Source organism: Macrosteles quadrilineatus, unplaced genomic scaffold, assembly GCF_028750875.1.
Source record: "Macrosteles quadrilineatus isolate MER2022 unplaced genomic scaffold, UCM_ALF_1.0 Scaffold_8__2_contigs__length_117827958, whole genome shotgun sequence".
Classification (NCBI taxonomy): Eukaryota; Metazoa; Arthropoda; class Insecta; order Hemiptera; family Cicadellidae; genus Macrosteles; species Macrosteles quadrilineatus.
This window is the reverse complement of record NW_026542601.1, coordinates 101,261,316-101,333,404: the sequence shown is the minus strand read 5'-3', so window position 1 is coordinate 101,333,404 and position 72,089 is coordinate 101,261,316. Positions and strand designations below refer to the sequence as shown.

The 72,089-nt window shown below is 34.9% G+C and overlaps 4 protein-coding genes across 4 annotated transcripts in view; 1 reads left to right on the top strand and 3 right to left on the bottom strand.

Annotated features, from left to right (window-relative positions):
* The window catches only part of LOC129000004 (probable RNA polymerase II nuclear localization protein SLC7A6OS), a 20,082-nt gene extending 13,785 nt beyond the window's left edge, over positions 1 to 6,297 (top strand). The window contains exons 3-7 of the mRNA XM_054426844.1: positions 3,356 to 3,478; positions 3,820 to 3,911; positions 4,465 to 4,593; positions 4,876 to 4,928; positions 5,710 to 6,297. Coding sequence (XP_054282819.1) covers positions 3,356 to 3,478; positions 3,820 to 3,911; positions 4,465 to 4,593; positions 4,876 to 4,928; positions 5,710 to 5,903 — 591 coding nt within the window. The 3' untranslated portion in view covers positions 5,904 to 6,297. The remainder of the gene's footprint in view (positions 1 to 3,355; positions 3,479 to 3,819; positions 3,912 to 4,464; positions 4,594 to 4,875; positions 4,929 to 5,709) is intronic.
* A 14,594-nt stretch (positions 6,298 to 20,891) lies between these two features.
* Positions 20,892 to 32,272, bottom strand: LOC129000923 (uncharacterized). Its single transcript, XM_054428005.1, has 8 exons — positions 32,206 to 32,272; positions 31,515 to 31,589; positions 27,926 to 28,093; positions 27,070 to 27,145; positions 23,466 to 23,635; positions 23,151 to 23,267; positions 22,411 to 22,596; positions 20,892 to 21,379 (listed from the first exon to the last, which is right to left on the bottom strand). Exons 1-8 carry the CDS (start codon positions 32,206 to 32,208, stop codon positions 20,963 to 20,965), a joined length of 1,212 nt encoding a protein of 403 aa, XP_054283980.1. The 5' UTR covers positions 32,209 to 32,272; the 3' UTR covers positions 20,892 to 20,962.
* Positions 32,273 to 33,211: 939 nt separating this feature from the next.
* LOC129000140 (39S ribosomal protein L3, mitochondrial) lies at positions 33,212 to 49,523 on the bottom strand. The gene is made up of 8 exons (XM_054427066.1): positions 49,334 to 49,523; positions 46,011 to 46,119; positions 43,175 to 43,423; positions 42,430 to 42,558; positions 42,088 to 42,248; positions 40,412 to 40,601; positions 39,245 to 39,351; positions 33,212 to 33,410 (listed from the first exon to the last, which is right to left on the bottom strand). Exons 1-8 carry the CDS (start codon positions 49,420 to 49,422, stop codon positions 33,272 to 33,274), a joined length of 1,173 nt encoding a protein of 390 aa, XP_054283041.1. The 5' UTR covers positions 49,423 to 49,523; the 3' UTR covers positions 33,212 to 33,271.
* Positions 49,524 to 64,522: 14,999 nt separating this feature from the next.
* Positions 64,523 to 71,706, bottom strand: LOC128999882 (myogenesis-regulating glycosidase-like). Its single transcript, XM_054426620.1, has 7 exons — positions 71,592 to 71,706; positions 70,827 to 70,911; positions 70,172 to 70,279; positions 67,695 to 68,740; positions 66,542 to 66,907; positions 65,487 to 65,643; positions 64,523 to 64,850 (listed from the first exon to the last, which is right to left on the bottom strand). Exons 2-7 carry the CDS (start codon positions 70,864 to 70,866, stop codon positions 64,645 to 64,647), a joined length of 1,923 nt encoding a protein of 640 aa, XP_054282595.1. The 5' UTR covers positions 70,867 to 70,911; positions 71,592 to 71,706; the 3' UTR covers positions 64,523 to 64,644.
* Positions 71,707 to 72,089: the final 383 nt, after the last annotated feature.

The window sequence follows — 72,089 nt, the reverse complement described above, 5'->3', positions numbered from 1 at the left end:
AACTTAGGATGGGAATTTTAAAGGCCACTGGGGCAGGGCCCCACAGGAATTTATCCCGTTTCTCTTTTGATGGCTCATCTGCAGACTAAGACCTTTCTTTAGACACCTCTACCGAGTTTTTACGCCCAGCGGTTCTCTTAAATTAGCGGAGACAAAGATAAAAAGTTTCCAATAATTAATCAGATGATAACAAATGTAGGGGACACAAAAATTACCCTCTTTAATATACACTTTCTAGTTTGTATCTGAACAAAGAGAAATGGTCCTGTCAAGAAAATGAAATATAGAAAAATGTTGCAAAATCAAAGATACAAACTTTTTTCAATTTAGAACTGAATGTCACCCTACCAACCAAATCAATAAACCTCAGCAGTAAGGAGAAAACTCTTCTTGAATATCATTCCATCCAGTTGCCACAGCAACAATTTTGTTGTTTTTGTGTTATCATTTGCCCCTTGTCACTAAATATTCTTGTTAATGCATTTGGTTGTGAGATCCAACTTTCACTATTTATTTAAAGTTCATTATCATGGGTTATAACAGTTCACTAATTTGTGACATATGCAATGATAGTGATTGTTCATGGTATTTAAAAAAATACTATTGGAATTATTGGGTACGCCTAGTAGGTAGAAGATATTTTTATTGTTCTCTATATTCATAGTTCTTTATCATAAAATGACTTATTCACAAATGTGTTTGACTTATGTGTGTGACTTATTACACTAATTGTTAAATTTAGAAAATTTCTTTGGGAAAAAATGTGAATGTCATTATTTTATAGGTTGAAAGGGGAAAGCGAATTCCTGATTTGTGATTTGCTATAAGCTTTTGCAACTTTTGTGATAAATCTTTTGTTTGTCTCCTCCATGTTACCTGGCTTGTTAACTTGTGTGATCATTTTAGCGAATTTCCCATATAGGGAATAAGCTATTACCGTAGGTCTCATGGTTAAGACCTAGACCCGGGACCGATTTACTTTTTCATTTTGAGGTCCCCATAGGCCAAAAACACCATCCGTTCAAAAACTCATTTATATAAGTATATATATATAGGTATATATATATATTCATATATGTGTACGTTAGCGCGATAACTCAAGCAAAAATGATCCAATTTTTATTAAATTTGGTACAAACGTTTAAACCTACGTTTATTCTAACGAGTTTGCAAACCAGCATAATCGGACAATGGCAACAGGGGTTTATTGGTGTTTTTATGGGGTAAAAATGTATTTTTCCCATTTTTTACCCTAAAAACTTTAAATTTCTAAATTTCTCTCTAGACCATTTTGAAGAGCTTAAAAAAACAAATAATTTAGTATATTGAAGTGTTTTTGAATGTTCATTGACTATGGAGAAAAAAAAATTGTAAATTTAAAATTCCCATGTTATTCTTATGGAGAATAAATAAACTGTTGTAGTTTGCTTGTTTATGGATATATTTTAATCAAATTTGGCAATCTTCCCCGTAGCAGCAAACCTAACTAATCACTAAAACTAATGTAATTTAAATAGGAAAATAAATCTGAAAATGTATAGGGAATATTTTAGTAGAAAACAAACCGGGTAAATGGAAATTCGCTTAGTATGCAGGTTTGCTGTGACGGGGGTATTTTTAATTTGCATAAGCTGCAAGTTTTATGTAAAAATTATATCTCACAAAATATAAGACCTAGATGTATCTTATTCGGTAAGCAGATCCACGTAAAGTGTAATACATAGTAGTTAGATGTGCAATACGAAAGGGTTTTACAAAATGTGAAATTTAAAGGGGGTTTAGAGGGGGTCAAGGCAATATCCGCCAAAATTCCACTATGTAAGCCTTATATTTTGGTCTGTATAAGCTGAAACAATGCTTGGATCTTAAATCTGATGGGAAATTGCCAGTGTACGATTAAGCCATCTACTACTTTTGTATTTAAATTTCTTTTCTATCTCAAACGGCTTTCAGGTAAAATCAGTTTAAAAGTCAAACCTGTGAAAATTTACTTTTTCCTCATGTTTGCAGCTCAAAACAAGGCAGTTCCTATTAAACCATGACTACCAAACATTTTGTTCATTAAAAAACAGTATATTTTACATAATAAAAACACATGAATCAATAAACATAGGTTAAAAAAAACATATCGTAAAAGTGCTTAAGTACTATTACATTTTAGGAGTTAATAGCTCATGCTATTTCTTTGGAAATGTATACCAAATAAAACCTGTAACCTTAAAACAAAATGAAATTGGAATTTTTCTATTCTAAAACTATATTTTAGCATTAACTAGCTGGCCCGACAGACGTCGTCCTGTCCTATTGTTGTTTTATGTCACATGCTCGTTCATTTTCAAGATGAGCTCGTTCGCATGAATCAATCACGTCCTGGTTGAAGTTCGTTCGCTACGCTCACTCACCTTTAGGTTGGAGCTCGTTCGCTGCACTCACTTGCCTTCAGGTTAGCTCGTTCGCTACGCTAACTCGCCTCAAGGTTGAAGTTCGTTCGCTACGCTCACTCACCTTTTGGTTGCAAATTAATAGTTCTCATAAATTAAAAATAAATATAGTGCTGCACCCTGTTGGTAAACCTATTAACTTTTTAATGCTATTGAGCATCACAGAATCAAATTGTTTAGTTGCACCAGCTGTTAAGATTCTTTAATTCCATTTAAATATGAGTACTCATAAGGTTAACATGGGAAACTCCAGAGCCACTGGGGCAGAGCCCTATTGACGGATCTGCACCAAACTTCACACAAACCATCCTTGAATAATGCTTAATAATGCCTGAAAGTTTCATTACAATCTGTCGAGCGGTTTTGGAGTCCATAAAGGACAAACATACAAATATACAAACATACAAATATACAAACATACAAATATACAAACATACATTGGATTTTATATATATAGATTAATTAATACCATTTAGCCAAAAATTATTTGTAAAATGGTGGTAGTTGAGTGATCATAGTGCTCGCCTAGCGATCAAAAAGTCGTCGGAACGATCCTGAGGGCTTTTTGATGGTTTGAAACTGGACCCAGCTGTTCTTGATCATAAGGCTTAAAATAAATTATCCTGTCTAATGAAACAGCTGATCATAGTAACAAAGCTACACAGATCATCTCACTCCATTCTACACCCATCAATCAATCAATGCAAAAGTTCATTTTAGCCTGTCGCTAAAAAGCCGGGCAAAGGCGGGTAACAGGTAGTAATGTACAAACATATGTGATAACTAAATAACCAACATATTCATTGTTGTTATATCACATTATTTGCCATTACAACGCATGACCAACAATCTGAATTTGCTTTATTTGACCAATGATTGTTGGTAGTTCATTCATGTAGTTTTAATGTCCTCAGGTTGTCAATTGCTACCGAGCTCTTACTGATGCCGACAGTTTGGATGATGCAGAAAGCAGTCTTACAATTGTTGACATAGAGAGCTTACCAGCCTCTGAACCTACAACTTCTACCTTGGCTGTTGTAAGTTGATAGGGATTCAATAAATATGTGTAATGCATGTAGCCTAAGTTTAGCTGGGATGGGTGAGGTGGTTAGTGTTTAAGACCAAGTGTTCCTTAACAATTTGTCCATCTGTGTGTCTATGTACTTTTTTAAAAACAATGTCTTTAATCTTTATGTACATTGGCAATCTTATCTTTTGCGTTCTTACCATATAGAAAACCACAGGTAAAACTACTATTTTGTACCATAAAAAAATTACTGAAACCATTTGGCTGATTGTTTGTCACATTATCTACTATTGTTTGAGATGAGGAAGCAGAACTTATTTTTATTTTTATACAACACAGTAATTTTTGCAGGATCCAGCTACAGATCCTCTCAAATATGTTTACGACATATATTATGCACCTGACTGCGACTTCGATGACAAGTTACTAGAAAATCCGATCAGGTAATACTGTGGTTTTGTCACAAGGTTTTAAGTAGTAATTTTAGAATATTAGTTTCTAGGGGTGGACGTACCATATTAGTTTTCAGGTGTAAATTTCTAGTAAAGCTAGAGTAATCAAATGATTGCTTGTTCAATTTATTTCTTGCCTTCAGAACTGTTCCAAGTAAAACAAGCTAATAGATGATACATTTCTATCAAACAGTTCTTATCAACAATACTAATTTTTTTGGGTTAAGTGTTAGCCTGAGATTTTTGGCTGAACCGAGTTTTAAAGAACATTTTTGACTGTGGCAAAATCGATATACTGCTATCACATATCATCACAGTTGTTTCAGGATTACCAGACGGGGTTTTTTTTTTTAATTTTTGAATGTTAAGAGTCTGTTACAGTCTGACAGTTCTCATACTTGCAGTGCAAATTGAATACATCATGAAGATGTCATATATTTATTATAGTCTCCAAAGACATTTTTTTTAACTTGAAACTTGTACAACATAACACTAACAGAATAGTCTATGTGCTTTCAATTAAACCTAAATCTGTATATTTCAGCTGCCATGCTCTTGATGACTTGGTATTTGAGGATTATGCCAAGGATTCTTGTGACATTGAAGAAGAATCAGACGACTCTAATGATGAGAACAACTGGCGCAATGACTATCCAGATGAAGATCCTGACAGGTTTGTTATGAAACATGTAATGACTTTTCCCATTACTTGTAGAAACAGTTTTCTAGTATTATTGGTTGATAAGAGGTTTGCATTCTTATAATCATCTTCCTAACTAACGCAATTTCTGAATCTGAATTTGTACCTTAACTGAACTTGCTCCGTCCAATATGAATCAAAACAGATCAATTAAAGTTTGATGGATGATATAATAATTATGATTATACTACTAGTTAAACTCTCATTCTTGTGTGGTTACAACTTGAAAGCATTCTAATGAGTTTATTTTTTCAGCATTGGAGAAGATGATATGAAATTGGCTTGTCAGATGGGTGGCTTGGATTTAAGTAAGTTAGTCTACTCTTAGTTATAATGTTGTATCATAACAAATTTTTATGAACTCCCCCATTTGTTTAGTTTATTTTGTTACTATAAGCTTTAACAGTACTTTGCAACAAGGTTTTTTTGTGTGTTTGTCTAGAATCTACCATTTATACCTTTTTTTCTAAGGGAATGGTCCAAACCCTGGCCTTGTTATTTAACATCACCTTTTTTTAGAAAGCTTTCTTATTAATTAACAGCCCAATGACAAATGGCATCTCGATTCAGAACCAATGTCGCTTGGAATCGAACTAGTGACCTTCAGATTGAAGGCAAACAAAATTTACCACTTGAACATCTACAATCTAACTAATTTTATATACCATGCCCTTGACTGTACTTTCCCTATCTTTTTGCTGGCAGCATATCACCTTAGGCTCAAAATACCACGTAGTCAGTCAAATTGTCATACCTCTCTTATTACCCCTAAGGTTATCAAGTTAACGGAAACCTGTGGTTGAGTGGACTTGTGTGGTTTCTGCGGTAATATTTTACTTGGTTGTCTACTTTTATGTATGTTTCAAAACAAAATAATTGTTTGATTTTAATGATGGTTATAGCTGGGAGGTTATAGTGCTCGTCTAATGATCAAAAGCAAAAGCTCACCGTATCGATTTTGAGAAAAGTTAGTAGCTTTTTGATGGTTCGGTAAGGCTTTTTAATGATCCTGAGTGATGTGTTTCTAGTAATTGAAAATATAAGGGTATATTTTTTCAAAGAGTCAATGTAAATATGTTGCTTATTCAGGTCAAACAAATTCACTATCGTCGGACGCTGGAGAGGAGGACTTGGTCTATGGAATGGATGACCACGACGGGGAGTATTTGAGTTACGACTACGCTTCCTATAAGAAACGAGTCGCCAGAGAACTGGACTCTGACGCGAGTGAAGACAGCGACTTTTATTACTGCGACAGCGATCTAGAGAGTAATAGGTCTTAGACTTCCTAATTACTATGTCTTAGATACTTTACTGTATTTACTTTTATTGTACATAGAAATAAATTAGTTTGGAAATCTATAATGACAAATTTGATACTATATACAAATTACAGTAAACTTTCATTTATCTTAATCCCATTTATACAGACTTCATAAACGTTTTATGCTGCCAAACTAGTTGACATCATTGTAAACTGTGTTGTTTGGTTGCATAACTAGGTAAGTTGGTAGCGAGGCACAATCCAAAACAAAGGCAGCGATGTTGCGGGATTGTGTCCGGACCCCACTAATATTTATCGTTGCAGTTGATTCTTGTACTGTCCCGACTCACCCCTGGCTTTCCTTGGTAGATTTCACACACAGCCCTGAGACCCATGTGGACAGGTGAATGTAGGGTTAAAAGGGGTCGTGAACCTGTAGCGTCAGCTGATGACGTTGTCATAGCAACGCATTAAGTTAGTCTGATCTTTGTTTTTCTACAGGAATGTACACACAATTTAACTCTTATTAAAATACTTTTCTATTACTTATTTGGTCATAATTTTATTCTATGTACACGAACAACCACGACCAAAATGGTGACCCCGACTACAACCGTTATCTAAATACTTATTTTCTTTGAAGAGTTTAAATCTTTTGTGTTTCCTCCTTCGAACGATGTCATTAGAAGACCTGCAGACTCAACTCGCCGAACTAAGAACTGCGAATGAAGAACTGCGTCAACGGATTGGACAACCCAGCACTTCTCAAAACATGTCGGTGAACAGAGTAGCCGTCAAACTTCCGCCCTTTTGGCCTGAAAGACCAAGTCTGTGGTTCTGTCAAGTTGACTCGCAATTTCTTATATCTGGAATTACCAACGACGACACCAAGTTTCACTACGTGGTCTCGCAATTGGACACAGGAATTGCTGCTGAAGTCGAAGACATCATAACAAACCCTCCTCAAGGCGACAAATACGGACATCTAAAAAAGAAACTGATTGAACGCCTCTCTGCATCCGAAGAGCAACGTGTGCGGCGGCTGCTGAGTGAAGAGGACCTTGGAGACCGCAAGCCTTCTCAGTTTTTGAGGCATCTTAGGTCTCTTGCGGGCTCGACTCCCCTTCAAGACAACATGCTTCGTCAACTGTGGCTCAGACGACTCCCTCCTCATTCACAAGCCATATTGACTACGCAACTTGAGCTCTCCTTGGACAAACTGGCAGAACTGGCTGATAAGATCATGGAGGTAGCTGACATTCCTTCAACACCTGGTATTTGTGAAGTCTCTTCAGGTAACACTTCTTTATTAAGTGCAATAGAATCCCTCTCTAAACAAGTTCAAGCATTATCAGAAACCAGAGTACGAGATACACAGGTGAGACCTAGGGGTCGTTCCCAGTCTCGTGGTGGATCAGGAAACGAACCTAATCCCTCTAAGAACTGGTGCTGGTACCATAGAAAATTCAAAAACAATGCTACCAAATGTCTTTCTCCGTGCTCTTTTCAGGGAAACCTCAGCAACAATCCGTAGAGGCCGCAACGGATTGTTCAAATGCTGGCGGCCGTCTCTTTGTGATGGACAGAAATTCACGAACTAGGTTCCTTATCGACACCGGGTCTGATGTGTCGTGTTTTCCTAAACGCCTTATCAAATATAAACGTTTTCCTACTAGCTATTCACTAAGTGCTGCCAATAACAGTGAAATAAAGACTTATGGTACCATGCCTCTCACCCTTAATTTAGGCCTTAGACGTAATTTCCCTTGGAGTCTAGTGGTAGCGGATGTTTCAATACCTATATTAGGTTCAGACTTCCTTTCACACTATCACTTATTACCCGATTGCAAAATGAAATGTTTGGTTGACAAGAAAACGGGATTGAATGCCGAGGGAATAGTTTCTAACAACAATCAAACTAGTATTAAAGTTATATCTTTCTCTTCGCCATTGGCAGAAGTTTTTTCTGAATTCCCTGATATTATTCGTCCTCCAGGCTTACCTCGTGCTGTGAAACATAAAACAGTTCATCATATAAATGTTACACCTGGTCCTCCTGTTCACTGTCGACCACGTCGCTTACATCCTCAAAAATTGAAAGCTGCCCGGAAAGAATTTGAGGAGATGGTTAAGCTTGGTATTGCTCGACCCTCTGAAAGCCCCTGGTCCTCACCTTTGCACATGGTGCCTAAAGGTGAAAATGGATGGCGTCCTTGCGGTGATTACCGCGCTTTAAATGCTCGTACTGTTCCTGACAGATACCCTGTACCACATATTCAGGATTTCTCGTTCAATTTAGCAGGCTGTACGCATTTCTCTGCCATTGATTTGACCAAGGCTTACCACCAAATTCCCGTCCACGAAGATGACATCCAAAAAACAGCAATCACCACTCCATTTGGTTTGTTTGAATTTCCATTCATGACTTTTGGCTTACGCAACGCGGGTCAAACATTTCAAAGATTCATAGATGAAGTTATTCACGGCCTTGATTTTTGTTATGCATATATTGACGACATTTTAGTATTTTCCCAGTCTGAAGAAATACATAAAGAACACCTAAGAATGTTGTTTGAACGACTTTCTGACTATGGAGTAGTTGTAAATCCATCTAAATGTGTAATTGGTGTACCAGAAGTTAAATTTTTAGGTTACTTAGTCTCATCTGCTGGGACACGTCCACCTCAGGAGAGAGTCACTGCTCTACAAGACTACCAGTTACCTCAGACAATGCGTGGTCTTCGCAGATTCTTGGGAATTATGAACTTTTATCGTAGGTTTCTGCCAAAGGCCGCTGAATTTCAAGCACCTCTGCACTCCCTACTTAGTGACGCTGATTCAAAAGGTTCCCTCCCTGTGCCCTGGACTCCAGAGACAGAAGAAGCTTTCCAAGCATGCAAGGCTAGCTTATCATCAGCAACACTATTGTTTCATCCTAAACCTGATGCTCCTCTTGGTCTCTTTACAGACGCCTCTGGAGTAAGTGTAGGTGCTTGCCTCCAACAGTTTGGTTTTGATGTTTATTTGTTTTCACGTCCAGTGCCTTTGGATGACTGAGATCTGTCATCGCATGCTGATTGGTTCCTGGAATCTGGAACCCAATTTCAGCTGTCTCTAGTAGACATTTCTGAATTTCGATATGACTAATCAAAGTCATTTTAAACTTAATTGAGGTATAATTAATAATATACATAGTCTCTGTGAAATCTTGAAAAGTAGGGCACTCTTGACATTGTGGATTGCTAAATTCTTCCACTGTCACACAGAGTTTGTAAAAGCGAGTCGAACGCTCGTACTGCCCAGTGAATGCTGGAATCTCGTAATGAACACGTTCCACGCAAATCACATTTACTGTTGTCTGGTAGTGGTCTTCGGACCTATCTACCACTGAAGAGACTAAACAAAGTCGAAACAACAGAGCACACTTCTATCCTTAAAGGCGGATAGTCGTATTTGACTTAGCGCAGGCTCAATCAAATTTTGAATCCTCAAACCACACACTACACATGGATCGGTCACACCCGAGACGGTATGTGTGACGATTCCGATGCTCGGAGAGGTCGGGATTTGGTATTGAGATTTAAAAGATACATTCTGAGTGAATGTAATTCTTAAATTGGCAAGGGGTTCGTCCCCATTTACCTTCTAAAATGATAACCTGTAATTGAGCGCTAGTCAGAACGGGAACAATATCACGCGTATCCGGGTTAAAAGACGTAGGGCAACGCTGATCTTAATTGCAGCTATCAACCACATAAAGCTTAACGCTGTGGGAACCCTCACGATCGCCGGTCAGGCAGATGCCGCCATACACGAATTGTGTCCACGAGCCTAAACGTGCTTCTGTTTGATGATATCAGTGATTCTAAATTGCAGTCTGATTGATAAGACTGACCAGCTCCGCTGGATTTGCAACTACATCACCTGTCACAATCACTTTAACCAATTAATAATTTTGAGTGACTTGTAACATTAGGTGCAAGTGTTTGGCTTCGCAACCTTCTAAAATTCTAAATTAATTTTGCAGGTTAGATGTATTGGTCACGAAACTCGTTCTTGGGGTTATACGTGCGAAAAGACGCCCTAGTGGCGGAATCACTCTTGCAACGTAAAAGGTGCGATTATACGCATAACGATATCATCTGTTTCGGTCTCAGGGCTAGATAGCCCATACCTCATCAGGTGCACACTTTAGTGCACGACAGATTGAATTATAATGTGTTGAGGACGGATTAAATTTTTCATCGTCCAACTGAAATTTTGAATTTTGATGTTTCTAAATTTTGAAAAGATGAAATTGTCAACTTAGAGTTGACCAGGCACACCTGAGTATTTACTCATTGTTCTTAAATTATTGTGGACGGACTCATCAGTTTTGATGTTTATTTGTTTTCACGTCCAGTGCCTTTGGATGACTGAGATCTGTCATCGCATGCTGATTGGTTCCTGGAATCTGGAACCCAATTTCAGCTGTCTCTAGTAGACATTTCTGAATTTCGATATGACTAATCAAAGTCATTTTAAACTTAATTGAGGTATAATTAATAATATACATAGTCTCTGTGAAATCTTGAAAAGTAGGGCACTCTTGACATTGTGGATTGCTAAATTCTTCCACTGTCACACAGAGTTTGTAAAAGCGAGTCGAACGCTCGTACTGCCCAGTGAATGCTGGAATCTCGTAATGAACACGTTCCACGCAAATCACATTTACTGTTGTCTGGTAGTGGTCTTCATTTAAGAACAATGAGTCCAACAGTTTGTCGATGACTCTTGGCAACCACTAGGTTTTTTCTCCAAGAAACTATCATCCAAACAGTGCATCTGGCCTGCATACTACAGAGAACTCCTCGCTATTTATGAAGCTGTGCAGCATTTCCGTCATCTCTTGGAAACAACTTCTTTCACTATATTCACAGATCATAAACCACTTATTTATGCCTTTCAGCGCCTCCAGCTCAGTTACGCCAACTTTCATTTATCTCTGAGTTTTCGACAGACATAAAGCACATCAGTGGTTCACAAAATATAGTTGCTGATGCTTTGTCACGTGTTGAAGCCATTTCAACTGTTTTAGATCATGAATCCTTAGCCAAGTCACAAGAGTCAGACGAAGAACTTCAAAATCTCATTTCAGAAAGTACTACATCTCTTAGATTGGAGAAAGTTCCGATTCCTGGAACCCATTTGAGCCTTATCTGTGACACCTCAACAGGAACTCCTAGACCCTTTGTGCCATCAGAACTGCGACGTAGAGTTTTCGACCAGTTCCACAAGCTGAGTCATCCTGGAATACGTGCCACAACAAAACTTATCTGCGATCGTTTTGTCTGGCCTTCCATTCGTAAGGATTGCCACAAATGGACTCAATCTTGCCTCTCATGCCAAAGATCTAAGATAACTAGACATGTTTCTACTCCCCTTGGTGATTTTCATACACCTACAGAACGTTTTTCTCATGTCCACATTGACCTAATTGGCCCACTTCCCTTATCAAAATCTTCTAGGTACTGTCTAACTATCATAGATAGATTTACTCGTTGGCCTGAAATTTGTCCTATTGATCAAATAACTGCCGAATCTGTTACTGGAGCGTTTGTCTCTACTTGGATAGCTCGATTTGGATGCCCACAAAAGTTGACATGTGATCGCGGATCCCAGTTCACATCGACTTTGTTTAAAGACCTAGCACGACAGTTGGGCATAAAGCTCCAGTTCACTACCAGCTGGCATCCACAAGCCAACGGTATGATTGAAAGACTCCACCGCCAGTTGAAAGCTGCTATAATGGCTCACAGCAAATCAGACTGGACCGAAGTACTGCCGTTTGTCCTTCTCGGAATAAGATCTGCCTTCAAGGAGGACATCACTGCTTCATCAGCTGAACTGGTGTACGGAGAACCACTGCGTCTTCCGGGAGAGTTTTTCGTAATACCTTCCCACGAGAGCAACGAGCCACAAGAATTGGTATCAGGGCTGCGTAAGCATATGAATCGACTAAGACCTACACCCGCATCACGCCACATTAAACCAGGGTCGTTTGTGTTCAAGAACCTCAATACTTGTGACTTTGTATTCCTCCGACAAGACAGCTTAAGAAAATCTTTACAGGCTCCATATTCTGGTCCTTACAAGGTCATATGCCGTGACGAAAAGACAATTACCATCATTGTAAGAGGCCAAGAAACTAAGGTATCTTTGGACAGGGTCAAGCCAGCCTATATTATTGCAGATGAAAGTCCTATTCCTGAGCCCACGAAACGTTTGGTGCCGACTGGACAAGCAGAGGAATCCTCAAAACTACCACCATCTTGTCAAACTCCATCTACGAATTCTTATACAACTCGTTCTGGAAGACAAATCCGACCACGGGTTACTTTTCAAAATGATGTATAGATTCCTTTTCTCCGTGGGGGGCTGGTGTAGCGTCAGCTGATGACGTTGTCATAGCAACGCATTAAGTTAGTCTGATCTTTGTTTTTCTACAGGAATGTACACACAATTTAACTCTTATTAAAATACTTTTCTATTACTTATTTGGTCATAATTTTATTCTATGTACACGAACAACCACGACCAAAAACCTAAAATAGCCGTTTTTTTATTTCTCATAAAATTTTGAGACGAGATCGAGACGGGATTTCCCTTCTCATACACAACGGGAAATGCACGTTCAACATTTTTACCTGATTTTGTAACATTGTTAGATGACTGTTTAAATACAAGAATAATGATAATAGGCATGAATATTTACAATCTTTTATTAAAAAACAACAGCATAACATTTTTTTATTAATCACGCCTAACTTATTAAAAATGCCTACGATTAGGAAACATAGTGATATCAGTTAGGATAGAATTCAACTTATCCTAAAATAAAATAAATCATAAAATAAAAGCAATATTAATTTTTATAAAATAGTTACTTGTTTTGACTTTTTATAGTAATAAAACATTCCTCACACTGCTTACACTTAACAAAACTTCTCAAATGTTATTAAAGTAATATTTACATATTTTAAAGAATTAATTAAATAAGAACGCCTTCGCAAAGGAAACAAAACTACAACACGCTCCTGTATTGCGGGTATTGCATTGACTTTCTGCCGGCGTTTTTAATTTTTTTTTTTTTTTTTTTATTCTTGTCTCGATAAAAATCTCGGTCAAAAAGAAATCTCGTCTCATGTAACGAGATTTAAAATTTCCCGAAAATTTCCCGAAATTTCGAGACTTGACCATCCCTAGTAGCGTGCAATCTACAGTGTTTGCTAGGAGAGGGTTAGGAGTTCTTGCTGTTTCAATTTTTATTAATACCGGTACACTATCGAAAGTACTAAAAAGGCTTTTAATATTTTAAATGCATGTATTATATTTTTTTCTTTTAAACTTTGTACTGTAGTTCAGCACACAGCTAGCTGTTTGTATGTTTTTTATTCATAATACACTATTCATGCTTTTGAAAATTGTTTTATTACGTGGTATTATAACTGAGATGTAATAAAACCATCCAAGAACAATGCAGCCTTTCTTCGTGCTAAGATTATTTCAAAGCCAAGATTATATTCAATCCGAACGACTTGAATGTCTCTTTCTGTTCAGATCAATGAAAGGTTACTGTATCTTTAATCAAATACATCAAGGCATGTCCCAAATGACTTACAAGTTATCCAAAGCAAAAAAAGGTTAGGAGAAGTATAAGTACGAAACAAGTCTAATATAATTTTAAGTGCATTGGTTATCAAGTAACCATTGTTATTTGAGCTGTTGTTATGGATAATTTTTTGTACAGTACATGCACAAGTATTCAGAAAATCATTCGTATTGCATCAACGTAGCTTTTAATTGTAATAGCTAGTCTCCTTGCAAAAGTTTTAATCTGTTGTATTTTACTTTTAAATGTTACATTTTGTTATAGTTTTATTAGATTGCTACTTGATTTTTCTGTCTTTCAATTTATGTGGTACCTTCACAAACAATGTGTTAGATAGAAGTTTGCTGTGCCATTGTAGTAATTGAACATTAAACATTTTAACCCATAAGTTTAGCTTTAGCAGATGATTGACCAACACCTTTAGTCCTAGGTGACTCTAAAAGTTAATAGTTTTATAATTTTATGTTGTTAATTGCTTGTATTTGCGCCAAAATCAATATGTACCGGTACTCATAAATCATGAATCAAACTTTAAACAAGAGCTTTTTTCAAATGTATTAGGAGTTTATAAAATGTATTTTAAAACTTTTTCTGTTATATTAACAACAAAAATCATTGAGTTTACTTGTATTTATAAATCATAATTTGCACCTTTTTTAAATGGTACTAAAGTACATACTAGCCAGAACACGGTAGCTGTTGTACTGCTAACTCACTCACATTTAAAGTTCCTCTGACTTAATCTGTGTGCGCTAGTGTCACATTCAGTCTTAAGTCCACTCTCTCTCTATCTCTCTCCCTCTCTCTCTCTCTCTCTCCTATCACCCCCCACCACAGTGACATGGTGGCTGAGTTGTCTAATGCATTGCGCTAAAGAGTATAGCTCTTAGTTCATCCCATTTGTATATTGTGTTTGATTCCTATGTACAATCCATTGTGGATATTTATAGGCATGCAATGTGGGTGCGGTACTCCCTGGTGTGGATTAACGTCCGCACTAGTGAGTACTATGACTATCCGCAGTACTATCCTGATAATTAGACCAATTCGTTAATTACAAGGAAAATATGTGGTTCGGATTCCAATTCCACTATAAACTGTAGGTCCCTTAGTTGCCATTAATTAAATTATATTTGACAAGATCAATCCAGACATCTGGTCAACGATCGCCAGTTGGTAATGGTAATGGTAATGGGTATTAATTAACAGTTGTGTCTAAAGAACATATCAGTCTTAGTCACTAACAAGACTACAAGATCGCACCACTCATCTTTCGTTAAAATACTTAGTGGCGTCCCCATCTTAAATAATTGATTGATTGATTAACTAATTTAAAAAATATATATATATTGTCAACTGGTGTTAACAATCTTTGATCTTTGTACAGTACCTTAACTGTTTATGTTTGTATCAGGTTGAAAACATCATAAACATTGTGTTCTGGCTAAAACTCAAGTACCTATTTGGGTAAAAGATAGACTGAATAGCTTAAGAGAGAGTTTCCTTTAATAGGCCACTACTTATGAATAAGGTCAGTTTATTTTATAGCCTTTTAATAGCTTAAAGTAAAGAGGCATATTTCTAGTATTTTATAGAAATAAATTGTGTTTAATTAAACCCAGATATTTTATTCATCAAACCCTCTTCTCCTTTTAGTCCTTTGCATTACAGAATATGTTGCAAATCCATTACTTTTCTTCTTAGATGCAGTATTTTAATATTGAAGATTATACCATAGACTAATCAACGTTTATCTATGATTATACATTTTACTTCCAATTATTTAATATTTTGTACGTTTGTTTAAACTTTTAGCGAATTTCCCTATAGGGAAGTAGCTATTACCGTAGGTCTCATGGTAAGACCTAGGCCCGGGACCGATTTACTTTTTCATTATGATGTCCCCAGAGGCCAAAAACACCATTCGTTCAAATTTTTATATATGTATATATATATATATATATGTCCATCCGCACGATAACTTGAGTAATTTTAGTCCGATTTTGATAAAATTTGGTTTGAAGGTGTAAGGCGGGATAAACTTGAATGAGTTTGTGAACCAGCATGATCGGACCATGGGAACAGGGGTTGATGTTTGACCCTAAAAACTCAAAATTTCACAATTTCTTTCTAAACCATTTTGTAGAGCTTAAAAAAACAAATAATTTACTATATTGAAGCGTTATTATGCGCAATTGTTACAGAGAAAATTCAAACAAATTGTAATTTTTAAATTACCATGTTGTTCTTCTTTGCTTGTTTATGAACATATTTTGATCAAATTTTGAAAATACATTAATTTCTTACTAAACTAGTGGTGTCGGGTGTGGGTAGGTGTTTGTCTATTTGGCAAGCAGCAAACATTCGTATTCCTGTTTTCCCATTGTCGGTATTTTTGTAGACATCAAAGTAAACAAATATTTGCTGTTCCCAAAACGAACAAAAAAAAGGACAGTTGCTCGGAAAACAATACATATGTGTAGACGTCTACTCGTTAATCGGCGAATAGCAAGACTAATAGTTCCCGAAAGTCAAATATTTTGTGCTTGGCGACTGGCGTATGTCTGGAGCTGCCTTTACAACATAGAAGTAACCTTCCAATAACCCTTCATTTAGAAAATTCCTAACCAGTATTATTTATATATATTATCAATATAAGTCATTAATGTATTGGTAGCTTATGTAAAACATGTATTTTTATGATTAATATGGATAAACAGTCATTGTGTGCCTACAAAAATTGTATTCAATAACACTATTATACTTTGATTATCGAAAGAATGTGCCTTGGCGGAGCGGCCGTGCGGCGATCGATTTTTAGTACAAACATTCTATTTTACAAACTTGTGGAAACGTAAAAAATAAAGTTAGAAATTTAAAATAAACTGTGTTTAAATATTCAGTTAAGCGTGTTTTCAGCACATGTTTTATATATTTTGTATCCTATTCCGATGAATTAATATTTGTAGTTTTGTAAAAATAGGAATTTGATTAAAAATTTTTGCATTCGCCATGTTTGATGAAGAATAACTGCGACTAGAAGCATCGGAAAAATATTTCTGGTTGAGAATTACTAGTCGACATTCTTAGATACAATTTATTAAAAACTGGGATCCCCACAATTACAATTAACGACGTTATTATTTTTTTCCGAATGTACTGTTAACTCTGTTATTTTTAGTCGTTCAGAATGAATTTCGCGTGACATTTTCTTCAAATAACATTATTTATAACGAATTTAAAAAAATCACTTTTCATGATAAAAGGATTACTGCAATGGATTAATATGTAAATTAAGTTTCTTTGAGAGCAGTGCGCCGCATTTTGAGGCGGAAGTACAGTCAGGTCCTAGTGTGCCCATTTTATTCACCCGCACCACTGCCAACCCCATAGTTTCGGCCTGTCCTGGACACAAATAGCAACTGCTTCCACAAAAACTGAACCGTTATGCCTACCCTAAATCTGGGGGAAATTTCTTGGTTTTAGTTTAGTGTATGTGGTGACTGAGTGATGTTCCCCGGTATAAGTGATCGAATGTTATTAGTTGGTATTTTAATTGTAATTTAACGTGATTTAAAGTTATTTTGTGAACATATACCTTACTGATTGAGAATGGAGCAACCTAATGAAGATGTACAAAGGAAAAGTAGAGGAAGACCTAGAACTCGAACGCCAAAGAAACAAAATATTTCGGGCCGCGGTGTATTTCTGAAAGGACAGTGGAGAGAATTTGTGTGCAAAGTGCAGGAGTATTTTGTCAAAGAAAAGGGAAATAATGGTCCTTTGATTCCAGTTAATATTCAATACAGCGAACTGCAGCTGCACTTAAAATACATAAAAATATAGTTAAGCGAGTTTGCAAGGAAAAAGATTTGAAAATAAAAATATTACAAAATGAAAATAATTATCAACTTTTAACTCCAGGAAAGGAGAGGAAACGGGAGAAAAGAAAACTTTAACAAAACTTGATGTATTTCAGGAAGACGCTATACGAAGACACGTGTATCAATACTACATTAGAAAAGATTATCCAACCTTGAAAAAACTATTATCATCGTTGGGAAACGAAGATCTGTTTAACCCCTTAGAAAGATGATAAACGATTTAGGATTTATCTGAAGAAAATTTTCGGGTTTAAAAGTGATTATGGAGAGAAGTGACATCGCTGCTGGAGATGCGGGTTTTTTCGCCAAATAAAAGACGAGAATTTTGATAGTATAATTTGGCTAGATGAGACTTGGGTCATATGGGGCTATGGGCTGGGCATTGTTTGAAAGAAGGATGGACTGATGAGTCACTGCAGGGAACAATCGCAACGTCTGTAGGAAAAGGTGAGCGGTTGATATTACTGTATGCCATGCAGGATCTTCAAAGGGGTTTGTTGAAAATTCCCTCCTACTATTTAAATCAAAACGAACTGGTGACTACCATGAAGATATGGACCACAAGTTCTACAACTGGTGTTCTGAAACTATGCTAAATAACCTAGAGAAGCCTTAGTAATGGACAATGCTCCATATCATACAAAGCAAATTGATAAAGCTGTTACAAGCAAAAATAAAAAAAAATCTGACATAATTAAATGGCTACATAGAAAAAATGTTCAAGCTACAGACGAGTTAAAAAAATGTGAACTTTGGAGTTACTGAAACTGCACGAATCACAGAACAAAAGATATTATGTAGATGAATTGATGGAGGGCAGCGGTCACAGAGTGATACGTTTACCACCTTATCCTTGTCATTTTAATGCCATTGAGCTTATGGGCTCAAGTTAAAGGGTATGTGGCAGAAAACAAAAGGTTTACTGTTGCTGAAGTTGAACGGTTGACTAAAGAAGGAATTCATCGCATAAGTGCTGAGAGGTGGATACAAGTAGTGAACCACACAAAACAGGTCATTGTCAATGCATGGAATAGGGAAGGATTAATGGAAGAAGCTGTTGAGGAAATGATTATATCTTTGGGAGACAGCAGCAGCTCCGAGAAAGATTCCAGTTAAGTATATTCTAATAATGGCGACGACCTAATAGTGTTTGAAGAGTACCTACTAACTCCAACTGAAGTGTTTAACAGTGTATTTGTGAGTTTCTTATATTAGTTATTGATATTATTCTCATCAAGAAATATACTATTTGTTTTTATCTCTAAATACAGTCAATCATTAAATACGTGTGATTTCGAATTACGAAATGTGAGACTGAAGCGGATGTGCCACTTTTTTGGGCTGTTACTGTACCTTGACTGGATAGCAGACCGCCGCACCAGGTTTGTACCATTTTTATATTTTATCTGATTACGGGTATATTTAGTGGAATTTAAGGTTGCATAGAAGTTTGTATTAATTATTAAAATCATGCTGTAGATATATAAAACAAACAAAATTTAAATAAATATTATTAACAGAGTTAACAGTACATTTGGAAAAAATTAATAACAACGTTAATTGTAATCGTGGGGGGATCCCAGTTTTTAATATATTGTTTCTAAGAATGTCGACTAGTAATTCTCAACAAGAAATATTTTTCCGATGCTTCTAGTCGCAGTTATTCTATATCAAACATTGCGAATGCAAAGATTTTAATTCAAATTGGTTTTTTTACAAATATATCTACAAATATTAATTCATCGGAATAAGATACAAAATACAGGGTGTTGAAAATGTCTGGAACCAACATTATATCTGGTGAGTGGTTAAAGAAAAACAACTGATATTTTGTGTACGAATATACTATGGTATTACCTATCTTTTGGTGCCTTATGAAATTTTTTACCACTTATAGGGAACGTCCTGTGGAGGATGCAGTAAAAAGTTTTAATGGAAGCCTATGGTAAATGATACATCATTTTAAAGGCCATTTTTTTCTGAGTAAGGAGCCTCAAGTTTCATCTCAAAAGGACCACCCTAGCAATAATGGCGACTGTTTGAAATTTAAAAACCCACTTATAGGGAACGTCCTGTGGAGGATGCAGTAAAAAGTTTTAATGGAAGCCTATGGTAAATGATACATCATTTTAAAGGCCACTTTTTTCCGAGTAAGGAGCCACAAGTTTCATCTCAAAAGGACCACCCTAGCAAAAATGGCGACTGTTTGAAATTTAAAAACATTGCTATCCGAACAGTCGCCATTTTTGCTAGGGTGGTCCTTTTGAGATGAAACTTCAGGCTCCTTACTCGGAAAAAAATGGCCTTTAAAATGATGTATCATTTACCATAGGCTTCCATTAAAACTTTTTACTGCATCCTCCACAGGACGTTCCCTATAAGTGGTAAAAAATTTCATAAGGCACCAAAAGATAGGTAAAACCATAGTATATCCGTACACAAAATATCAGTTGTTTTTCTTTAACCACTCACCAGATATAATGTTGGTTCCAGACATTTTCAACACCCTGTATATAAAACATGTGCTGAAAACGTGCTTAATTGAATACTTAATTACCGTTTATTTAGAATTTTGAATTTTATTTTTTACGTTTCCACAAGTTTGTAAAATAGAAGGTTTGTACTTAAAATCGATCGCTGCGCCAAGGCACATTCTCTTGATAATCAGAGTATATAACATGTAATCAGTTGTTTAGATTCCTGGCTAAGAAATTAATTAACTTAAGACTTTTTCCTACAGTCACCCGACAAAGTTGGCTTCCTTGTACTGTTTATAGTACAGAAAGCTGCTAATTGCTGCATATTTATACTTTGCCGTACGGTTTATAATTTGCCGTACGGTTTATACTTTGCCGCACATCAGGATTCCAACGAAACAACACAAAACAGCGTGGTTCTATTATGCACGTAATCCGTGTACGCTTGGAAATAGGTTGGCAACACTTAAAGATAATAATACTATGAGCAGCTGATTGACTATTATAACTACGATTTAACCTGTCATTTTGTGTTTATAGTTTCGGTATTTCTGAACTTTCTGGACTTTTCTTTTAAACGTTTTTAAAACATTCAACAATCTTAATAAACAAGAAAATACCTTTAAAGCTTTTTTTAGGCGCGGAGACCACTTCAAATTACAAAAACATACGGAACTATATTCTCAAAACGCGGAGCACAATTATTGCCGAGGAAAAATAGCGGAGTGATACGGACCGCGGGTACTACTTTCTCTAGGGCACCATTTGTGTTGCCAGCTGAACCTAAAAACGTGTTGTATAGTGTTTGAAAGACTAATTATTTATATGCTTTGTAGTGACTGTAGGAAAAATATAATGTGTAACAAGAGTGCAAAAGGTCTTTGCTGCACTCGAGATCATTCCGTAAACATTGTTCTTGTGTGCAGCAAAGTGCCACTAGTTACACAAATAACTATTCTGTTAACTCGTCTGGGAAGAAACTTGACAAAACCAAATGTTTTCTGCACAAAAATAATTATTTATGCTTTTTCTACAAGAAAATGCTGATTTCCACTTATTGGTTGCTTTAACTCTGATTTTCGGTTCCGGCTGGTTTTGGTTCCCCACTTTTGGAACTCTGATCATTGGGTCCGGTTGGTTTTGGTTCCCCACTTTTGGAACTCTGATCATTGGTTCCGGTTGGTTTTGGTTCCCCACTGTTGGAACTCTGAACATTGGTTCCGATTGCTTTTGGTTCCCCACTGTTGGAACTCGGATCATTGGGTCCGGTTGGTTTTGGTTCCCCACTGTTGGAACTCGGATCATTGGTTCCAGTTGGTTTTGCTGGTTCCCCACTGTTGGAACTTGGATCATTGGTTCTGGTTGGTTTTGGTTCCAAACTCTTGGAACTCGGATTATCGGTTCCGGTTGGTTTTGGTACCAAACCATGGATTATCTCAGCAAATTCCTCAAAATTCTTTTCTATTGTCCTCTCTGCATTTATCTAAAAAAAGAACAAATTTTTTAAATGTCTAGATTTCACCATTCCTACTTTTTATTTTAAACCCTGTCTTTTGACACCCCCTTACACTCCTTGGCCGACGGTGTAATAAGCTATGGCAGATCTGAAGTGGCCCAATCAATGAATTCGCCCCTTAATATACCAGACCAATATGGGATATGGTCTGCAGGCCTCCAATGAGACAAAGCCTACTTCATCTCCTTTACCTTTATACGTATCTGGCCTTAAGGTGTATTAGACCCTTTTGGCACTATTTTTTTTTACATTTATTTTTGGTTCAATGTTACATTATTCACAGAAGTATGAGCAAAATATGAAAAAATACCTCCGCTGCAGCAAACCTGCAGACTAAGCGAATTTTCATTTACCTGATAGGATTTTCAATTAAAACTATTGAAATAACCTTAGGTTTAACAAGTACAGTACCTAGGTTTTCTGCTACAGGGAGGGTATATAAACTGAAATAGTGACCTGAAACCTGAGATACTGAAGACTAGCTAGATTTTATCAGACACTATACCCTATGTTTACTTTACAAACGACCCCCAGGAAAAATGGTTGCATAAAGAAGGAAATATGAATTGTAACTTAGATTCGTAGATAATATAAATATTGATTTAGTATATAATTTAATTAACTGATCGCAAATCAAATAGTGGTGTCTTCAAATCAAATAGTGGTGTTTTTAACTCAACCGAAGGCGAATCTCTAGCAAATTGACCTTGAGTGGGTGGTTAAAAAATTACTTTCCATATGCTGATCCAATATTATTACAATAGTATTCTGTTTTAGAAAAATTCTGACACATAAATAATTTCTTTATTGGCTAGTTGGATTTACAATATTGATTGTATTTGGTTTGAAATCGGCTTGCCAATATTTAGAGGTTTTAGGGGCTTTGCAAGCCACTAGTTTCCTTTCATTTTAAGTTAACATAAATGAAACAAAAATTGTGAAACAAACATTCTTTGTGTTGATTTTGAAATAAGTGAATTGACTGACTAGTCACTTACCTTTCTGACTTTTTTAGAAAACTTTTTGTTTTTTATAACAAGTTTGTGTTGTTTGTGAAATGTTTTCAGCCGTCTGTTAAATGTCCCTTCATTGTCATCTTTCCGGTTTTCTTGTCTACTGAGCGCTCTTTTTCTCATGATTTCATCACTAACCTCCAGGACGATAATAGCATCTGGAGGTTTGATCTATTACGACAAAAACAATTGATTCGACTCCAACATGACATCAAATGTAGGCTAAGTTGATTTTGTAATGTAATATCAGTACTATTACGTAAACTCATGAATTACTGTAACAGCTGTTAAAAAGCACAGATCACAAACCTACCTTATAAAATTAAACTGTTTCCTGTTTATTTGTATTTGCATTTGGGTTGGCTGCCAAATTTATCTGGGTATATTAATAATGCATTGATTAGTGGCTGAAGTAGTAAGTAATCAGTATTGTTGATTCAATTTGCCTGCAATTGGTCACACTAGCCACAATGAATCAAATAAATTGTCTAATATTATCAATGTCCTATCAAAACAAAACGGTTGAACAAAAAAAATGTATTTATGTGCTAAATCCCATATTTATCCCCTTTTAAAGGTAAGTTTACAATGTTTTATTCAAGTAAGGATATTTATTTGAACACTTTATGTAAAAATCTTCAAAACTCATCCAAAACCTAGTTCTTCTTCTATCCAAAAGCTCAGCAGCAAAAAAAAAACATGTAATTTAACTCAGAGCAACTTACCTTTTCCTGGAATTTCACACCGTCTTCAAGTTTTCTTGGAAACCCGTCGATTAAGAAACCTTTAGATGTGTCGAGCTTGGAAATCATGTCACTTGCCAAGATTGATAAAGAGGCAGACTGAAACATACAGTCATCAAGAAGATAAGTAAAACTACTTCTTAAAAGGGAAATGCTACAATAGTTTGTTTTCAACAAACAAAAATGTTGTGATTTAATGAAATACAATTGAAATTGAAGAATGTATAAGGTTTATAATCTTACATGAGACCAGCTTCAGAATTCATATCGTATATCTAAATGCAGTGATTGACTTACATCAGGTATCAGTCCTCCTTGTAACATAGTCTTCTCAAGGGCTTTGCTTTTGGTCGAGTCAGGGTCACTTTGAACCTTTGCTCTCAACAATTCTCCAACTGAAATGTGAGTGAATCCTTCGTTTTTGGCCATCTGACCGCAAAGAGTGCCTTTGCCTGAGCCAGGACCTCCTGTACAAACATTACGAACAGAGAGAAATCATTAATTGAGATCAAATCGTATAGATTTTGATGATAGGACATGAAGCTTGTACAGTGTAGGTTGAAAATATCAAAACTCTAATCATCCGGATCTCCAATTAGCCGTAAAAAAGTTTGGCCAGAAAAATCTAGTTTATTGTAGGGTTTTGGAGTTTGTGGTAATCCGTCACAGCTTTTAATGTGTGCCAATCATGTCCACAAAGTGAGATGAACTACATTCAGCTGCTCATTGTGAAGCGGAAAGGGGCCTGGACCATAGAACTATAAACATGGAACGCTGACTCAATGCAGCGTAAACGAGCCGGCCGCGGACGGGGTCTCCCCACCCCAAGTCAGTGTACGTAGCGGCACTGTCCCATGTATTACAATGGGCGCGTTACGTTTTCCTACACATTCCTTCAGGTTTTCAGGCTTTATCATCATTATTAAGAACTTGATTGTGGTGATTTATTGCTGTGTGATGGTTCTCTATTGAAAATACACTTAGTTTTTAATAGTAGATTGTAGGAAATTTTATTCTCTTTCCGGATATTACCTTCCACTTTGGTCGATTTCCTCACCATTTAAAAGTTAATTGCAAAAACGTCAAGTAACCTCCAAATTGCTAGTGGCAATGGTAGAAGCTCAGGAAGTCCATGTTCATTGTTGAAATGATGTACAGCTGGTTAATTCACATAAATGACACTTGCCACAGTAATTTTTATTTTCTTTGGATAATTTTGAAAAGTGATACTATGATGTTACTATATTGCAATTTTCTTACAATTATATATTATTCTAAATAAATGATTATTGTTGGTTTTTGGTGAGTACAGGATAGGTATGGAGAGAATTGGCATAAATATTATATTGTAACATAAAATACAACGTATACATAGATGTTTCTGTGGGGTGATGGGATATTATATAACATTGAACAAAATTGGATTAACTAACACATTAACAAGGAGGAACATATTAAATAACTGATAATACATTATCAGGGGCATTAACAGACTTTATGAGAAAAAAATATACAAAATAATAGGGAAATTAATCCTATACTCTAATACGAGCAATGTTTGCTTGCATGTATGTATGCTTGCACCAAGATCTCGAAAACGGCTCCGACGATTTTCTTCAAATGTTGTAAATAGTTTATTTTTGGCCTAAAAACGAGTTTACTGCAGTCAGAACTGCCAACAAAAATCTAATTACGTAGAAAAATGAAACTGAAAGTCACATTTTTTTAACATTAGTCTTATGGGTTGCTAGGTAACCATGTTGGCTGAATTAAATAACAAGGAAAAAGTAAACAACAGACTTGAAGTTGTAGCATGTGTTCATAATAAGCCAACTACCCACAGTATACTAGCAAATTACAAATACAGTACAAAAGAAAAAACATCACTTGTTAATATCTAGCAAAGATTATACTGAAGATTACTCGATACATTGTAGTCAAGGGTAGCAGTGCGAAGTCTGGGATCTATGTTTATGACGATTGGATTAAGGTATCTGCAATCCTAAAATGCTATGGGAAGAGAAGGAAACAGGTCCGTGACGTAGGAAGTGGTGAAGGAAGTAGTAAAGGCAATTATAAAATGCTATGGGAATAGAGGGTAACAGGTCCGTGACTTAGGAAGTGATGAAGGATATATTTAAAAGGCGAGCAGTCCGGAGTGTGGGGACTGTTTATGACGATAAGATTGGGGTACCTGCAATCCTAAAATGCTATGGGAAGGGAGGGAAACAGGTCCACGACGTAGGAAGTGGTGAAGGAAGTAGTCAAGGCGAGCTGTCTGGAGTGTGGGAACTATTTATGACCATTAGATAAGGGTATGGACAATCCTAAAATGATATGGGAAGGGAGGGAAACATGTCCGTGACGTAGGAAGTAGTGAAGGAAGTAGTCAAGGCGAGCTGTCCGGAGTGTGGGAACTGTTTATTAGATTAAGGTATTTGCAATCCTAAAATGCTATGGGAAGGGAGGGAAACAGGTCCGCGACGTAGGAAGTGGTGAAGGAAGTAGTCAAGGCGAGTAGTCCGGAGTGTGGGAACTGTTTTTGACGATTAGATTAAGGTATTTCCAATCCTAAAATGCTATGGGAAGGGAGAAAAACAGGCTCCCGACGTAGGATGTGGTGAAGGAAGTAGTCAAGCCGAGCTGTCTGGAGTGTGGGAACTGTTTATGACGATAAAATTAGGGTATCTGCAATCCTAAAATGCTATGGGAAGAGAGGGAAACAGGTCCGCGACGTAGGAAGTGGTGAAGGAAGTAGTCAAGGCGAGCTGTCCGGAGTGTGGGAACTGTTTATGACGATTAGATAAGGGTATGGGCAATCCTAAAATGATATGGGAAGGGACGGAAACATGTCCGTGACGTAGGAAGTGGTGAAGGAAGTAGTCAAGGCGAGTAGTCCGGAGTGTGGGAACTGTTTATGACGATTAGATTAAGGTATCTGCAATCTTTAAATGCAATGGGAAGGGAGGGAAACAGGTTTTCGACGTAGGTAGTGGTGAAGGAAGTAGTAAAGGCGAGTAGTCCGGAGTGTGGGAACTGTCTATGAGGATTATATTAAGGTATCTGCAATCTTAAAATGCTATGGGAAGGGAGGAAAACAGGTCCGCTAAGTAGGAAGTGGTGAAGGAAGTAGTCAAGGCGAGCTGTCCGGGGTGTGGGAACTGTTAATAACGATTAGATTAAGGTATCTACAATCCTAAAGTGCTATGGGAATGGAGGAAAACAGGTCCATGACGTAGGAAATGGTGTAGGACGTAGTAAAGGCGAGCCGTGTGGAGTTTGGGAGTGGATTTATGTATCTCCAATACTAAGACTGCTTTCAGAGTGAACTGACGAATTTTTCCGAGCAAAGCTCGGTCCCCAGGTACTGTTAATGATGAATGAATGACATGTAATATTACATTGTTAATAACCAATTTTTATAAAAATGCAACTATACGGTTTATTTTCTACCCAGATGGAATCCTGCCCCAATTGGTCAAGATAATAAGATTTCTACTCTACTTCAATCTCAAGAAAAGTTTCGGAAACTTAAAAATCTACGTTGATCATCAGTTTCTATAAAACTATCTCTGCCTCTGTGCTTTGATGATAACTCACTTGTTAAGGCCAATTTCCAATAGAAGTTTTGCAACTCAGACAGGGAACACATGTACTCTGTAGAGTGTAGTTAGTAAACTACATATTTATTAAATAATTCCCAATTCATTTAAGTGTGAACTTGTAGTATCACTTAAAATGTGGAAAGTTAATCAGTCCTGGTTTATTCCCACAAATCAATAAAACTGAGATTTTCATTGCAGAAAACTCATTTTACTGTTTACTTTTACAATGTCAATAATTGTATTTTAATACATAGATTAGTACTACAGAAGTGATTGTTGTAAAATTGTCAACTTACCTATAACCCAAACCACTGGAAGTTTACTATCTCTCAGTTTCTTCAGTTCACTCTCTGGTGGGTATTTGTACCCTGCCTAAAGATGATATGAGATTTAATGAGTAGCTATCATATTTTTCGGGAGAAATAACAAAAGTTGCAATACATTTTAAACCGATTTTCTTACAGCTATGGTGGAGGTATCATTTTGTTTTTAATCATATGGACTAAAACATACTAAATTAATTTCTTCTTTTCTTCAAGATCAGATCTTTAGGCCTATGTTATTTTAAGGGGTTTTTAGGGAAAATTACATGAAATAAATTTGAACTGTAATGTTTACAGAAATGGGGGTTGTTCTGGTTAGAGTTAAAAGGACTATATATACCAAATTTCAATTTAGGCGGTTTTGTAAAAATTGGATTTTTTTTAAAATTATGTTTTTTTTATAATAAGCACCATTAGAAAAAAAAAATTTAAAATGCCTGGAGATACCATGGATTAAGTACCCAACCCACATTTACATATCAAATTTCTTCAAAATCGGTACACAGGTGCGGTCTGTTGCTCTGTACACATCCACACATATAGACATACACAAACACACACATACAGCCATCACTAAGAGGCAGACATTTCCACTCAAACTCGACAATTTTGAGGATTTCTCCACATACTATGTATAGGGGGAAAAAGTGATAACAGGCTACACAATATGTATGTCTACTGGACTACTCCCTCATTATCCAAACGTTTGTAATGTTTGTTTTAGTGACAAAGACGTATCCCACCCATTTCATCTTTCATTCTGATTGGGTTGGATTACAGTATGACTTTTAAATCAAATCTTAGACAGAATTCTTAGACATTAACTTACAGTTAGTATAATCTTGCTACATCTGCTGGGAGGACCGGTTTTAACTATTCGACCTTCCAGTCCTGGGATCTGGAATAGTTGTTTGGATATGGATATTGGGTAAAGATCGAACACCCAACACAACGCATTGTAGACTCCACCCTCAATCTTCTGCACGAAGCCCAGTTCCTGATTTTCAAAATATCAATCATGATAAAAAATAATGGAGTAAACAAATATAAGGAAATGAGAGTTTAAATTCGTTCTTTCAAGAGACATTTAAGCCTACTTAACTCCTGTCTTGCAAACACAACTTTATTACCAGCTGTACTACTTTTATCAAAAATAAGTTGAAAATACTTAAATTAAAGTAGTCTACATAGCATGTGGTGATCCTTATTTAACGGTGACCAATGATTTTGCAATTAAAGTAATATATAATATTTTTCTCAAGAAAAATACCAGTCTATGAATATGCCTGATACTTTTTGTCTCTAGGGTTGTGAAGCGTCTTCAAAAACATATATGCAAAAAAATATGAACATGAAAAAAATTAACTAAAGTTTGGCCAATTAGGCCTAACACAGATGTGTTCTGAATGTCTTCATGACTCATCCGGTCGGCAACACCACTTGTTCATAACCAGTAACTTATTAATTTTGATATGGCTAAATTCGTTGTTAAAATTGTATGTGTTCGTTTCTTCGAGTGTGTTTTGTAACTTCTCAAATCCCAGTGATGAAGGGGTTCATTTTTAGCAAAGAATTCACAGCTTGAGAATAAAACAAAACTTTAGTTTTGAAAGTTTTAGTTTCACTTCAACAGTATCACCTTATAAGAACTTAACGTATGATTTATTAATTTATGCGACTAGGTATAGCTGGTGATTTTACATTCTATAACAATGAGTATAAAAAATGGGATGTTGTAGCTAAGAACATATCATCCGAATCTACATCCGTAGCCAAGAAAATATCCCCGCCGCAGCAAACCTGCACACTCTAAAGCAAAATTCCATTAACCTGTCTGGATTCCCACTAAAATATTCCCTTAAATTGTCAGATTTATTTCTTATCTATACTTATTTAAAACGCAAGCAGGTTTTTTTGTGACAATTACTCCTCCGAAACTATTGAACCGATTGACATGTTTTTGGTGTCATTGGAAAGAGCATGACGTTAAGTTGTGCAGGAAACTTTTCTTTTTAGGGAAATAATTAGAGAGTGAGGCCCTGGGGCCCTTTAAAGTTTCGTATTTCTCCATAAGATTGACATGGGAAACAAAAATTGTTATGAAACTCCAGCTGTTGTCAAAAATTAAAAGTAAGAAGAAGAACATATGTTAATTGTAAACAGTCAATGTGTAAATTATCCATGTTGTATTTTATTGAAAATGTGTATAGTTTTGAATGTTGGTTTGTAATGACATAAGTTATTAATTATTATAATTTTTTTTTTAAAGTCAGGAAATGTTTGTAGAAAATATTAAAAAACAATTCCAGCTTATGAAACATGATAAAATATTTACAGGAAATGTTGATTACAGTATATTGAACTGTTATATACATCGTGAGTATTTCCATGAGTTACACACCAGTAATCTTTGAGCAGACTGTTTAAAAAAATTGTAAATATGACTGTTATTTGTTTTGAAACTTCTGTATAATACTTAGCAATTACTCGAATTCGAGCAACATATACACTAGTTTAATTTAAATACCATTAATTTTAATGAGTAAGCTTAGTTTCCTGCCACAAGGAAGGTAAAAGATCTGACAATTTTAAGGGTTTATTTTAGTAGGAATCCAGACAGGTAAATGGAAATTGGCTTAGAATGTGCAGGTTTGCTGCGGTGGGGATATTTTCTTAGCTAGGGTAGGGATAAGATATGTTCTTAGATAAAATATCTCAATTTTTATACTCACTGTTCTAGCTCAGTATATAATAAAAATAAAATAAGCTTGCCAAATTAAATTAAATATACCCATATACAAGCAAACTACAACAGTTGATTTATTCTCTATAAGAAGGACATGGAGATTTTTAATTTACACTTTTTTGGAATTTTCCACTTTTTTTAACCGTTAGACACAAAACAACGCTTCAATATTTAAGCTCTACAAAACAATGAAGAAATTGCCAAATTTTATGTTTTGGTGGTCAAATATGGGAAAACCAATTTTTACCCCATAAAACCCCCGTTCCAACAGTCCAATCTTGCTGGTTCATGTAGGTCTACACATTTGTACCAAATTTCATCAAAATCGGATCATTTTTACTCAATTTGTCTTGTTCTAGGACTAAATGCCCTCCTGTGTAAGAAAGAAGGTATTGTGGTTCTTCACTGTCTCGTCCAAGGCAAACTATTGAATAAGGCATCTATTCTTGATGTAAGCCTAAATCTACTTAAATTATTTCTATCTTACAAAGAAAAATACCCTACAGATGAATTGTTTGTTACCAATTGTAACACATAAAGGTTCCTTCCAAACTAAACCATTCTTGTTTCATGTAATGAAATTAAATTTCCTAGACAGTCATCACAGGGGTGTTGACATTGGCCGAGGTCTTACCTGAGACCTACAGTAATATGTTATTGTCTTAATGGGAAATTGGCTACTAAAGATGTTATTGTTAATTGTCTGATGACTTGATACTGACTTGTAATAAAAATATAAATAAAAAAGGCAGTTAAAAAGCTTAAAAGATGTATTGTTCTTATTTTTATTTTAACCCTAGTTCCTGATTACCCAGCATTTCACAAACTCGGCACCCTTCCAGTCCACACATTACGCAAGATTGCGGGACTCTACTGTACTATAAAATACCCCCGCCGCAGCAAACCTGCCGACTAAGCGAATTTCCAGTTGCCTGAATTGATTTTCAATTAAATGTATTTAATTAACATTAATTTTTATGAGTACATAGGCTTGCTGCTACAGGGAGGGTAAAAAAGTGTGTTTTTTAGAGAAATATTAATAACTTAGTATAAAATAAATAAATTTACCAAGTTTGATCAAAATATATCCATAAACAAGCAGACTACAACATTTTACAATATTCCCCATAAGAATAACATGGGAATTTTAAAATAACAATTATTTGAATTTTCTCCGTAACTAATAATAGTACAAAAACACTTTGATATACTAAATTATTTGTTTTTTTAAGCCCTTTAATAAGGTCTGAAGAGAAATTGGGAAATTTTGCGTTTGTAGGGTCAAAAATTAGAAAAACCAATTTTTACCCCATAAAACCCCCCGTAAAACCCCGTTCCCATGGTCCGATCATGCTGGTTCGCGAACTCATTCAAGTTTATCCCGCCTTACACCTTCAAACCAAATTTCATCAAAATCGGATAAAAATTACTCAAGTTATCGTGTTCACGGACACATATATATATATATAAATCTATATATATATATATATACCTATATATATATATATACATATATAAAAATTTGAACGAATGGTGTTTTTGGCCTCTGGGGACATCATAATGAAAAAGTAAATCGGTCCCGCACCTAGGTCTTACCATGCCACCTACGGTAATAGCTACTTCCCTATAGGGAAATTCGCTAAAACTAAACTTTCAAGATTATAATTCTTACCTTGTTACCTGGGCCAGCAACCACACAACCGGAGAAGAGAGCAAGAAGAAAGAATCCTACAAGCTGGTGGCGTTCCTAGGGTGGTAATTGTTTTAGATTGTTCAGATCAGGAGAAAATCAGAATAAGTAATCCTATGTATATAAATATGAAATAGTTCATAACTCTCCTATAAAAAAAATTATAAAATAGTTCTAATATGATAACAATCACTGTTGTGTCACAAAATTGACTTTTCTTCTACTCTCTTAAGTGTCCTTAGGACGTAATAACGGTGTTATTTTTATCATTTAATACTGTATGTAACCTTTGAAGTCTAGTTTTTCCCAAGTAAGCTAACTGAATACCCTTCAAAAAAATCATTGATTTGTTTGAACTAAGTGTATGATCTTCAAATAAATTAAAATTATTGATAATCTTAATAATATTAATAATCTTTTCAATAATTGTTCATCCCTTGATATTCAATTGCTATGAGTTTCTGTTTTTTGCTAAGGTACATCAATCTTTGGATTATTAAAGAATAATATAATTAGGCCTAAATTAAATTCCAAAATCAAAATTTTCTTTTGGAAAATATCTTATAAAATTTATAAACAAAACCCGTTATAGTAGTAAAATTTAAATACATTTACTTTCCAACACTAGAAATTTTATATTAAAACATTATTTAAATAATATTAGTGTACAAACCATTTCGTTCAGCAATTGAGTGACGACTAAGGCTTACGGACCACTTGTACATACATGTCAATCAACCTGCAAGGCTAATAAAGTAATTAAGTCCCAAAAACATGTGAAAGTAGTTTAACACATCACAAAATTTTCTCTCACTACGGCAAGTTTTAATGTTATAAATTTAAAGAGTGTTTGTTCCAATATTTGTATCTACCAATATGAAAAAACTCAATAATTTTAGGAAAAACCTAAAATTTTAGTTTAATAAAAATAATTAACTTGTACATTATTGTTTAGACACATCAAGACTTTTTTTGAGAACATGAATCATGTTAGATCTTTTCCTTCAGTAAATCCTCACTATACCTGACCAATTATTATGATTCCAAACGATCTAGATATATGAAGTTTGGATTCAAATTAAATCAAATAATTTTTGTATAAAGAAGAAAATTCTAATCTGAAACCTTTTGGGTAGGCCTACTTCTTGTATATAACGATAATGAAAATGCTTTTTCAGAAATTATCTTGAATAATGTATTTTGAAATTATACGAGCAAATACATATACAAATACATTTATTCGCTAAAGGTAATGTGTATTACAATGTTTTAATAATTGGAGCAAATGTATTTTGTGTCCATTTTCACTTAGGTATGGCACATACTACAAACATTCAATGTTGCCTTCACATATTCAGCGATGATTTTGTAAAATATTAAAAAACCGCTTGATCAATTGCTGTAAATTGTTATCAAGTTTAACTCCATGGTAATGGGGTATGGATTAATGATTTACTAGTGTTTCAAAATTCTTCTAACACTTTGCATCAAAAGTATCAAAGTTTAAGAAGAAAGATTTTTTATAAACATTTTTATACCAGCAGCTTACTTAACTATGTTATAATATATGTATAAAAAATTTCCTACAGGTGATTCACTTAGAGATGTCTATTCTAGTATCAAAAGTAATATTGTATCATAGTATTATTAAACAGGAGTTACAAATAATCATTAAGCTGTTCTTAGAAAATGTGGTTTATTGAACAAATCTATATAATATATTATTAAACACTACCTCACTACTTTTTCTCTGGCTGGTGTTTGATAGAAGGATCAGAAAACATATGAAGTGACTCGTGGAACAAATCCTCCGGCAAAGGTTCTTCTAGATCTTCTGGATAGAATGTCGGGAAAGCAGCTGGCTTTTCTTTCCGCTTTCTGCAAGAGAATACTTTTTGTTGAGTGAGGGTTTAATATTTCCTTTTTACTTTTTTAGTACGGTCTGTATGTGCTGTATGCAACCTTAACCTAGTAAAAATGATTTACAATAAATGTTTTAATATTGCAACTAAACAAGATTGTCATTTAAAGGAACGATAGAGTCCTGTTGTGATTTTGCAGACTTCTCTCCACACACAGATGAACTGTCTATAGCTAGGTAGCTCAGTGACTATAGTGCTCGCCTGGTAATCATAAAGTCACAGTTTCGATCCTGAGAAAAGTGTGTAGCTTTTTGATGGTTCGAAACTGGACCCAGTTGTTTTTTATCCATATTTGTTGGAGGGCTTTTAATAAATGGTCCTGACTAATGAAACAGCTGGTCTTAGTCAGTATCAAAGCCACGTTAAGTCATCTCACTTCTATCTACACTCATTATTCATTCACTCATATTTGGGTTCAAATATGCTCATAGCTGGTGTCCCCATCTAATTGATGATAGAAGGTTCCCATTATTCCATTGAACAATTTCCCTTTTATGACAAAACTAGCAGAGTACCCGTCCATAGTACGGGGTTGGCGTATAAGTATAAAATTAGTATTGCAGTTACACTCGTGCTTTGCATTTGCAATGGGAGAGGGCACAGTTTAAGAAAGTTTGGTTCTTATAATTAACGGTATACACACAATTTATAGTATAGCACATTTATTTACCATAGCTATAATGTTCTACCACTGCACCTAAACAATAGAAAAATGAAAAAAGTAAAGTTCTCGTTGTGTATCACAGCTTTTTGATGCAAATTAGCTGTTGTAATAGTGCTTGAATATCATAGAACCAACTTGTGTAGTTGAAACTGCTGACTAAATTCTTTAATTCCTTCTAAATATGAATATTCATAAGGTTAACATGGGAAACTTCAGAGCCACTGGGACAAAGTCCGAAAGGATTTTTGAGATAAGAATATGTCCATGTTAAGCAGGAACGTGAGCGATCATCATTCCAAATTTCAGCCCAATCCAAACAGTATTTAATGCGTGATTGAACTTCAAACAAACCAATAAACAAACAAACATACAAACTTTCTCATTTATAATATTAATATCATACTAATATTATAAATGTGAAAGTTTGTGTATTTGTTTGTTTGTTTGTTTGAAGTTCAATCACGCATTAACTACTGGTCGGATTGTGTTGAAATTTAGTATGATGATAGCTCACATTCTCGATTAACATATAGACATATTCTTACCTCAAAAATCCTTTCGGGCTCCGCCCCAGCGGCTCTAGAGTTTCCCATGTTAACCTTATGAGTATTCATATTTAAAAGGAAATAAATCATTTTGCCAGCTGTTTCAACTACACAATTTGTTTCTATGATATTCAATAGCATTAAAAGGTTATACGGTTTACCAACAGGGTGCAGCACCATTAGTTCTTTATACAATTTATGACAATAGCTAATTTGAAGTGGTAGAACATTATGGCTATGGTAGATATTCTATATACTATAGTATAGGCCTACCGTAGATTATAGTAAACCAATTTTTCTCAAAACGTGTCCTCTCTCATTGCAAATGCAAAGCACGAGTATTTAACTACAATAAGCATTATATACCAACCCCGTAGGAAGGACACTCAGCTAGTATAATATAATATTAGGTAAGATTATTAAATTTCAATGAGATACCAAATTTGTAATGTAAAATTTCAATAAATAATAATGAAATATAATTTTTTTTTTTACTACTCTACTAAAAACCAGACTCATAACATTTGTTTTATTACAGTTAGTAAGGCCTAGTAGTTGTAACTGTAATTACAGTAGAACCTCAATAACAAGTTTCTCTGTTATGTGATTGACGACTATAAAATAAGACATGTTATTAAGGTTGACTGATTATTGATGTTTGCAATAATAATATGCGATCAAGGGTAGGTAGCAAAAAATTAAGGGTATTTAAAAATTACACTTGTTATCAAGGGTAACTCATTATCGAGGTTCTTGTTATTAAGATTCCACTGTAATTGGTAAAAGCATCAAAGTAAAACCACTTAAACAATAAAAAAATAATTCTTTGAAAAATCTGGCAGAGGCCTTTAAATTGTCAAAATCTTCAATTACATCTGTTTTTAAGAGGATAACAGTTAGGCCTATAGTACATGTAAAACTCGCCTAAGAAAACATAAAAATTTGTCCGTTCTTGAAACTTGCAGGAATCGTAGAAATTACCATTAGGTCTTGAAGTCTGAAGAATCCCTAGTGATTGTGGGGTGGAAGTACTATTTTATGGAGGTTAAAGTTCAGGAGGGTAGTGATTTTGAGAACATTTTTATCTATGGGATCTAAGCAAGTGGGGTGTCGATTTCTATGATTCTTAGGATGCAGAATCGATAAAAAACATAATAAAATCAAAATCCATACAACCGTCAGTTTATTAGAAAATACAAATTTATTATTAAAAAACGAAATATGACAAATTAGGGTAAAATAATACAGTTAATATCAATTATTACAAAATTGATCATGAGTCTATGTGTCATATGTTTTATGATGTAGGCTATATCAAAATGCTATAGACGATTTAAGGAACATATTTTGGTGCATTTGATTCAGACTGTGTTATCAACATCTATCTTTCCAGATCCACTTAAACTCACAATTGTTAAACCATTGTATAAGAAGGGGGTAAAGACAGATGTTCAGAATTATAGGCCTATTTCTCTCACGTCTACTTTTAGTAAAGTAATCGAGAAGTTCGTTCTTGGGTGCCTAATACAATTTTTTGATGATCACAAAATTTTGTCAGATTTTCAGCATGGCTTTCGGAAGGGTCGGAGCACTATCACTGCTGCTGTTGATTTTGTTCACACTGCTCTTGAAAAACTTGATGAAGGTTGTAAAGTGGCAGCGCTTCTGCTAGACCTTTCGAAGGCCTTTGATCGGGTTGACCATTCTATCTTATTGGCAAAACTGATTGGCTATAAAGTTCCAGGATGGTTGGTGAGTCTGGTGGAATCTTATTTAAAAAATCGCCAACAATGCACCACAGTTTCTTTTGATGATGGTACGACAGAGAGAGAACATAGGTCGGAAACACGAGTGGTAACCTCAGGGGTTCTGCAGGGCTCAATTTTAGGACCATTTCTGTATACAGTTCATGTAAATAGTTTTATTGTCATGGATAATGTTTTTGCATGTATGTATGCAGATGATACTTCTGGGCTGTGCTGGGCAAACAATATGCTAAATCTTAAAGCTTTATTAACCAATTTTTCTGAAGCTGCCAATGCTTATTTTTTGGAAATAGGTTTAAAGGTAAACTTAACTAAGACTGATTTTGTACATTTCTCAATTGGTCGCAATGTTCCGGCTTTTAGCATCTCAGGTGATAATATGACTCTGGATGGTAATGATTTTTGTAAATTTCTTGGAATATTTTTTGACAAACATTTTACATGGGATAAACACATTGACCATGTTGGTGCTAAAGTCTTGAGTGGCATTTCTTTGCTAAGAAGACTTTCAAACTATTTGGACTGTGAAACATTAAGGTCAGTCTATTTTAGAGTGGTGTATCCATATCTGGCTTATGGGCTTGTCCTGTGGGGAGGTTCTTTTCACACTTATAACAAAAGAATTTTTCTGTTACAAAAAAGAGCTGTACGTTTGGTAGCAAAAGTTAGCCCAAGGACTCATAGAAAAGGCATTTTTGTGTCACACAACATTATGACTTTGTACGCAATGTATGTATACCAGGTTATATGTTTGGTTAAATTTAGCTGTAGTTCTGGTATTTTAATTTCTAATGTAGGACAAATGCATGACCATAACACTAGACAGTGTAATGATTTTTTTCAGAGTGAGAAGACATTTCAAAAGGACAGAGAATAGCCCTTATGTCAAGGGAACAATTTTTTTCAATAAGTTACCAAACTGCATAAAGAAACTAGAAGGTAAAAACTTCAAAATGGAATTTAAAAAATGGCTTATTAATAAATGCCCAGACAGTCTTGAAATGATTTTTTAAGTTGAAGGTATGCCTATTGTGTAAGTAGATTGGTTTGTTTGCCTCAACAGGATTGTTTTATTGTAGAGTAGAAAGCATGGTTTTGTTCTTTCTAACTTAAGTTTGAGTTTTTTTGCATGGTTTGCACTGTATGGTATGCTACTTATTTTATAATCTAAGTATTTTGACGATTGCAATGCATGTTATATGATGTTAAAAGCATTAAAGACATTTCATTTCATAAACCAAGAAACTGGTAGTGACCCTACCCTCCTCCTTGGCCATTTGAAACCTCAGAAGGTTTTTGGAACTGGTAATTACGCCTCTTTAACCACTACGTATCATATATTACTTTGATTCCTGCCTCACAAAATGTCCTTGTTAACATGATTATTAAGTGTTGTTTGTTGTCAGCATTAGCAAGAAATGATTCTTGGTTTGTAGACACAGCAACATTTCATGGCATTCCTTGAGGCAGGAATTGAATTAAGACAGTTTAGGAAATGCTGATGAACTAATTGTGCAGTTAGCCTTAGAAAATACGTGTAGCGCTATTTTCACCCCAAGTTTCATAAGTAGACCAATTTTTTTCTACTAGTCTTTTAGTAGAATTTTACCTGCACTATTAAGATAGCTGAACAGTGTTGTTAGTGTCAGTGTTAGATTTGGTCAGTGGTAAAACGTTCCCAGGCCATTACACAGCACATTAAATCAAATTTTTAAATCGGCTCTAGCATTTTGCATAAGTGAATTGAATCCAAAGGAACCATAAGTCACTATTAGCTGCACCCTGACCTTTAAGGTTTTTATCACCTACCAGACAACAGCTAGTTGCGTCGTGTCCAATGTACATCCTGGGTTGATCTACTATAATTTTGAATGTGACCCGCCTAATGTTTAAATGTGATTTTTAGCGAATTTCCCCTATAGGGAATAAGCTATTACCGTAGTACTCATTGTAAGACCTGGACCCAGGACCGATTTACTTTTTCGTTTTGAGGTCCCTAGAGACCAAAAACACCATCCGTCAATATTCATATATATATGTGTCCGTTAGTGCGATAACTCGAGCAAAAATCATCCGATTTTGATGAAATTTGGTTCAAACGTATAAACCTACGTTTATTCGAACGAGTTCGCAAACCAGCATGATCGGACTATGGGAACAGGGGTTTATGGGGGGTTTTATAGTGAAAAAATTGGTTTTTCCCATTTTTGACCCTAAAAACTTAAAATTTAGCATTTTCTTTCCAAACCATTTTGTAGAGCTTAAAAAAACAAATAATTTAGTATATTGAAGCGTTTATATGCGCCTAATGGTTACGGAGAAAATTCCAAAAATCTGTAAATTTAAAAGTTATTCTTATGGAGAATAAGTAAACTGTTGTATAGTTCGGCCGCTTAGAAAGCGACCTCCTCCAGCATTGGTTTAGCATTAGCGCGCAGGTCGTTTTCTAAGCGGCTGAACTATAGTTTGCTTGTTTATGAACATATTTTGATCAAATTTGGAAAATGCATTAATTTCATACTAAACTATTACATTTTACAAAAAAACACCTTTTTACTCTCCCTGTTGCAGCAAACCTAAGTACTCGTTAAACAAATGTTATTTAAATAGGGAATAAATGTGATATTTTTAAGGAGACATTTTAGTGTAAATCCAATCAGGCAAATGGAAACTCGCTTAGTCTGCAGGTTTGCTGCGGCGGGGGTATTTTATGTTATAATATTTGTGTTGTGTTGAAATGTGTGTTTTACCAAAGATGTTTGTTGGACAAACTCTTCAATTTGATGTTGGGGTCTACAGGAAATAATATACTCACCTCAGTGGTAGTACTGTGTCGAAAATGTAAACATAACCGTTGACTGGGCCTGGCACTCCAACACCACGGACATACAATATGTTGTATTTGGTGTTTATCCTCATAACCTAAAAATCATCAATAATAAATGTATCTAGTAGCACAATTTAAGTTTTTTTTTTTATTCAGACACAAATTTTTAGTACGATACTTTATGTCATCTAACTAACAATGTATAATGTTAGAGAAACTAAAACATTAATTAAATAATTGAATATGAAATGGGATAGTAAACTGAACAAAGTAGAAAACGTTTAATTTATGCCACTACGTTAGAACTCGAGAGGCATCAGATGATTCCAATTCTTACACATAGCAAACATAGTAAAACAGATTGATTTATACACATTTTTTTAAATTTTCTAGCAATATTAGGACTTATTGCGACTCCACTCAAGTCTTTTAAAGCCAGTTATTTTTGTGCATTGACGTTGTTAAACCTTAACTGTCACACATTGATATTAGAAACCATTTGAATAATCGATAATTATATTCAAACCACCCACATTAATTTGACTATAATTGGATATATATCCGGAGAAGTTTGAGGGACCCATTTTGATTTTATAGATTAAACTTAAGTAATTTTCATTTCTAGATAATAACGGGAATGGTAGCTAGCTTATTTGAAGAAAAGTCCACATTAATACATAAAACATACAATAGTTTGTCACCCGAGAGACTTTCTCTACAATGGACAAGTCCATTTCCCCCTTTGTCTACACATGATAAAATCCCACAGGGGACAAAATATTGTGTGTTTTTAGTTTTTATTTTGTGTGTTCAATGTGTGGAGGAGCAAGCTGGTCTAGAGGTAGAGTGCGGGACTTTGATCCCCGAGGTCTTGGATTTAAATCCCACCAATCACCAATGGATTTGATCTAAATGATAATGCCGCAACCCTCTAAGCCTAGTCTGAAGTAATGTGTAAAACAATTCCGGGTTAGAGTCTACGTCCAAGGGGATGGTAAAGATGGGACATAAACAAAACAAACACTCGTCAATGTATACAATGACCTATCTGGACTTTTTCTCAGGTAAGCAGCTAATATCACCCTTTTTTCATTAAACAAAACTATCCTAAAAGAAGTTTTCAAATAAGGAAGTCCCACTGTAACAGATATTCACCTGCATCCCTCGGAGAACTCTCCATCTGTTTCCCATGTGTCCAGGCAACTTAGTCCCAGGCCATATCCTAGCCTTCTCTCCACCCCCGCCAGTGTTGCCTCCCTTGCGATGGGTCTTGGTCTGGCCGTGAGTTGCTGGCATCCCGTGGAACCCCCATCTCTTCATCACCCCTTGGAACCCACGGTCGATGCTGGACAGTAACACTTGATACATGTTGTTTGGATGAATATTCACACTTTGTGAAAGTATCGAGTAGGAAAAAAATGTTTGAAACTTGATAATCCTACACTTGATGGTCCAACCAGGGTTGCCACCATAGTGGGATAATAAAATTCATGCAGAATTCATGGTATTCATTGGTAGTTTAAAAAAAATTCATGGTCAATGCGCTTATACAATTTCAACACGAATGAGTTTTGCCGATTTCATAAACTGACGTTAAAGAAGCAGTTTCTTTGTGTGTTACTTTTGAATAACCTTTCATACCTAATATACAGCTTTTTTAGAGTGATTGATAAACATTCAAAACAAAGTTGAAAACAAAACAGGTTTAGCTATTCTATATGAGATATTGGAGAAGAATTGTAAAATATATTAAGTCTAGGTCTAATTCAGTCTTTCCACCGAAATAAAACTAAAATCCCACTCACCCAGCCAAAAAAGTCCTGTTTTATCCCCCTACATAATTGTCATAAAATGTACATTCTAGATTATCTTATTCCACAACATACTAAGATATGATGATTTTATCCAAAAAGCTAAAAAAAATCAGGCGTCAGAGTCGGAAATTCGGTTTTATTGCGCACCCCGTTTCAATTCAGTGCATGGTCTAAAACATCTGTTTTTGTGATTTAAGTCCCCATACCCCTTTTTCATACACGGGGGTAGCCTACAAATAGCCTACGGGGGTAGCCTCATTGGTAGGGGGGCCTACAAATGATTTTTCGGACCATATACAGTCCTCGGGAAGTCTCAGCTGACATCAGAATCTTTGAATGACTTGGAATGAACTAAGCAATTGTTTCTGATCGTGGAACATGTTAAATAATCATCTCCACACAGTATTTTCATGGTGTTTGTTCCTATGGATTGTTTTCAAATATTTAACTATAAATGGTTCTGGTTGAATAATTATTCCTGATTTTGAAAATTCATGGTCCATTTTAGAAATCTATGCATAATCCATGCCTTTTTTCATGGTCACAAGAATCCATGCATAATTCAAGCTTTTCAAGGTTTTCATGGCTGGTGGCAACCCTGTCCAACACACTGTGACAAGTAAGTCGTCTAACATTATCTGTACAATACTACAATTTGGTTTATTTAAAAAAAGCTACGGATATAGTTATGTCTTATAAGCAAATTTCCCATGTAGGGAATGTGCTATTACCGTAGATCTCATGATAAGACCTACACCCAGGACCGATTTACTTTATTGTTTTGATGTTACCAGAGGCCAAAAATGTCGTATTATGTGTCCCTACCACTTTATATTGGAATATTAATAAATTGCAAAATTTTTCAGGAGGAAGATTCAAGAAGCTGAGTGGAGAAAGATTTGTGAAAATCAAGAGCAAGGTAAGAAGATTCAAAAGATGTGGAGTCTTTAGTAAAATACATATTAAGAGTTAGCCTACATAATTTAGAAGCAGATGACTATAAAATGTAACACTCACGTTTTCCCTCTGATATCCACAACGTCGCCGACACTAAAGTGGTTGGCGTAGAGTGGAGTGCCAGCCTGAATGGCAGCCTCCGGAGAGATGAAGAATCTACACAGCTGCTTCTTGGGCATCAGGCCAGCCTTGGCGAACAGTCCACAATACTCTCTGGTGTACTGGAACAAGAGTTGTCATACAATGGGACATTGAGCATTGGCTTGAATCAACATTTTAAAAAATGCCACTTTGCTCACTAATTCGTGCACAAATTAATAACACTATTACTATTCAAATTTAAGAATAAGTAGTAAGGATAAGTGATCGGAAACTAAGTGGGAGAGAAAAATTAAAACTTACATTTTGAGGGTCGGCACTCTCTGCACCCACCATTAGAAGTCCATATCTGCTACTTTCTCTATATCGTATTTCTCTTTTGTCTTTGACTTCCTCTGGTGGGATGTATTTCACCACATGATTATCAACGATCTATAAAAAATTATTATTTCAGATAGGCCTACTTATAAAATAAGAAGAAAAACAGAACTCAACTAAGTAGGCTAACATACATACCTATATTATTATTATTTTATTATATTATTAGTTATACTATAGGTCGGCCGGTTAGAAAACAACCTGCGCGAAATTTTTAGTGCATGTAGGGGAGGTAACGGCGAGGGAGGGTATGTTCCCCCTCTCCGCCAATGGCCGTTTTCACACTGCACGACACGATACCAGCACGACACCGACAGAGCGCCACCCCGATATCATGTTCGTTTTTATGTTTTGTGTAAAATGTGTATTAGGTACATATTTATTTAATCTGACGACACATCAAGTGTCTTTTGAGTATTTTGATAACCTGACAAGGGTGGAAATATTTTAATAACCGCCAAAACATATGCAGCACTTGGTACATGTAGGATTGTATTTAAATGTTTATGTACTGCAGGAATTCATATCCTAGACAATAAAAAATAATGTATGAACTTACTAAGGTTATATAATACTGACTTACGATGGAATTTATCAACAACAACAAAATACGTAGGCCTAATACGAATGTACCAAATATTATTAGACTTTTTAAGGACAGGAAACTCACTTGTATCAAAGTTGTTGTGAACCTATTTCCGTTCTTATCCCACATGGGCTGTTGGCCAATTTTTCGACCGATAAGACCAGTTCTCCTGGTTTTCTTGTGCCATTCTCCACGTGGTTCAGCTTCAATTTTCAGCGGCGATTTCAGCTGATAAGTGGAGAGCCCACTGATGATTGCTGGGGGCCCGAACTTCTCATGAACCACTTCCTCGATAAACTGCTTGTTAGGCTCTGTCAGAGACTGATCAACATTCTAGAAAAACAAAAACGCTAAGCATATTAAGAGGAACCAAAATATTCTCATATGAATTAGCTTCTGGATCACTGTATTTATTTTAAATGTTTTAAACAACCTTATCTGTGTTTATTAGTATTGTATACCACTGCTATTTTTTACTTGATAAGTTTATCTTTAAGTGTTGCAGCAATATCAAACAAATTTGTCATCTAGCCGATGTTGGCAGATCTATCAAAACCATTCAATATCCTTGGTAAACAAGCACAAAAAAAAATAACCAAATAACTAATAAATCTGGCAAATATGAGTACCGGTATAATTACAAGAACGGCAAAAATATAGACACATGCTGCACAACTTTTGTTTGTTCTACGCCAAAATTAATGTGAAGCCTATGCGTGTTTCATGTGTCTTTTTTAAACTGTATTGACAGATTTGCCTACGTAAACTGGATCAGTGTTTCCTGGTGTAACAGGGTGTCCACCGTCCGGGAAAACCGGGATAACCGGGAATTATGCGTGATTTTTTTTAACCGGAAAAAACCGGGAATTATGCGTGAATTTTGTATTTAACCGGGAATTTTTTGCCGCGACCGCAGGAGACAACGATGACATTTCCGTGACCATGGGAGACAACGATGACGTATCTATAACCGTATCCGTAACCGCGGGAGACGATGACGACATTTCCGTATTGACATATCACTATTTTTAGGAAGTTATTAATAAATTGCAGGATTAGGGATTAGTTTTTAATTTTTGGATTATTTAATCAGTAATATATAAAAATTGAATACTTTTGTCTGGCAATATTACAGCAAGCATAATTTTTTCCCCTTAACTGAGAATGCTCTTTCCGATAACTAAAATAGCGAGCTGTGTTAATGCTAAAACAGCATTGCGGGAGTTGGTGCACAACACGTTGGAAATTTTAGTATAAAAAGTACGACCTGAACTACCTGGAATTTTTTTTTACTCATGAATTTTTTCTGGTTGGCTTGGTGGACACCCTGTGTAACCTACTTATGTATATGATGATAAACATTTGTTGTGTACCACTTAGTCACGTAGAGGTAATTATGGATGAAATATTTTTTTATTATTTTGCTAATTGAATTACTGATTTCCCAACTATATGTAAAGGTTTCCCCATAGGGTATATTTTCACAGTGTATGAATAGCTGAGTGAAGTACTGAGCACCAGGCATAAGAGAGTTTATTTTGCCCACATTCCTTGAACGCTATTATTTAAGTCAGTCATTTATTATTTTATTTGTTTTCAAGCTTAAACTTTATTTTGCATTTTGCTTTCCAGATTTGTTTACAATGAGTTATCTACGACAGGCTAGTTACCTAACTTTCCAAGCAATCCGGAGCAGTCTAATGGCAATAATGAAAGCTGAAACCTAACTAGAGTCATCTCCCTGCTCTAGTGTTCAGTATTCTTGAATATAACACAGATGTTGATGGGCTGTGAGCTAATCACGACACACAAGCCCAAACAGATAATACTCGTTCTTAGAATGTTACCACGTACCACCGCAGTGGCCTCTGCTTACCACATAGTGGGAAACACTCAACTGGGTGACATATATTTTATCCTGTGACGGACCCTAGAAATCTGAACCTATAGTCCTACACTCATCTCCATTCATACTTGGCATAAAATACCTACTTTGTATGGTTGCCATTTCATTGAAAAAGTACGGAAAATAAATAAATGATACGTCTTATAACACTTAAAACATATATTTAAGCTTATACTGTTACTCTCACAAGACAGTAAATATACAAAAAAGATGGTAAGTGGTGATTGATTTTGATTGGACACTCCAATCATCATCAGACCCAATAGGCGAATGATTTTTCATGCTTACGCCTATTGGGTCTGATGATGATTGGAGTGTCCAATCGAAATCGATCTCCACTTACCATCTTTTTGGTATATTTAACGTCTTGTGAGTAACAGTATTTTAAGTGTAAATGTATGTTTTAAGTGTTGTAAGACGTATCTTTTATTTACTTTCCGTAAAGATAATAACACGTACAATGCTGATCAAGAAGTTATTTGTTGAAAAAGTATAAAGTAGTTGTGTAGGTACTAAACATGGGTTGGTCAACTTGACCATTTTTGAAAATATACCAAGATTTATATATAAATTTAAATTTGTATAACTTATTAAATAACAAATTAGTATACAAATTAATTATGCTTATTGGGCAACATATACCCAAACATTTTGGCTAAACCTAGGCTATATTTTTTGGAGTGGAAACTAGGGTAAAAAACTAGTAGGCCTAAGGTAGTCAAAATATTCTGCGTTAATAGCTCCCAAAACTCTTAGGTCCCACCTGTTAGGAAAGCTTTCCAACTTTCATCAATAAATGTTTTTTTGCAGCATTGGAGTAGGGACTACCACAAAGGATCATAGCATGATATTATTTTATTCTTCCAAAAGAACTGAAACACCGTATAGCTCTCCTATAGAATAGGGTTAGGACCACACATTTGAAATGAAATACCGAAGGGATGCAAATCGATCAGCAAAAGTGTTAAGAAATAAAATATTTATGTAGGCTACATACAAGAACATGTTACTTACAACAAGCTCCTTTCTAAGGAACCACAACGGAAATCGAGGCCTTGTTAAGTTGATGGGATGTCCAGGTCGCCTGTGTCTCACTTGAACTGTAAGAGTTCCATTGAAAATACTGAAACAAAAATCTACTTTAGTACTGTAGTACACCTTTTCATCCTGGTTTTAAAATATACTAGGAAACTCAATTGAGTGTTGTATAATATTAAACAAATGCATACTAAGCTATGTGCGAGTAATTTTAACCTTGATATAAACATAAGGTGTATAAGAAATATAAGTAAAAAAACCACAGTTGATTTATTTCAAAACACACATCAGACAATAAGACAACGTCCATTTTAATAACCCCATGCTTTAACTTATATTTGTAAGGGTTAGGTTGGGTTGAGTTAGGTTTGGTTTGCTCGGTTAGGTTTGTTATGTTAGGTCAAGCTGGGTTTGTATAGGTTGGTTGGCACTTTTAACCCTTAGGCCTATTAAGATTTATATATGTTACGGTACCCAAGCGATAAAAGTGCTTAGGCCTGGTTTGTCTAACTTAGCCAAGGAAGCCTACAATTTTCAAAAATCGCTGATTAAGTCCATGGTAGGTAGCCTACTGGGATTTTTATGACCTTCTGGTTTTCGTGGTGGTGGATATTCATATTATCTTTTTTTACAGAGGAAAACAGGCTTTGAAATTATGTTTCAGAAAGTGCGTATGTCATGTTAGGTGCAACCTACAGGCACTAGAGACGGAGGATTAACTTTAAATACATTACAAAAGTTACATTTAAGTTTATTGTTTCTTTAGGAATAGATTTTAAGTTTACAATGAACTAACAGACTTGATTCAAATGCCACCTACTGATAGGGTTTTGCCACCAAAAGACTTCTTCAATCAAAACTTCAGGTTACCTAACTTAGCCTATATTTTTAAACCGGCTAAGGCTATGTGCAATCCCGTTTTACAATAAGTTACTCAAATTAAGAAAACACTGGGTACATCTGAGTGAGATTCACAGTAGGCCTAATTTTTGCTTGATGCTCATGGTTTCAAATTAACCATAACCCTTTCGATGCTAGAACTTTTTTAAGTTTTTTAACTTACCGGTCTACTTATTTTGTCCGAAAAGTGCTAGGCTTACCACGGCAGAGTCTAGTTATGGGAGAAAAAAAAAACAAGAAAAATAAAATTTATCATCTCACAAGTCTTAACCCTCCGAGTGTAAAGCGTCGCGTAATAGACGCACAACACTACTGCCGTGGTGTTATGCATCGCTTTTGCGACACACAAACATCGTTTACGGCGAAGGCTCTGGGACTGACTGAATCAGATTGAACTGGATCGAGATTGGTATCGTTGTTTTCGGCAGATTCTAAGCTTTCTCCTGATGTCTGTTTCTAGACGCTTTTCATTTTAGTTCCGAAAATATTGTAGCAGACAGCTGACGTGCGTATTTGTTAACAACTTGGTTAACCTCACACCGATGACTGATGTGTTTTATTACGTTTATCGTTGTTTTAGTGTTAACAAAAAAATAAAAAGTAGTGAAATAGGCCTACGTGGTGCATTATAAGAAGATTTGAGTGAATTTGAAGGGCTGGTTGATGATCCTGAAGAAGTAGGTAGCGATATTGATGTAAATTATCGGCCAGATTCCTAGCTATGGTTAGGCTATGTATTCTTAGCTATTGCTAAGTGTACAAAATCTGTTATTCACCCATAACTTATTTATTTGCAAATTTACTTCCTTATATTATTATATTTTTGTAATCCTTATTAAATTTTAGAAACAAAGTGGCTATTTTTAAATATTTGTAGACTTAAGTATAAATTATAAAAATTTATTGAGCGCAAACATAAGTTTTTTTCATTTATTTTATAATTTTTGAGAAATGTTCACCCCACAAAAATTGTTGAAAATTTTTTTTGTAATGTTTTATATATTAGGCCTACATTGAAGCCCATAATTTCCCAAACAAAATGATATATAAAACAGTGTACTTTACATTGTTTTTAATTTTCTAAGATACATTTTAATAAAATCCTGCGATTGCGCAATAAATGGGCGGACATTAATACCAATACTATGGACACTTGGAGGGTTAAGGAACGATATATCGGGCCTCGATCATATGAGGAATCGAAAGAAACCATCGCTGTTGCTATTTAAACTCACACTATCGAAAGTCGCGCCGACACGATTCGCAAGAAACGGGAACAGCAATATATATAGTTCCATAACTTGCACAAGTTAGCACTGAAAGGGTCAAGTTGCTAGTGAGTTATAATCATGTTTCATTTCAAAGGTTCTGTTCCTTAGCCTATAAGTATTAGTGATGGGAGAATCGAATACAGAATCGAATAGTATTCGAATACAGCCCGAGTATTCGTAGATTCGAATACTTCAGATTCGTACGAATACTTTTTTGTGAATACTCTTGACCTCAGATTTTGCAGGATTTTTGAATCTAGAAAGCGAATTCGGGGGATTCAAAAATGTTTTCAACACTTTTTCAACTACTGAATTCCCTTTTGAATTCGTAAGAGTATTTAATGTTTTTACTGCAGCATTTGTTTTCATCTATTTGTTATAATTTTACCATTAGCCCTATAATTTACATAAGATTATATTATTAATTGTTAACATTTAGAATATATTGGATACCTATTTAAAATATTAGGTTACTACTGGTAGAGGGCAATTGAATAGAATTTATTATAACTACAACCGATTTATATAGTTACATGGCAAAATAACATGAATATCTTATGTAAATTATCCATACAAATGAATAAGACATATTATTAAATATATTAATTAGTTAATAATAGAAAATAATACATTAATAAGACTGTAACTGACCATGAAATAATGATAAGTCAAAATAAATGTACCTTTTAAAAATCATATAATTTAAAATTACATTGAATAAATTATATTAATGAATTAATTACTGTAAAACGAAATAACAGTGGCCAAAAGAACCGTCGCATTATAAAAAAAGAATTACACACTCATTTTCCATGCTTTGCATACTCAAAGGTGTTTGAATACAAGTATTCGTAAAAGTATTCGAATACAGGGGAGGCTACGAATTCACTGTATTCGATTCTTTAAAGTATTCGATTCTCCCATCACTAATAAGTATAAGTTAGAGGAAAAGAGGATTGAGAAAAAATGAAAATACAGCGAAGACCTAAGGATAGTTAGGGCTTAGTTTTAGTCTACTTGAGTTATATTACCAATTGATGTATTATGGCTCTTTGGGGAACAATAATAGATAGTTGTAGGAACTTATTCCACTACAACTTTGGCTAGGGGTCTATGCTAAAAACTCACCTAGTTAATCCAGTTACATGAGGAAACGATTGTTGTTGTGACTTAAGTATATTGTGAATCCCTAAAATCTTAGAGGATATCCCAGCCATATTTGTTGAAAGTTTTTTACTTAATTTTTCAAACAAATTCCATGCTTAAAGTTATGCTAGATAACCTAAAATCTAATTCATCAACAGTGCAACAGAAATAAGAAATCAAATAACAGAAAGTTTAATATTCAGACGACGGGCACGGGTAGCCTAATGTGTATACAGCTGATTTAGGGAGACAGTAAGAAAGCAAAAAGCAATAAGCAACTGGACTTGGACTAACCCAACCGTCTGGTCAAAATAACGGGTGGGTGCTGAACTCGGAGAGCCACTGCCATAGATTATAAAATCTATTGTCAATCATTACAATATTGTGTGTAGCGTACATATCATAATATCAATATAATTACTTTGAGACAATGACACACAAAAGTATATTCGTATTTGAGCTGAATATAAATGCAAGATCTGTTTAAAATGAATAATTAAGTTAATCTAATCCTGTCAGAAGGGGGTTTTTTATGGTTCGGAACTGGTCCCAGTTGTTTTATAACATTGTTCTGTTCTTAAACTTATAAAGGACCTGCCAGTCAAAGGACCTGCCTAAAGTAAAAAAAAAAAAAATGGTTGATGACAACTAAGCTACACAGATTATCAGCTCATTTCATTTTCATAATAACTGAATGAAGATTTAAATTGTTGAATAAACTGTGCATGACAAATGTTGGAATCAGAGAAGAGTGGACATACAAGCTACAAAAAATATACTGGTACTTCAATAAAATGTCGTAACTGCTCACTTTTGTAGAGTTTCTTGAGAGGATAATGTTTCCCTCCCTTTTAGCCTGGTTTCCCTGAAGGGGTAACCGGTAGCACAACGTCCACAACATTTCTTCATTCACGGTTGTGATGATTATTTATAGCTTAGTGTGATAGCACCAGAGAGTCAAAGTTTCGACAATGTTGGACTTCTCGTCTCAAAAAGCCTTTACTGCTTATTAAATTCCGAATCACTTTGTGCAAGTCCCATGCATCTACGATTTTTTTGTAGAAGTTATAGAACTTTTAAATTTTGTTAGTGAAAAGGGCCATTTTGGGATAAACTATTAATTTAGAAAATTTCAAATACGCAAAAAAACAGGTTTTTTTTTCGTATTTAAGAAACGATTTTGGTATCAAAAGCAAGCTTATAATGTCCTCTTCGGAGGCAATGCCAATTTTAGCGAATTTCCCATATAGGGAATAAGCTATTACCGTAGTACTCATGGTAAGACCTGGACCCGGGACCGATTTTTTTTTCGTTTTGAGGTCCCTATAGGCCAAAAACCCCATCCGTTCAAATTCATATATATATATATTTATTATATTATATTTATATATATTTCTATTTTATATTATTTATTTATTATTTATATATATACTGTATTTATATGTGTGCCTGTTAGCGCGATAACACGAGCAAAAACAATCCGATTTTGATGAAATTTGGTACAAACGTGTAAACCTACGTTTATTCAAACCATCGATATATAACTACTAGTAGTAGTTATATATCGATGATTCAAACGAGTTCGCGAACCTGCATGATCGGACCATGGGATCGGGGGTTTTATGGGGTAAAAATGGGTTTTCCCATTTTTTACTCAAAATACATAAAAATTTTGCAATAATTTCTTTCCAAACTATTTTGTAGAGCTAAAAAACAGTGTTAATGTACCATTAATGCACCTAATGGTTATGGTGGAAATTCCAAAAAATTGTAAATTTAAAATTCCCATGTTATATTTTGGAGAATAAGTAAACTGAGAATAAGTAAAAATGATTATAAACATAATTTACTGAAAGACCTATTGAAAAGCCATGACATGAAATATATGGTCAAAGTCAAAGTCAAAGTCTTTATTGCCATTAAATACAAACAAGTACAATAGGCTCGTCATTTAAATAAACAAAACATGCAAAATCAAATTCATCAACAAACAATTCAAATAAATAAGCTCTAGTCAAAAAACAAAACAAGAAAACATGCACAAACCATGCAGGTGTACCTGAAAATGACTCAAACGGTTACCACCAGATTGCTTTTGTCACAGTTGAAAAATTCGGATATGTGGTAAAAAGGATTTTGAGTGAGCCAATTTTTTACAAAAGTGGAGAATTTTTTTGTGTGTAAATTTCTTGTACTTTGGGGCAATTTGTTGAAAAGTTTAATGCCTGAAACAGGAAAAGAACACAATGATTTTTGAAGCCTATTTCTAGGTACAAAGATATCAAACTTATTTCTAGTATCATAACTATGTACATCGCTATTTACATGAAGAGAGTCCTGTCTGGCTTTTATTGCCACCAGACACTGAAAAATGTACTCATTCACAATGGTCAAAATTTCATTTTCAACAAACAAAGGTCTGCAATGGTCAAGGTACCCAGCATTTGAAATTACTCTAACAGCTCTCTTTTGAATTAAAAGAATTCTCTGAGTACCAGTGGCATGGCCCCACAGCCTGGTTCCATAGGCCAAAATAGACTGAAAGAAAGCATGGTAGGCCTGCCTAACTGTTGGCCTTGGAAGCTCAGACATTAGCTTTCTAAGCAGGAACAACACTCTGCTAAGTCTCTTACACAGGACATCTATGTGACCTTCCCAAGACAGCTTGGGATCCAGTACAAAACCTAACAGTTTTACAGACAAACTTTCAGGTACATTAGGCAAAAGGCTGAAAGTTATTTCCTGGGTTTTCAAATCATTAAGAGCTAATTTGTTTAAAATGAACCATTGCCCAGACAGCACGTGAGCTTGGACCAAACTTGGTTTTTACATATTTATGAATTGGTATGACAAACTTGGAGTTTGGAACCCACTACAAATTTAAAACAGCTTTGGTTAAGTGAACTTGTGTGAATGCGCCAAAACTAAACTTGTTTTATTTACATATATAACCTGGTTGGCCAAGTCCACAATTTAAACACCTAACCAGACCCACGACAAGCTTGTTCATGTGAGTCTAAAGTGAGCAGTGCCATATGACAAAAGAATTTTCCCTCCACCCCTACCCAGAACGCTCCTAAAACCTGTTTCTTTGTGCTGAACCACCATTTTTGTTGGATTTAGACTTCCTCACTCTCAGTTGTCAGTTCTCACTTATCTAGTTCTGGTGTTGTGAGTTACTCGTTTCGTTACTAGTTGTGAGTTTTGTTTATGGTTTTGATACCAAGACGAAGCAAAGAAGAATTAAGGGATTCCTGTAAAGGTAAGATTTAAACTCCATTGATAAAAAATATACTTGTGTTGGTTAGTCTATGATGATATAAGTAAGCTAAGTTAAGCAAACAATTAATTTCATTGCATCAAGAACCCGTAGAATTTTGTTTATAGCCTAAACCTTTTGTGCTTTAACCTTTGACATACTCAGCGCTTCACTGAATCGACAACGTCACTCACTATACTATACTCTAATAGTCTACTGCTGAACTCAACAGAACAGTGCCAAAATTTGGGGAACGCGCCACGGGCTCCCGACGACGCAGACTCCCGACGACACAGACTTCCGAACTGTGACGTCACGGCCGACCACCCCTCTCTCTATCTGAGTGGAGTGGGAGAGAGTCGCTGTGGCAACTCCCCCCGGTGCAGCCAAGGCTTACCCTCAAACGTAATTCTCTGTAGCAACCCCCCCGGTCCAGCCGACGGCTTAACCTCCACACGTAATTCCCTGCGGCAACGCCCCCGGTCCAGCCGATGGCGCGTAATTACCACTGATTTAGCAATATATATTTTTAATCAGTTTTGACGCATACCATGCCTTACACATATATTTCCGCTTAAAAAGATTGGAATAAATTATTAGAATTATTAAAATAGTCGCCCAAAATCTTTATGTTGTTCATTGCCAAAACTCGATTATATTGGCCATGTGATATTCAATTTAAATATGTCTTATTCCATAGGGAGCTAGTTCATACAAAAACGACGTTATTCAAATCCGTAAAATACTGTACCCATTCAATACGTGGTCGTTTCCAAATTGTGATTTTAATGTCAACTTAAGACTTTCTCTGTATTATTTGATCAGTAATCATCATTTGCATTTTTTCCTTTTGTACTGTGTTTAGGTCGTGGCTTGATTTTAACATGCTATGATTGTTATTGAATTTGGAAGATAGATAATGTTAAACGCGACAACGACCCATCGCATGCACTACTGGATATTAGAAGATAACACAGTTTTTGTGCGATATTGGACTAATTCCTTCACAGATTTTCCATAATAACTTCTTACCATGCTCACGTATTGGTACAAATTGCACAACATTCTGTTCACTACCCTGATTTGGAGGCTACTTAAAATAAATTCGAACTGCTTAACATGTGTTGGATTAACTTAACATAACTTGCACGTCACATTGTTTTTTTATATGTATATTAAGGTTGTATATTTAGTTACTGTGTTTTGCTAAACCTATGCTTAAATTAAACTAAAGAATATCATCAATCACTAAGTTGTACGTCGTTGATTTTTGTGTTCTAAAATCTGCTAATTCTAAAATGAGCTATTGATTAGATCGGACGTACCTGAAGCACGATGCAGAATCAACAATAATTCATTATAATCGTTTTAGGACTTATCTGAAATCAATGATACGTAATTCATTTTTATTTCATTAATTTTTTTTTTCTTGGTCTTAAAATACTCCTGGAATTAAAGGCTTTTAAAAGGGAATTGCCAAGGGCTATTATGTGCAAAGGAGGGGGTTTCACACAGTTTTAAGAATCTATATGCTGTAATCTCTAATGCGATGATTTATTTGCGATTTATTGTATTTTTTCAACACTGTGTTTCAACATAATAGATTTAGCAAAATTTTACAACAACAGGATATGCTTAAACTATATTATTATTCATTACAGTACATCAAATTTAGTAGGTAACGAAATAATCAACATGAAAAAACAAAATATAATATGATAATGAATGTTAATATTTTGTATTGATAACTTACTTTTTGCTATTGGGTAGTTGTTTTTGTTGAGCGCAGTCAAGCGAAATTAATTAGGGACGGCCAGGCGGACCACCCCACAATAGCAGAGGTAGGTAGGTAGCCTTTTCCTTGTTCAGATATGCCCTGTCCACGACTTAGTGACTTCCATGCATCCCGTTACCCACCACACGCCGTTCTACTTCCCGATCACTATCCTTTAAACATTTCAACAACTAAACCTTTAAGTGGCTTTATGGTAATGTGGGTTGTGCTTATATTGAAAAACTATCTGATTCGTTCTAAAGTAGGAGGAGGGGTGAAAATAAGTACTGTATGCGTCACTCAAATTCCAAAACATTTCGGTTCCCCGAATAGATGTTTGACCCGAGAGCATCGGATTGAATAAGGAGGGATTGAATAATTATTGGAAACCCCATAAACTAAATATGGAAGTTACCAATTAATTTGAGTATTATTGATAAGAGATTGCAAAATAATATAATGTTTTCTATTTAGTAATTATATATTTCGGTGGTCATGTATGGTCATCCGGAGAATAATAAAAATACACCCCGTAATAGTTCAGGTTTATTTTCAAGCAATATTAAAATTGAGGTTAAAATAATTGAGGCGTCAGAAAAAAATACTAGTCCACTAAAATTAGTTATGGGAAAATCTTAGTATCGAATCAAAATATAAACAATGCAGCTTCTTGCTGTGAAACACTGCCATATACTACTGATTTCTCGTTGCTAAATAGACACATATAGACATTTAATTGAATATTATTTGCAGAACAAATCTTTTCTTTAATCAGTTCATTTGAAAACTTTCCATATCTGTTGTCTTTTAACACTTAATCGTTCTCATTTCCCCCTAATTTGGACACTCCGAATCTAATAAAATTATTTTTAATTTAGAAAAATGCCCCAAAAGGGCCTAATTTGGGGGGTAGGGATGCTTTTTGAGAAATTTTCAAATGTAAACATGGGTTGTGTTATACATCAATTTAAAGGTATATATACCCTGATCATTTTGGTGCAAAAAAAATTAATTATCTTTAACCGTATTTACAGAGTGGGTCAAAACGTTTAAAAAAAGGACTTTGAAGATAAGTACCGTATTACCTTAACAACTGAACGGAATAGCGCCAATTCTTTTTCCTAGCTTATTCTTGAGCTACTCTTTAAAATAATTTGTATTAAGGACATTTTCCGTGTTATTTTCCCATTTAAAAATCTCAAATTTGAAGAATAAAAGAAAGCTGAAAACTCAAAAATTTTAAATAGCAAGGTATAACAATTTCATATCACGTGGAAGGTCCTTTTCAAACAAACATTTTACGTATTTCAGTTTTCTTTATATCTCTTACAGTTTAAAAATTACAGTAGAAAAACATTATTTTCTATGGTAAAATTATAACTAGTTTTCTAATAAAACACGTTGCACTTTTGAATCTACTATGTAGTAGTTCTAAGAGAGGTTATGTTTTAGCTTATAAACTAAACACTCACTCATTGCCAAATACAGTATATAATCAGCTGGTTGGTGTCATACTGTCATACTGTAAAACTCATTACAGTAGAGTGTTCGTAATGAAACCCCATTTGATTAAGCTGACGGCAAAGAGCTGTTTTCTGGACTAAATCCTTGCGTGTGAAGTGCGTCAAAACAGTGTAGTGTGACGTAATAGTATATTACGTTATTAGTCCTGAAAATAGGTGTTTACCGGACGAGTGTGTGGTCGTTCCCGTGCGACACGAAGTCGTATGGGATTACCATACGAGTCCGGTAAACACATTTTGGACGAGTGACTTAAGATATTTTACACCATACAACTCTAAGCTAACTTAACAATAAAAAATCCTTATATATATCCACCAACTAAAGGACTAACAATCACTACTCATAACCTCTAAGAGAGGTAATGATTTTGTTTATAACCACTCATTGCCTAATGTAATCATCCAGCTGGTTGTTGTCCGGTAAAAACTCATTACAATACATTAGTACGTAATGAAACCACATTTGACTAAAGCTGGCGGCAAACAGCTGTTTTCTGGACTAGGCCTAAATCCTTGCGTGGGAAGTTCGTTAAAACATTGTAGTGTGGCGTAATAATAATTTATTAAACATAAATATCTTGAATAATACAACATTGGTCTGTTTTACCTACCATTATAGAATCCCCATGTCCTACAGTAAATAACACAGTATTATAATTTAATAAACCCACCAATTAGTTCAAACCATCGATCTCTAAGTAATAGAGATCGATGGTTTAAACACGAAACAATTATTCTGAATTCAATTATTGGTTTAAATCAGCTGTGTGACGTTGTATATCCCAATGTGCTGTTGAAACTTCTACAGGTTTACATTAAAAGTCAGAGTAAATTCAGCACATTGTCTTCTTATTGCTTTCATGAATACAATATACAATAATTACATTCAAAAGCCAACATTCACTTTAATCAGTTTAGTGATTTATGTGGATGTCATACTAACTCACAAACCTCAACACTTTTCCAATAATGTCCAAATTGCGTTAAAAATTATGTTCAAATCTGATGAAATATATTGCTAATTTAGTGGGAATGAACAATATCAAAAAAATATGTCTATGCCATGCTTTACAAATCTGATTTAAAACAATTATATCGTTAATTTAGTGGAAATCAACAACATCAAAATCGCGGACGAAAACTCACATTTCCCCACTTTACCCGGAGAGAGGGATAGACGCCGTGACGTCATAGTGTTGTAGGGGTTTTCGTGTGGAGGGCAAGCCATCGGCTGGATCGGGGGCGCTGCCGCAACGACTCTCTCCCACTCCACTCAGATAGAGAGAGGGGTGGTCGGCCGTGACGTCACATTTCGGAAGTCTGTGTCGTCGGGAGTCTGCGTCGTCGGGAGCCCCTGGTATCGCACCCAAAATTTGTGTTTAACCTTAACCATTATAGTCAATGCCTTAACCTAGTCTACAGATAAAAACAGGCCAAACCATTAGTTTACGTATAAAAGTAAAAAAGTAAGAAATAAAAGTTTGATAACAATTTTAAAAACAAAGGTAAGTTAACACCCTGTGTTTGCAACACCAACAAATTCCAAATAATCAAATAACTATAATAACAAATAAAAATAATGAGAATGATTTAAATTATAAATTTTAATAAACCAAATAATTCTAATGCAATTGTATTTTTTATAGATCTTCTGAAGCAGGCGGTGGAGTTGATGGGTTCAGAAAAGAAGTTGAAGGTGAAGTGGAAGATAGTGGGCATTGTATTTATTATATTAATAAATTGTCTTGAAATGTGAATGTCTTGCTTTCTAAACCTCATATATAGGCCTAACCAATATTTTTTCAAGATCACTCATAAAATAGGCTTCATTTTATCATAAATCTTTCTTGGTAAAAAATTAATTATAAGAAAAAATGTGGGCTAGCAAATGAATGGTGTGAAACAGCTTATATGTTAAATAGGTATAAATTATATTACTATTACTACAGCCTATAATAATAATAATTATTATTATTATCTCTGATCATGACAGTAATTGAAGTATATAAAACTTCGTACCAAGTTCTGAGTGAGTCTATAGGTGTGAGCTTGTTTGCCCAAGTCTAAAATGTGCTAAAACCAATTCCAATATGAGTCTAGGCCAAGTCCAATATGAGCTTACTAAAAGCGGGCTTGGGTCTCCAAGACCCGAACAAGTCCATAATGAGCCTGTTTAATTTATCAGTGTGAGCTTGTTTGCCCAAGTCTAAAATGTGCTAAAACCAATTCCAATATGAGTCTAAGCCAAGTCCAATATGAGCCTACTAAAATTGGGCTTGGGTCTCCAAGTCCCGAACAAGTCCATAATGAGCCTGCTTAATCCATTAGACCCGTTTTGTATCCATCATTCCAAGCTTAGAGTGGGTTTGTGCCCATGAGTTCACTGTAGGTTTGGGGTTGGGACTTGGGTTGGACTTGGGGAGCCAAACCCATAACAAGTTGAACAACTGCCAACTTCGGTCTCTAAAACAAGTCAAAACCAAGCCTACAGACTTTGCTCCCTGAGTCTAAACCAGGCTTGGGAACTTGGGCCAATGGACTTGGAACAAGTTCCCAGCAAGCCCATTGTGCTGTTGGGGTGCTGAGCCAAGGCCAAAGAGTCATGCACTGCTGACTGAGCCAGGAACCAGTTTTTATCAGACGAAAATAAAGTTGTGTCGTCTGCAAATAGAATAATGTGACTATTAACATGGTAATGCAAATCATTAATGGCAATCAAAAATAAGAGGGGTCCCAAGATAGAGCCTTGGGGAACTCCATGGAGCACATCACCTTTCTCTGAAAAAGTCCCATTCCAACTAACAATTTGTTTCCTATTTGACAGGTAAGAGGAAACCACTTTGAGGGCAACATCTCCTAGACCATAGAATTTAAGTTTTACCAGAAGGGCATTGTGAGGAATGCAGTCAAAAGCACGTGACAAGTCGCAAAGAATTGCGTGTGTTGACTTTTTGGACTCAAAAGACTTGATAATTTCACACACCAAGGACTCTACAGCTAATATTGTCGATTTGGCTTTCCTAAAGCCAAACTGTGAGGGAACTAGGAGATTGTTCTCCTCAAAGTAGGAATACATTTGAGAGAACATTACAGATTCCATAACTTTGGCAAAAACAGGTATGATAGACACAGGTCTGTAACTAGACAAACTTTCACGGGGACCTTTTTTATAAATTGGGACTGTTTTAGCTACTTTTAGGGCATCTGGGAAACAACCAGTTGCAAGACAGTTGTTTATCAGAATTGTGAGCTCAGGTGCAACTGTGTGTATAACTTGCTTAACAATATCTGTTGACAAATCATAAACATCCCTACTTTTAGAGGCTTTGAAGTTGTGAACAATCTTTACAATATCATTTGGTTTTGTGGGAGTGAAAGAGAAACTTGTGTTTACCCTGGGAATATTAACAGTAAAATTGGCATCTACAAAAGGTATATCAGGTATTTTCCCAACAATATCGTTGACACTTTGGATAAAAAATACATTAAAATCAGTTGCTGAGAACTTCGACTCCAAGTTCACTGTTGGTCGAGGTCTGCTGTGATTAATCAAACTCCAAGCTGCCTTACATGGGTTGGATGAACCTGTGATGAAAGCAGCGTTTGCAGAAATTTTTGCGCTTTTAATACCGTGGCGATACTCCCTGCGCAGACTTCTTACCAAGGGCAGTAACTCAGGCTGACTCGTGGACTGCTCATGGACCAGCATGATCCAGTTCTTCAGATGAGCTAAATCCTCATTATACCAATCAATCTTGCTAGGTGTAGCGTGCAATTTAGTTTTAGGCTGTGAGATTCTTTTTTTCTTTAGAGGAAAACAGAAATCAAAAATACATTTAAAACTATTTAGGAAAAACTCAAAACAGTCTTCGGGTCAATTTTCCAACTAAAGTAACAAATAACACAAAAACAGCCATTGACAACTTTCTTGTAAATGCATCAAAATCTTGTGATATGACGATTACAGGCATAATAACATGTTTATCAGATCATGATGGGCAAATCTTAAAAATTAAAATTCCCAACTTAGAAAAGCATTACAAACCGCCAATTATTAAGCAAGAAATTCGTAAGTTTTCTTGTGAAAACATAGAATATTTTGTTAAACTTATAAAAGATGAAAAATGGCTTGATGTTTATTTAGCTCCTGTAGAAAATAAATTTGACATCTTCCAAAAAACATTTAGTTATTACTTTGAATTGGCTTTTCCAAAAACTTTAATAACAAAAAAAAATAAAAAAAATAATTGGCTTACAGAAGAAATAAAAATCAAACATCACAGACTCATAGAAATCAGCAAGGAAATCAGAAACAACAAAAAACAAGGATATTTTCAAAACAGAAGTAAAAGACTTTAAGAAAATATTGAATCAAACCAAATCTAACTATTTTGCAAAAAAAATTAATAATTCTTCTAATAACCAAAAAACTGTATGGGACATTATTAACTCGGAAGTTGGAAATAAAAAACAAAAACGCCTTAATAAAATAAAACTGTTAAGAGGCACGCATCTTGTTGAGGATCCCATTAATTTCAAATATCTTCAATGAATATTTTTTAAATGTGGTGGAAGATCTAGATCCTAATAACAGCCAATGGGATTCAAATGTAACATATGAAATCCCATCCAGTTTTCAACAAGATGTCTTTCTGAAACCTAAGTTTAGTTTTAAGAGTGTTTGTGAGAAGGAGGTGGAAAACGTATTGAAATCGCTAAAGAACAAAAAGTCTAGCGGGCATGATGATGTACCTATTAATTTACTTAAGAAAGTAGGTCATAATATCAGTAAAGTTTTGGCTCACCTGATAAACTCTTCCTTCATTTCTGGTTTGTTTCCAGATCAATTAAAAAAGGCAAAAATTATCCCTCTGCATAAAAAAGACGATGAGACAGATGTAATAAACTACAGACCCATTTCACTTCTTCCAACTGTTTCCAAAATTTATGAAAAAATTGTTTACAATCAGTTGAGTGATTATCTTGAAAAGTTTAACTTACTTGATGATTACCAGCATGGTTTTAGACCTGGAAGGTCGGTAGTCACTGCAGCAGTATCATTTTTAGAGTCAGTTATTGAATCGGTTGATAGAGGTGAAACAACAATTGGCATATTCATGGATCTATCTAAAGCTTTTGATAGTGTAAAACATCCAATATTATTGAATAAATTGAAATTGCTTGGAATAACTAAAAATGCATTGCAATGGTTTAATTCCTATCTGAGTAATAGAACACAATATGTTGAAATTACTCAATTAAAAAATAATAAAATTATTCAAACTGCCTCAGAAATTAAAACAATAAAATATGGAGTGCCTCAAGGGTCTATTCTAGGACCATTGCTATTTTTGTGCTATTTAAAGGACATAAGCAGTGTCCTAGTATGTAGACCTAGAAGTGAATTGTGCCTGTATGCTGACGATGCTAATTTAATTATTTCCTCTCCTACACTGGAACAAACGGAAATTTCTGCTTTTCTAAAACTTGGAAATTTGGGCAGTTATCTGGTGTGCCAAAACCTAAAATTAAATAGCAAAAAAACTAATTTTATCACATTTAAAACACCACAAAATAAAAATTCCAATCACCCAATAATAATGTATGACTCGCAACTTATTGAGCAAAAGACCAGCACAAACTTTTTGGGTCTAACAATAGATCAAAATTTGAATTGGAATGATCATACAAAAAAAAATAATTTCAAAAATCAACTCTGGAATTTTTGCCCTTTCAAAAATGTCTGTGTACTGTGATGTCAAAACTTTGAAAAACATTTACTTTGCATATATCCATTCACATATTTCCTTTGGTATCTGTCTATATGGAGCAACAACTCAAATCAATCTAGATAAAATATTAAAACATCAAAAAAGAGCAGTGAGAGTAATGCTCAGACTAAATTCTGATGTCTCGGCAAAAGAGCACTTTAAACAGCTAAACATACTAACTGTTTATGGGCAGTATATTTATGATTCAATTTTAATTTTTAAAAATAAAACCTCATCAGATGTATCCAATCTACCGGTTCACCAATATGAAACGAGAAAAAAAATCAGATTTTGCAAAATAGGCACAGATTAAAGTTTTATGAAAAAAAGCCATCATTTGCTTTGTTTAAAAGTTTTTTTAAACATATCCCCGGAGGAATTAGAAATGAAAAAGATCCAAAAAAGTTTAAAACAAAACTAAAAAATTTCTTAATAAACATGGCAATTTATTCTCAAGAAGAATTTTTCCACCTCCCTCAAGAATACTAGATATTAAGAAGGCATCTGTATGGGGAGATGTATTTTTTAATTTAAGATTTATTTTTAATCTGTATTTTATATTTTAATAATTGTAATCTTTGACACCATGGTGGAAGGAAAAAACATAGGTGTGCTATTCCCACATATTCTGACGTCACTCGGATTGCAAACAAAAGATCACCTGATTGTAACTGTCAAATTAGTATATGTTTTTGTTTTGATTTGGTTGTTATTGTTTTTATTATTATAAAAACAATAACAATCAAATCGAAACAAATACATAATAATTTGACAGTTACAATCAGGTGATCTTTTGTTTGCAATCCGAGTGACGTCAGAATATGTGGGAATAGCACACCTATGTTTTTTCCTTCCACCATGCTTTGACACTATTCAAATGCTGTATTATGTATACTTCTCAATGAATAAAGAAATTGAAAATTGAAATTGAAACTGAATTGTTGTAGTTTGCTTGTTTATTAACATGTTTTGCCCAAATTTGGAAAATGTTTTTATTTCTTACTAACTATTCACATTTTACATACAAAAAAAACACTTTTTCCCTCCCTGTTGCAGCAAACCTAAGTATGTGTTAAACTGGTTCTATTTAAATAAGGAATGTGATATTTTTAAGGAGACATTTTAGTGTAAATCCAATCAGGCAAATGGAAATTAGCTTAGTCTGTAGGTTTGCTGCGGCGGGTGTATTTGACTTAACTCACGGTAGTTTTCATTTAATTGTTTTATCAGTGTCGTAAAAATCACATTTCAGAAAAGGGACCTCATAAAAAAGGTACCTCTTGTCGGGGACCGCAAAATTTGTGAGATATTTTTTTTCTCCAAACTGAACTTTATTGTAGTTCTCTATGTTAAAAAAAAATCAACTTAACATTGTTTAATTGGAGAAAACTGTAAGTACCGGTATGGCAAGAGAAAAAAATTCAGTTATTCTATGTCTTGGCTTATAAGATATCGCTGTAATTTACATGAAATGTACAAGATCTTACCTGTACTGCAAATATTTTGTAAAGTAAAGGTTTTCATGGAATTTGGCAAAAAATATTTTCCTAAAAGCACAAAAATACGTCAAATAAGCCTTATAATAATTAATATATTTACACTTATACAGTTTACTAGTGGCTTGTAGGGGCGGTAGCCCCTATGTATATATTGTAGTAATTATTTTGTACAAATTATTAGTCCCATGGGTTACCCTACTTTGATTATCGTTTAACATTATTGTAAGTTATATTATAATATATGTATAATAGTTATAACATACCTGCATAATGCATTTTGAGGTCTGCTCTGTCAAAAATAAAAATTACAAAGGATTTTTCATATGGTGTGTTATAATATAAACTTTCTAATCATAATACAACTAAGGACAATTTTCAATGATAATCTTCATGACTATTAAATAAATGTATATAAATTTCTTTGAATAGACAAATTCACTTAGATAAAATAGGCTACATGGAGATAAATTTTTCAAATAAATGGCAATTTTTGTGAAAATTTCCCTTGTTAACTTAAACGGCATATTAGGATCTGTGGATATTAGTTTTATTTTTGGCATGGAAAATATGTTCCCTTTGCCTACTCCAGTAATTACTACTAACTTAACACTTTTTCCAGTAACACCTAACACAACCAATCGTACTCTATTAACTAATCCAGATCCTAGCTTCATATTTCTAATGAGCATCACTATTGAACCAACTTTTAAAACTAATTTGTGTGGTGGCATTCCAAATCGTGCAATTAAATTTATATAGTCAATTGGTATGTTCAACCTCTCTTAAGGGTTAGTATACATATTACTGTGCATATTACATATTACCATATGCTTTAAATAAAGTTAAACCACATGTTTTAATGTAAACAAAGCAGACATGACCTAGATTCCCATGTTATTTAAATGTGAATTATTTATTCCGTCACAACCTTTTGGTGCATAATTAAGAAAAATGAATAATTTTCCCCAAAATTTCATGCTCAGACCTTTAAAATGAGACCCCTCCCAACTTTCTACGCCCTCCGGTTCGCTCACAATTTCATTGTAAAATGTTGGGCTTACGGAATTAGATATATAGATATCAAGAGATAATCGTCTAATATATTTGGATTTAGATTTGGATTAGACTCAATCCACAAGAGGTCTGGTCTATGGTTTATATAAGACATGATTAAGCTATAAACACCGATAGGTGCGCCTAGTTGTAAATAGTAGCAGTTGTAAATGGTTATTTAAAACGCACCCACCTGCACCATTTTACTAAATTGGTATGTCTATTATGAGGAACTGGGAAACAGTCTTGGAATAGGAGCAAAAAAAGTGTTAGTTTTGTTTTGATTCCTGTTTTAATGCTAATTTATTTAGAAGAAGAATAGGTACACTGTTTATAAACCTACTTAAATTAAAATATTAAACAAGCCACAACAAGAGTGGAATGATTGAATGGTAAAACCGTTTGAATAATTGACTAGAATTCTCCAGAACTTCCAATAAGAGTGAAGAATGGTAATGTGTCCAGTGGTGCAGAGTAGTTGCGCAGCCACATCTCACCGGAGTATATCTTGTGATTGGGATCAACTTCGTCTCGCCACCTACCTCGTGGAAGATAGATATCTCGGTGTCTAGCTCCCTTCTCCACCACTGGTGCAACCAATATATCTCCTAGCATGAACTCTAAAAAAAATTTCATTTACAACTTTTTGCTCTTAGAATTTTTATTTATTATTCTTGTAGAAGAGGTTTGTAGATGACTGTATAGTTGTTGATGGAGTTGAAGGATCTTTTAAAAATCCAATATTGCTTTTTATGGTGTGGAATTACATGTAATTCTGATTTATGATCTATTAAAGCTAAAAAATCATTGATTCAAGGATTAAACGCCACACTAATCCCATGACCACCAGAAAGGTGCACAATAAGCTGTTTCAGCTGTGATGCAATCCCATGCACTACACTGTGCCTATGGCCCTCTTTTAAAAAAAACCATCTGAAAGCTGATTTTTGTCATGGTTTAAATAGTAACAGCTGATAGTGGCTATAACCACTCATTGAACATACTCAAAGTTAAATTTTTTTTAGACTTCATAGCTGATCTTAGTCAGTAACAAACCTCATCTCATTCTCACCCTTTTCTCATTTTGAAAAATACACTACTAGCGTTGTATAAAACTAATCTATAGTCCTCGCCACTCTAACTTGAGGCAGCCCAAGGCAGCACCAGATATACGGCGTGCGGCCTCGGGCTGCCTCAAGTTAGAGTGGCCAGGACTATAATCTGCTAAACCTTGTTCATAAAATAGTTCATCTGACCTGACCACACGGTGTGAGCAGTGTGATCTTCTGGAGCCACCCACCAGATAGGAGCATTAACTGGAACTCCAGTTCTCACACACTCCTCCATCTGACGGATGATGTAATCTGAGTATAAGTAGTGGAGAGATGTGAACTTCTTTGAGATCTCCACTGTCTAGAACATTAGTTACAGGGTATTAATATTTTATTTAGCCCAATCACTTGATCAATTTTGTTATTGTTATTGAAATGATTAGCAGAAGAGGTTCTTCTTCCTAACCCTAATAAGTTTTTTAAGTCTAGATTATTGGATAATTTCAAGGAAGAAGGCTCCTTTTGATTTAGGACTAGGTGGGAAGAGTTGGATAATGGTTACAGATCAAACATGCGCTGATTATTTGCCCTTTCAAATTTTTCAGTGTAGGAACAATCATAGATAGGCTCTTTGGAAAAAGCAACGTTGTTCCCATGAGATCCTGTCCCACTACACTATTGCTTAGGAAACAGAGTTGATTATCATCTACTAAGAGTGTCTGAAGGACATTTTTACAGAGGTAAAGTGCTAGTATCTTGTCCCAGGGGCTGGGGAGAAAAGACCCTCAGCCTCTGTTAATCATAAAAAAAAATACTGTAAACATTTTATTGGGTTAAAGACCGAACATTTTTTAAAAACAGTAATACTATTTTGTTCTCTACAATCGGAAAATTGAATGCACACTCTCACATTTTACATAATGACGTTGGTGAAAAATATCTATTCGCTAAACATTTTTAATAAGGAACCTTTGTTGATTTTTATTTAGTTTTTTTACTGGAGGGGCTAATAGGCTACCTGTATAGTTTACTTCAGGACATAACTTTGTTTTCACTTAAAAGGTTCCATCCTTATTTCCGCACAAAAACCTACCAAACATTTTCTTTATCATCCTCAGTAGTCCAGCTCAGGGCCCATAGGCCAGGTGGAGCCACTATTTTCTAAATCCGGTCCTAATCGTGGTAGAAAATGTCCACAACAATCCTTTGAATTAAATACTTTAGCTGTTTTTGTTCATAGAAAACTTAAGGTCAATTACCTCTTTGTCAAAATCCCAAGGAGGCAGTGAGAACTGTATGGCAGGCATGAAGGTGTTTGCCTGCAGCCAACGTATGAAAAGCTCCTTGTCGACTTGTTGTTTGTAAGCGTTGCCTCCCACCATGTCGGGCAATACTAGAGTGTAGCCATTAAGATTCATCTGGAGCAGCGTCGTCAACAAAGTGGGCAGACCATTTTCAAAAGACCAGGATGAGTATTTGTCTATCATTCTAACAAAAACCGGCAGATTCTGAGTCCCGTAGCCAGTTCTGATCTCTATCATATTTCCTAGTTGAGCTAATGTGTTTACATAGGCAACTGTGAAGGCATTTGGCTGGAGCGTAACATCTGCATTCAATTTGGGTATCTGTAAGACAATACAATTATGTGTTGCACATTTACATAGATGTTGAGATAAATACATATTATATACTTCTACAGCTTCTATTATGGTAGCTTTACCTTGCAGGTGAGAAGAGAATAATATGTACGTCTTTAAGTAAACTGTATTATTATTATTACTACCAATTGAGAAGTGGTGCTCTGGGTGTATTTAACCCAAATATTAGCAAAGAATGAGCGTGGAATGGAGTAAGATACCTTTTTGTGTAGCTCTGTTACTTAGACAGATAATTATTTAGCAGGAAAATTTGTTAAAATTTCAATGATCAAGAGGACAGCTGGGTCCAATTCCAAACAATAAAATATCTTTTTGGTATTCTCTTAGGATCGAACATGCAACCAGCTGATTATTATGTAGGCACTAAAACCCTATTCATAGACATCTTAAAAATTAACAGTAACAACAAAACCGCTTTCATTCTGTGTTCACGAAGACCAATCACTATTAAATTTTAAAAGCTTTACATCAGGACTCAAAATGTGCCTGGGACATCACCTGAGGTGATTTGTAAGGTCTCCAACAACTCTATTTATTGGGCAGAAGTTTGACTATAAATCATTTCAGCCTAGTTCATTAGTTTTGTGTCTACTTGGAAAAAATACACTCACAGGAATGACTCTTATGAGGAGACTTACTGTATAAGTAAAGATCTGTTCTGGTATTAATCATAAAAGATTAAGAATGCTAAGCTGCAATGTTTTACCATCAGAATCAGGTAAACAATTTAATAAAACTGTAGTTTAATATTAACCTGAGGGAGCCATCCTGACTCTCCAGCATCCAATTTCAGACTGTCAATGTTGTTCTGAGCCATCATTGACTGGCGATGATTTAAATACCACATAGCTGCTTCTGGATTGGTAAAGTCTACCACACCTCCGACTCCATTCCACCAATCACAAGTCACGTTACCCTCCTGAGTCTGTATCAAGTAGTCTTTACTCTTCAGAAAACTAAATAATTCACAGTTTGTATTGACAAAAGGATGATTCCAAAGAGTCACTCTGAACCCCATTTCATGCAATTTTGTACTCAGATTTTTCATGTCTGGGAATCTCGACAGATTGAACTGTCCACTCCCGTAGCAAGTTTCCCAGTTATCGTCTATTTCAATCTGGCTGTTGTTGAAGCCGTTAGACACTATCTCCTCGGCGAATCGAAGAACAGCGGACTCGTTCACATCAACTTTAAATTTTACCCAAGTTGACCAGATGGGATGCTGTATCATTCTACGATCCGGGATACCTGAGGGAGTTTTGAGTTCTTGTTTAACAGCGTTTATGTGAGCGCTCCGGACGTCAAGGTGAGCACATATCTTGTATCCCAAATACGTCTTACCTCTGGGTAGATAAGGATTTGACTGTTTTCCAATCAGGCATAAGCCATTGTGATAGTCATTGTTAGAATCTATGAAGAGAGGAGTGGTCTTGTCAACGAAGATGTAAAACCCTGACGTAGAAACCCAGTAAGGTTCAGCTATAGCTTGGTCATCATCTTGCTTTGTCACATAAGAAGAACTTTTAAATGTCATATTGTTGAAAGGCCAATATTGTACTAGGTTCTGAGGACCGCCAAACCAACTTTCATTGCCATAGTCTATACAATCTTCAAATATTAGATTGTCAATTGTTGTCCAATTAATGTGATAACAATGGCTAGTTTTTTCAACAGACAAATTAATATTGTTTCCAAACTGAACACAGTTGTCTGGCGAGTGTTCACAAATCTTGGTCTCATTTAGTATCATGTTTTCTGTCAGGGACCTTCCTAATTCTCCACTCAAAACTTTACCATTCTCTGCAACATGTATAAACCGTCATTATAAATTATTAAAAAAAAAAACGATTTTTTTAAAATATAACAATAGTTTCTTTCTATTAACAAGAGCATATAAAAATGGCTTCATGACATTGGTATATATGGTTACTACCATAACAAATATAAAAACTAATGTAAAAATATTTTAAAATACCCCGTTGCAGCAAACCTGCAGACTTTATGTATACAGATTTAGTATAACCAGGCAGGTTTTTTGACAAGTACCTAAGATTGCTGCTACAGGGAAGCTAATAAAGTCAGTTTTTTTTGTTAAAATATTAATAGCTTAGTCATACAATAAATAAGTTTGCCAAGCTCAATAATAATATATCCACAAACATGCAAACTACAACATTTTATTTTACAATATTTTTCATAAGATTAACATGAGAGTTTTAAATTCACAATTTTTTGAATTTTCTCCGTAAATAAAACAAAACTTTTTGATGTATTAGATTATTTTTTTCTAAGCTCTTTAAAATGGAGCTTGAGAGCTAGAGAGAAATTGGGAAACTTTGTATTTTGAGGCTCCATAAAAACCCCATGAAACCACCCGTAAAATCCCTTTCCCATGATCCGATCATGCTGGTTCGGGAACTCATTCAAGTTTATGCCGCCATACACCTTCAAAAAGAATAATACAATAATTACTCAACTTGATCACGTAACACATATATATGTAGGCTATACAAACCTATATAATTATATATATTTATAATATATATGTGTGTGTGTGTGAACAGATAAATAACATTTTGAACGGATGGTATTTTTGGCCTCTCGGGACATCAAAATTAAAAGTAAATCGGTCCCGGGCCTAGGTCTTACCATGCCATCTACGGTAATAGCTACTTCCCTTAAGGGAAATTCGCAAAAAGTTTCAAGTGATTGAAAAAAAATATTTGTGTGTACTTATAAAATCAAAGATTGGTCGCAATTATTCCTGCATTTAGTCATAATTTCATAGCTGTAGATATTACTTGTTTATATTTTATTTGTACAAAATATTATTTTTTTGGAACGACGTTAAAGGTGGCTTTTTTACAGCATTCAAAACAAAAGAGGGTACAAAACCTTCCAGATTCTGCCATGGTCAGTAAAAAATACCTTTGAAAAAATTGCAGCTACTAGTTTTTTAACAGTTATTTATATAAACATAACGCTTAATAAAACATCAATCCACATACCAGCTAGTTCATGGAGTCAAGGGATATACAGTATCAGGAATATAGTCCCAGAAAACTTTTTAAACTATCTTTTTGAGGATATGGTAATATTGGTTTGAATAAATTTTAAAATTAGGCATCGTGAAATAAAAATTTATAAAATATTGGTGAAGTATTCATTTTAAAATTTACTCTTCAATTGAGTTTTTACAATGCAAAACATTTAGTTGATGATGGAACTTACCATTGTTTGACAAAAAGAAGAGGAGCTTTCCATTTTCCAGAACAATATTAAAATCCTCAGCCAAGATGAAAGGTCTTTTAATTACTGCTGGCTCTCCGATGCACAAACCTGGCAAAATATATAAAATTCATAGATAAAGCTACATTGACATAATTCTATTAATAAAGACAAGCTTAATACTAATAGGGTACCTCAATGTGTGCTTTTTCTATATCAACTCCATTTCAGTAATAGAGATTTTCTTTTGAACGAAAATTATGAATAAAATCATGAAACTATAAATTACTTTTGGTAGCACACATTTTATTGATAACTTCATTGTTGTGACAAAAATTTTCATATTTTCAATGTTTTATTGTGTTAAATATTTGTAAACCAAAGAAAACATTTCATTAAGTTACTTAAAGAAAATAACATGACAAATAAAGTTTGGTAAAGACACCCAAGTATCTACTTTTAGTTTGTAGTAAGACCACTCGAATCCTCTAATTAAACTTAAATTGCACATTTAATTAATATTTCCCTGAACAAACGACTGACGAACAAATTCCAATGTCTTATAAAAAACTAACTTATTAAAATCTTAAAATGAACATGTATTACAGCAAGAATAATGATATCATCTCAATATAGTGCATAAGTAAATTATATTTACCTGCATACATTAAAACCAAACATAAGGTGGCCTCAAGCATGGCGAAATGCAGACTATCAGCTTTCGGTTTGTTGCTCGTAAAGATCTGTAAGTACAGTTCGCTGTGGAAAACATTAATCTCAAAGGTTAACTTAGAAAGTCCAATGATTCTAGCTGAGAAACTAATTATCTTGTCTTTATGAGATAACAAGTGACATAACTGATCATGAATCGAGGCAAAATACACACACACACATACACACTGTTTACAATTTATTAATGTATATCATCATTAGGGCCCTTATAAATTGTAAGTAAATTAGAGTGGCATGCACACAAGACTCCTTTCCCCCACTGCCATCTCTTTTGGTTATTTTGCACAGCCATCTAAATAACAATTAATTGTCGTTGGATTAATTTAAAACTAGCGTTTAGTTTGTGAAAAGGACAGACGAGACTTAAGAAAAGACAATAGACTTGGATACAAAAGATATGTGTTCAACAAAATTGTACAAAGTGGCATAGCTCACAGTGATAACTGCCTCAACCAGGGAAATAGGCCTATAGGTTTTTTACTGACTAAAAACTGGGTTTTCAGGGTCCAATTATTCATATATTATATTATTTCAAACCCAATTAAGGACAGGTAAGCCAGTTTCAATGCATCAAAAAGCTACTGACTTTTCTGGGATCAAACTGGGAGACTATAAGATAATGATCAATCGCTTTCTATCTGTAAACAATATACTTCTTTCATACAACAAATTGATAATTGACATGACTCACTTTGTAAGTAGGTGTAACATGGGCTAGTGGTCTCTATCAGCATGGCACTGATTGTTGTGTTGCTTCAAACTGACAACCATGACTCACTAGCACTAGTCATTAGTGGTGGCATTGTGCTTTACTAAACAAAACAACAATAGCTTGTTTAGTTCACTCTTTGTTTTCCACAAAGGTTGGAAGTTCTCACACATTAGGCTGTTTGAAGCAAATTTAATTAGGGAAATTAATTGTTGACTAGAAAGGAGATGGAATTCCAATAGGTTTTGAGAACATTAGGGAAGTTCGAACAAAAAATACTTAATACACAGTAACATATTTTTCCCTTAATACTTTAACCTCCTCAATACAATGTTATGGATGGCTGGTCACTGCGTTTTGTTTAATATATCAAAGACTAGGGCTACAAAGCTGAGCAAATGAAAATAATGATATTTTTAAAATCTTATATATTAAAAAAACTTGGTTTTTCTTTTCCGACTACGTTTGGCTCTTCTACCC

Coding starts and splice junctions, on each gene's coding strand:
- LOC129000923 (XM_054428005.1), bottom strand. Junction 23,636..27,069: donor TCCAGTGGTTTGGGTTATAG/GTAAGTTGACAA, acceptor ATGTTTGTACAG/GAGGTCCTGGCTCAGGCAAA. Junction 23,268..23,465: donor AAGGAGGACTGATACCTGAT/GTAAGTCAATCA, acceptor TGTATGTTTCAG/TCTGCCTCTTTATCAATCTT.
- LOC129000140 (XM_054427066.1), bottom strand. CDS start 49,422: ATGGCTGGGATATCCTCTAAGATTTTAGGGATTCACAATATACTTAAG. Junction 43,424..46,010: donor TCCTTAGAAAGGAGCTTGTT/GTAAGTAACATG, acceptor TTGTTTTTCTAG/AATGTTGATCAGTCTCTGAC. Junction 42,559..43,174: donor TCACAACAACTTTGATACAA/GTGAGTTTCCTG, acceptor AATTTTTTATAG/ATCGTTGATAATCATGTGGT.
- LOC128999882 (XM_054426620.1), bottom strand. CDS start 70,866: ATGCTTGAGGCCACCTTATGTTTGGTTTTAATGTATGCAG. Junction 68,741..70,171: donor CTTCTTTTTGTCAAACAATG/GTAAGTTCCATC, acceptor TACATGTTGCAG/AGAATGGTAAAGTTTTGAGT. Junction 65,644..66,541: donor CTTGGGATTTTGACAAAGAG/GTAATTGACCTT, acceptor CTAATGTTCTAG/ACAGTGGAGATCTCAAAGAA.